Source organism: Xenopus tropicalis, chromosome 3 (assembly GCF_000004195.4).
Source record: "Xenopus tropicalis strain Nigerian chromosome 3, UCB_Xtro_10.0, whole genome shotgun sequence".
Taxonomy (NCBI): Eukaryota; Metazoa; Chordata; class Amphibia; order Anura; family Pipidae; genus Xenopus; species Xenopus tropicalis.
The window spans coordinates 26,745,103-26,817,191 of NC_030679.2; the positions used below are offsets into that span (position 1 = coordinate 26,745,103).

The 72,089-nt window shown below is 42.4% G+C and overlaps 1 protein-coding gene and 1 long non-coding RNA gene across 2 annotated transcripts; both read right to left on the reverse strand.

The window, feature by feature from the left end:
- Positions 1-13,350: 13,350 nt before the first annotated feature.
- LOC116409472 lies at positions 13,351-15,263 on the reverse strand. The gene is made up of 4 exons (XR_004221866.1): positions 15,040-15,263; positions 14,390-14,424; positions 13,875-13,944; positions 13,351-13,502 (listed from the first exon to the last, which is right to left on the reverse strand). It is a non-coding gene; the product is annotated as an uncharacterized LOC116409472 (long non-coding RNA).
- A 14,142-nt stretch (positions 15,264-29,405) lies between these two features.
- c5orf15 (chromosome 5 open reading frame 15) lies at positions 29,406-37,428 on the reverse strand. Its single transcript, XM_002935903.5, has 3 exons — positions 37,179-37,428; positions 31,328-32,022; positions 29,406-30,431 (listed from the first exon to the last, which is right to left on the reverse strand). Exons 1-3 carry the CDS (start codon positions 37,276-37,278, stop codon positions 30,300-30,302), a joined length of 927 nt encoding a protein of 308 aa, XP_002935949.3. The 5' UTR covers positions 37,279-37,428; the 3' UTR covers positions 29,406-30,299.
- Positions 37,429-72,089: the final 34,661 nt, after the last annotated feature.

Here is a 72,089-nt window from a genome sequence, read left to right on the forward strand (position 1 = left end):
CAGTGATCCCCAACCAGTGGCACGGTGGCAACATGTTGCTCACCAACCCCTTGGATGTTGCTCTCAGTGCCCCCAAACCAGGGAGTTATTTTTGAATTCCTGACTTGGGGGCAAGTTTTGGTTGAATAAAAACAAGATTTCCTACCAAATAAAGCCTCCTGTAAGCTGATAGTGTGCATAGAGGCTGCCTAATAGCCAATCACAGCCCTTATTTGGCTCCTCCATGAACTTTTATGGTGCTTGTGTTGCTCTCCAAGGGGCCAATTCACTAAAGGTCGTTAACACTTATCGCATAGGTTTTTGCGATATTTGCATCGCATTGTGGTAATTATTGAATAGAAATAATGCTAACGCATGATTCACAAACACATATGAAGCGTTAAACGTGTAAAATATTGCGGTAATCTGTGCATATTTATCAGATAAACAACAACAATAACATCCCTTCTTAATTCTGGCAAGTTTCCTTTTAGTGAATCGTTCGTTAATTCTCAAAAAATAAGAAGTGATAATATTTTTAACGCATGCTATAAATATCACTCGTTTTTTTGGACTTAGTGAATCGGGCCTCAAGTCTTTTTACATTTGACTGTGGCTCACGAGTAAGAAAGATTGGGGATCCCTGCCCTAAGTGGATGGGTGAGTGCGGGTAGTTGAACAACAGCCTGAGGGATATAGGGTGGACTTTTTAGCTGATTTTGGGTTCTTCTCTCTATAATGGGTACCTAGATGGGTCTGTTTGGTACAGTTGGGCTGAGTGCAATTTAATGTGATTAATTCTGATTTCTGTGGATCTGGACCTGTTTTCCCCTGAAATTCACTTTCTTTTGTAAATTGTAGCTCAGCAAGAGCCAGGGGGGATAAATATACAGTGGTGTGAAAAGCTATTTGCCCCCTTCCTGATTTCTTATTCTTTTGCATGTTTGTCACACTTAAATGTTTCTGCTCATCAAAAACCGTTAACTATTAGTCAAAGATAACATAATTGAACACAAAATGCAGTTTTTAAATGAAGGTTCACATTATTAAGGGAGAAAAAAAACTCCAAATCTACATGGCCCTGTGTGAAAAAGTGATTGCCCCCCTTGTTAAAAAATAACTTAACTGTGGTTTATCAATTTCAATTTTCAATTTCAATATCAATTTCTGTAGTCACCCCCAGGCCTGATTACTGCCACACCTGTTTCAATCAAGAAATCACTTAAATAGGAGCTACCTGACACAGAGAAGTAGACCAAAAGCACCTCAAAAGCTAGACATCATGCCAAGATCCAAAGAAATTCAGGAACAAATGAGAACAAAAGTAATTGAGATCTATCAGTCTGGTAAAGGTTATAAAGCCATTTCTAAAGCTTTGGGACTCCAGCGAACCACAGTGAGAGCCATTATCCACAAATGGCAAAAACATGGAACAGTGGTGAACCTTCCCAGGAGTGGCCGGCCGACCAAAATTACCCCAAGAGCGCAGAGACAACTCATCCGAGAGGCCACAAAAGACCCCAGGACAACATCTAAAGAACTGCTGGCCTCACTTGCCTCAATTAAGGTCAGTGTTCACGACTCCACCATAAGAAAGAGACTGGGCAAAAACGGCCTGCATGGCAGATTTCCAAGGCGCAAACCACTTTTAAGCAAAAAGAACATTATGGCTCGTCTCAATTTTGCTAAAAAACATCTCAATGATTGCCAAGACTTTTGGGAAAATACCTTGTGGACCGATGAGACAAAAGTTGAACTTTTTGGAAGGTGCGTGTCCCGTTACATCTGGCGTAAAAGTAACACAGCATTTCAGAAAAAGAACATCATACCAACAGTAAAATATGGTGGTGGTAGTGTGATGGTCTGGGGTTGTTTTGCTGCTTCAGGACCTGGAAGGCTTGCTGTGATAGATGGAACCATGAATTCTACTGTCTGCCAAAAAATCCTGAAGGAGAATGTACGGCCATCTGTTCGTCAACTCAAGCTGAAGCGATCTTGGGTGCTGCAGCAGGACAATGACCCAAAACAAACCAGCAAATCCACCTCTGAATGGCTGAAGAAAAACAAAATGAAGACTTTGGAGTGGCCTAGTCAAAGTCCTGACCTGAATCCTATTGAGATGTTGTGGCATGACCTTAAAAAGGCGGTTCATGCTAGAAAACCCTCAAATAAAGCTGAATTACAACAATTCTGCAAAGATGAGTGGGCCAAAATTCCTCCAGAGCGCTGTAAAGGACTCGTTGCAAGTTATCGCAAACGCTTGATTGCAGTTATTGCTGCTAAGGGTGGCCCAACCAGTTATTAGGTTCAGGGGGCAATTACTTTTTCACACAGGGCCATGTAGGTTTGGATTTTTTTTCTCCTTAAATAATAAAAACCCTCATTTAAAAACGGCATTTTGTGTTTACTTGTGTTATCTTTGACTAATAGTTAAATGTGTTTGATGATCAGAAACATTTTGTGTGACAAACATGCAAAAGAATAAGAAATCAGGAAGGGGGCAAATAGTTTTTCACACCACTGTAAATGGTCCCCACTGGCCCTATGGCATCTTACAGCAGCCCCTCTGGCATTTGTCAGAATCCACAGAATCCACTCTGCTGCACGGCTCTTTTTTATAGCTCAGGTTTTTAAATAGAGGCACCTTTCTACATCATATAGACAAAGGGAGAGGTGAGTGGGCCAAACGAGGGCAGTTGTGGGGGGGGGGGTGGGGTGCTTTTGTACCTGGGGGGTGGGTTTCCTTAATTGTAAGAACAATTTATATATACTTTCCAAGTTAAAGGCTTAAAGTTATATACAGTACCAGCAGCCCCTGGGATTGCACTATGCAGCCAGCAAAGGTTGTTTTGGGCCACTGATTTGCCTTCTGTGATTTTAAGTAATATAGAATACAGAATTTTAAGACTTTTACAGCAGTATCAGTGTGCCTATGAGCCCAAGTAAATCCCAAGGCTAATTCAATGCCAATATGTTTAGCTGCCTGTAAGATTTCCCCCCCCAGGCCTGCCTACTCTTTGGGAAAAAAATGCACCAGGCCTAGAAATGTACTTATATTTAACCGAGATCTATTGGACAGAATTAGGCTTGCACTTATATAGAAATTCAACAATACCTAACCCAATGCAAGGGATCCCTGCATGTAGAAGCGGCAGTGCCAAGGCCTGTTGGACACAAGAACAGCTCACTTTAAATATCAAATCTCAGGAAACAAAACATTATCCCCCTCTTGACCTAACCTTATATTAAAGTATTTTGCAGCATGACAGAGCAGGGCTCTCATATAAAGAACAGAAACAGCCACAGTCATGGCACTATGCTGGGAGCTCCCTGTTTCCCCAGGAGAGACTCCATACTGGCGGCTATGTGTGAGAGGCCTGAGGCCTGCATAAAGCTATATAAACTAGAAAGTCTGCTGTAGGGATCCCCAACCTTTTTTTTTTTATCAGTGAGCAACATTTAAATGTAAAAAATGTTGGGGAGCAACACAAGCATGAAAAAATGTCCTAGGGGATTACCAATAAAGGGCTGTGATTGGGTATTTGATAGCCCAATGATGACTGGCAGACTACAGGAGGCTCTGTTCGACATTACACATGGTCTTTATGCCTCCAAATCTTGTCTTCAAGTCAGAAATTCAAAAATAAAAACCTGCTTTGAGGCCATTGGGAGCAACATCAGAAGGGTTGGTGTTGCTCACAAGCCATTGGTTGGGGATCACTGGTCTACTGAGATCTCTGCTATACTCTATTTTGCACTCTATTTAGAAACTCAACTTTAATTTCAAGGAAAGCCCCACTCTTTGCAAAAAAAAAAGTGTTGCTTTTTTATTTCCAAATTTGCGATTGTTAGCTTCACTTGTTTGATGGTGAAAAAAAAACTCCGATAAAACTAGGACTCTGTGCAAGTCCAGGACAGCTGCTCATACTTGTGGGAAATTGTGGGGAAGGCAATACAGTTTTCTGACCAATTCATTTAGAAACAGTCATATGTAGTACAGGAGTAGGCACAACAACCTAGACAGCTAAAATATCAACACTATGCTATACAGGTATCCCTTATCTGGAAATCTGTTATCCAGAAAGCTCCGAATTACAGAAAGCCCGTCTCCCATAGACTCCATTTTAATCAAATAATTCAGAATTTTAAAACTGATTTTCTTTTTCTCTGTAGTAATAAAACAGTACCTTGTAATCGATCCCATCTAAGATATAATTAATCCTTATTGGATGCAAAACAATCCTATTGGGTTTAATTAATGTTTTATTGATTTTTAAGTAGACTTAACATATGGAGATCCAAATTATGAAAAGACCCCTTATCCGGAATACCCTTGGTCCCGAGCATTCTGGATAACGGGTCCTATACCTGTATTTGGCCGCAACATGCTATAATTGGGATAGAAAGTAGGCAACTCCAAACAGACACCATTTCTCAGTTAAGCAATAACACCCTTCAAACACTCCCTAAAATCTCACCTGTTTAGAGAATCCTATGTGATGCACCCAGAATCACCAGAAGAACATACCATAAAAAATGTCAGTTACTGACTAAGTAGGCAAAATATATATGAATAATATAATATATTATATGAATAATAAATGCACAATTGTGTTAATGTAAAAGAAAGGAAAAGTGTGTAGACAACCTTCACTGATACCGTTTGCTAATAATATGCCCATATGTCCCATTGTATGGACAGGAGTGCCATCTGGAGGTTGCATGTGGAGTTGATTTGAATTGAGAAAGTAGTGAATAAGAGAACACTATTATCTTTTATGTTTTATTACCAGTATGTCTAAAACAATGGTAGTATTATATCTATAATTAAATGCTGTGCAGTTTGTAAATTCCAGAGATTTCTTATCTGTGTCTAAAGAGGAGATTTTAGGGGTCATTTACAAACTGGAAGGCAGGGTGTTGCTTTGGGCCTACAATACGTGCTGTATTCATGATACACAGAGGGAGGGTGGTGCGTAGGCATCCCTCTCCTGCCCCCTGACGTGCAAGTTAGGGAATGGTAGTGGCAGCAGGCTGCAATGTAGCACCGTACTCACTATATACCCCTTGGCGGGCAGTAAGGATAGGGTTGGCCTGTGTCTGCCTGTGTCTGCTGAAATCTGCACCTGGGTGCTCTCTACATGAGAACGAAGGGGTGTGTTCATAGTCAATTAATTCTTTTAAATGTTCTTGTTACAATCAGTTCAGCAGGAATGTACCTGGAAATACTCTTTTTTAGACTAAGCTGAACTGAATCAATGCTTGTTTTAATAAATGCTTTAGATCAATGGTTCTTAACCTTCCTAACGCTGCGACCCTTTAATACAGTTCCTCATGTTGTGGTGACCCCCAACCATAGAGGAGCGGAGTCTCGGTTCCTAAGACCATCGGAAATATTTATTTTCCAATGGTCTTAGGCGACCCCTATGAAAGGGCCGTTGGACCCCCAAAGGGGTCACGACCCACAGGTTGAGAACCGCTGCTTTAGATAGTGAGTGAAAATGAACCGTCTTGACCAAGGGCACAACATTATCCTACATGCAGTTCTAAGGCATTTGTGGATAGAGTATTCCTTTAAATAAGAACAACATTTTGCAGTTTGCAATGTTATATTAGATTGCACATTTTTACTCCACATATTATATTTTTAAGGCCTGCTTAATGGTGGCATGTTTTTATGTTGCCAATAATGAAATTCAGTTATATGTTTTATAACCTACACTGCAAACTGGTGCAAACTATAAAATTCACAATCTTTCATCCACTACTCGTGGGGTGACTAAATGGACAGCATTTAATTGGAACATCCAATAGTCCAAATCACCCTTCTGTTAGTAACCTAGTTACTGTTACTAACCTAGTTATTGTTATTAACCTAGAGATTCCCCATTCACTGCCAGTCTGTTGAAGCAGTAAGGTCCAATGCCTATACAATCACATGCATTATTATTATTAATAATAATCACAGACTCATAAACTGCCTATCTCAGAAATCCTTTAGGCAACTGCCAAACTGAATCTTGTGCAAATCATCCATTTTTATATATTTGGATATTACAGAGAGCAAGTAGGATCACATTTAACCCACAAATGTAGCAAAAATAATGAATCATTTTGGTCATTTTATTGATAATTAGGGGGGCATTTACTAGTGATCTTATTTTTTTTCCAATCTGTGTGTTTTAGCATTAAAACATGAATTTTTTTGTTGAAAAAAAAACACAACTTTTGTGTGATTTATTTAGCGTAGAAACCACAAAAACCATTAATAATAAACTTCGCCATCTAAAAGCTGTTGAGGTGATGTAGAAGTCAATGGGAGCAGATCTAGGCCAATTGTAACAATCTGTATTAAATTCCCACAAAGATGGAATAACATAAAAACCACTAAAATTGGTTGGTTTTAATTCTGAATAACCAACACGTGCTGCTTAATCCTTGACTTTATGGTACCTGCGCTACAGCTTACGTATGGCACACCACAGGTTTTACACATTAGTAAATATAGTACATGTGTAGTACAGGTATGGAACCCACTACCCAGAATGCTTGGAACCTGGGGTTTTCCTTATAATGGATCTTTCCGTAATTTGGATCTCCATACCTTAAGGATTAATTGTATCTTAGTTGGGATCAAGTAGAAGTAATGTTTTTATTATTACAGAGAAAAAGGAAATCATTTTTAAAAGTTATAATTATTTGCTTATAATGGAGTCAATGGGAGATGGCCTTTTCGTAATTCGGAACTTTCTGGATAACAGGTTTCCGGATAACAGATCCCATACATATTGCAATTCATAAAATGTCTTAGGTTTTGCAGTAACTGTATTTCTGAATTCTTTTGATTCTGCCTCAAATCTACATGTAATATAACGTGATTCTACATATTTCTAAAAACTTCATGTTTCTCGAAATTTGCTAAATCGCAAAAATTCGCAAAACACATTGAAGTTAACGGGCAACTTTTTTTACTTCACAACTTTGCAGTCTATGGGCGTTTTTTGTGGTAAAACCTGGCAGAAATTTTTATCACTTCTAACCAACTTTCTTTTTTAGCTTTTGTAAGAGGAAATTCCCTAATGTTGGGGATCTCTTTGCAACAAATGTAATTGGATTTGATTCTGTAACTGAAGAAAACAATGGATCACCCAGCAAAATTGCTATATACTTCACAATTAGATTTTGAATCTGATAAAGTTGATTAATAAATGTGGTAATAAACTTAATTTCACCTGTATTTTCCTTTTTCTTTTGGTCAGCTCCTATCATATTTTTCTGCCCCTTGGAAAGGCAGCATCAGCTGTTCAATTGTGTAACCTCTTTGCAAAAACCTATAGCGCAGTGCAAATTCTTGTAAAATGAACTCCTCTGTATCGCTGCATACCCACACCCACTGCCCAATAGGCCCAACACAATGCCATGTACTTTCCAAAGCTGGTAAGTCTGTATATACCCCAGCAGGCAGGGAGGCTTAGGCAAAAGGTTTTAGCTTTAGTGCAGGAAATCAAAGGGAAATGAGGGACTTTTCAGTAAGAATCCAGGACTGCGGGTTGAGCTGACAAAAGAGGGACTGTCCTGTAAAAATCAGGACAGTTGGGAGGTATGGTCTGGTATAGTATTAATGGGCTGGTGGGAAGTGGCCTTAGAGATGCTGTTGCATTGTGGCCTATGGAGTAAAGCAATATTGTAGCTCCTTCCAATCATTAGAGTTCAGTATGTACAATATAGTAGGTAGGATGCCCTCATATCTGTGTCTATGGCTCCCTTTGAATTTTAGCCCCATCATATACATAATAACCAAGTAATTCCCACAGCAGAACCCACTCTGACAACCCCCTGCAAGGATATTAACCCATCCAGTTCTTCAATTAAACCTTTATACAGGTATAGGACCCGTTATCCAGAATGCTTGGGACCAAGGGTATTCCGGATAAGGGGTCTTTCTGTAATTTGGATCTCCATACCTTAAGTCTACTAAAAAATCAATAAAACATTAATTAAACCCAACAGGATTTGTTTGCATCCAATAAGGATTATGTATATCTTAGTTGGGATCAGTTACAAGGAGTCTATGGGAGACAGGCTTTCCGTAATTCAGAGCTTTCTGGATAATGGGTTTCCGGATAAGGGATTTCATACCTGTATCAGCAACGGCACTCAGTTTTACCCCACCCTTGCCCATTTTGAGCAGACCCAAGCAGTATTAATTACCCCATCACACTATTGGTCAGGCATTCAAAAAAAAACACAGAGACATGTTTATGGGAAAGCCTGTTGATGGGCACAGGATTTATTCCAATTTATAGCCAATTAGGTTTGGGCATTCCTAACAGCTAATGATTCAGAGGAAGGCAAAAAACCCTCATCTGAGGGTAAAAAATTCCTTCCTGACTCCTAGAAACGGCAGTCGGTTTTACACCCTGAATCATGGCTTGTATATAGACACAACTAAACCATCTCCTACACATGCCCCTCTACACACACCCCACCCTTCTACACTTTCCCCACCCCTCTACGCACCCATCCGCCCACCCCTCTACGCACCCACCCACCCATCCGCCCACCCCTCTACGCACCCATCCGCCCACCCCTCTACGCACCCACCCACCCATCCGCCCACCCACCCGCCAACCCACACACCCACCCATCCGACCACCCACCCACCCATCCGCCCACCCAAGCCCATCCGCCCACCCACCCACCAGCCCACCCACCCACCAGCCCAACCACCCACCCGCCCAACCGCCCAACCGCCCAACCGCCCACCCGCCCAACCGCCCACCCACCCACCCACCCGCCCAACCGCCCACCCGCCCACCCGCCCAACCACCCACCCGCCCACCCGCCCAACCACCCACCCGCCCACCCGCCCAACCACCCACCCGCCCACTCGCCCAACCACCCACCCATCCGCCCACCCTCCCACCCACCCAACCGCCCACCCACCCACCCATCCGCCCACCCCTCTACGCACCCACCCATCTGCCCACCCACTACAATAATAAAGGATATCAGGGAACAGTGTGAGGTTGATGACAGCATCCGCCCCTGAGAAGACTTCTGGTGGAACGCTGAAAAAAAAATAAGAAAAGGGTTAGAAATTGTTAAAAAAATAATATATATAATTTCTATCTGGAATGGCGCCTTTAATTTGTGAATTGTTAACCTGGCACAAGTTTAGTTTCCATTGGAAAACCCTTTTCCAAAGGTGGATATCTAAGCCAGAGCTACAGCTGCCCTTATGAGAGTTACCATACTGCTCTTCTAATTGACCTAGAATTGGAATTGATGTATGTAACACTGGCTAGATCTAAACCCCGAGTCCACAACCTAGTACAACCTAAAGGCAGCCATACTTTGTCCTATCAAGTATGCTCTCTGATTGATCAGCCCACAAGCAGAAGGAGCAGAGAGTGTACTAGGGGCCATTCTAGCTATAGTTACTTTTCTGTTGTTCCAAGGACTTGGTAGACAGCCTAATTGATTGGAACGGCAGGAATTAAAACAGAGGTGTACTGGCAGACATGTGGCATCTGCAGATTGATAATAGATTGTAAATAAGTAAATAAATTACCCAAATTCTCTGAAACTGCCTTGTAATGGCTCTCCTGACCCTTTTTCTTAGGGTCAGTTGTTCCACCACAACAGCAGCAGGAATCTCCAGCTCTCTCTCCTCCGCTGTTTCAACCTCATCAGCAGGGGTCTCCTGTGCTCCCCCCTCTGCTGCTTCCAGCTCTGCAGCAGGGGTCTCCTGAGCTTCCTCTTCTGCAGCAGGACTCTTCAGATCTTCCTCTGGTTGTTCTTCCTCTTCTGCTGCAGGGAGTTGTTGGTGTTGTTGTTGGCTGGTTCTAAAGGAAAAAAAAAAATCACTATTGTGATCTGTTTCCAAAGTATTAAGACTGCAGTTATGATCCCTGGAGGAATAATATAGCCTGATAGGGCAGTTACTGAACTGACTAGGCTCCATCTGCTACTATAGGGAAAGGCTTCACTTTGTGAAGGGAGCTGCAATATTTGGAAAATACCTACTGCCTAATTTCAGTTGGGAGATTTTGGTACATTGTATGAATACATCAAACTAAACTGATAGACCGGCACATATTTTAGTGGGAAAAAGTGATGTTATTATAAGTTCAAGATGCTTTAATCTTGCTCCATGTCTTTTACATTTTGCTCTTATGTGTGAGTAACTGGAAGGTTAATTTGCAAAATACATACCCAAGAAGTTCCTGCAGCTCCTCTTCATTCTCTGCAAGCCGAGTTCTTATTTCTTTCAGCTTTGATGTTACAGCCTGAAGGGAATGGAACAAGGATAGGAGCAAAGGGGAAAGAAAGAAGAACGTTATGATTGTGCCTGTATAAATGGGGCCAGCAGTACGTTTATTAGATGAAGGCAATGAAGTTGTGGAATAACCTGCCGACTGATGCCTGTAAGAGTTGTGTGTGTGTGTGAACGTGTCATTTGGAGGGGTGAACTATATAACTCTAATATACAATCTGCGTGAACTATACCAAATGTCCGTCCATAAACCAATACCTTAATATTCAATCTGGCACCTTATGATCAGTGTATTATAATGTCAGATAAATAGAGAATATTTAAAGGGCATGTGGTATTGCAAGTAGCCCTGAGCATCAGTCTGCCTTTTGTCATGCCAGGGAAAATACCCAGTAGGCAACATGCCCAGCAGCACCTCCTGTGCAAGTGTCCTCTTTGGAATGAGCTGATTAAAGCAAATGATCAAGTGGATACTATAGATTAGTACATTATCCCTGTACTTTCCCTTAAGTATTTATTGCTAAACTGATGGACAGAATACTTCAACAAATATTGGCACAAACCCACAATGCAGGTTAATATTCCCTTAAAAGCATTAAATATTTTCTGCAGAATTTGGCAGTAAATCCCCAAGAAAAGCATAAGGGACAGTGATCCAGGGAACTTACCTGATGGAGAATAACAAAAGGCTCATACTGGCTACACAAGAGTTGCTCTTGTTGCGTCGTCTGTGGGAAAAGATGCTCAATGTTAAGCACTGCTTTGTACCAGTGTCACCATTGTGCCCATGTGGCACCATACAGTGAATTATAATGTTACTGATTATAATAGAGACACACAGTGAATAAAAACCTCTCCTATAATAATAGTAATAATAATGATACTTACAGGTGACTGAAATACAAGATCATAGAAGGCATAATATGCCTCCGCCAGTATTTCCAGATGTTTCTGTAACAAAAAGAGAGTAGCAGTGTGAGAAAGGAATCTGTGAGTCAGTGCTATTACTCTTATAATCAGTCCTATAAACCCAGAGTAAGTTCTTTAAGAGCCAAACAGTTTTTATGCCTCTTCATTATAACTGTGACTCCCTGACTGACTCCTAGGGGCTCATTTACAATGAAAGCGCAGCAGCAATATCATCTCAGGGGCAGCTGTGAAGCAGAAATACGAGGCAGCGCCGCTGTGCAATTACCATCCTATCACTACAGGCCTCCTCATTATTCCAAATGTACATAAGACACATGTATTGTACCACGTTTTTTCCGGTATTTCCAGTTACCTCTGTAGTTAAAAACAAAATGATTGAAGAGCACCAACACTCAAAGCCTTTAAGTCTATACAGGTGTGCATGATCAATAACGTATATACAATGAAAGCAGAGAAAAAGTAACAAGAAAATATCTATTGCACCACCCTCAAATATGTTAAACCTTAGATAAGGGGTCCTCAAACTTTTTAAACATGGGGCTAGTTCATGGTCCCTCAGACTACACCCCCCCTACACCCCCCGCGTCCTTCCACTCCCTGTTCCCCCACTCCCTGTTGCGTCCTCCACCTGCTTGCTCCACTGCTGCATCTGCAGATAGGTAGTAGCCAGGGGTGAGGATTCAGTGGGGGCCGGGTAAATTACCTTGGGGGGCTGGACCCGGCCCGTGGGCCGTAGTTTGAGGATCCCTGCCTTAGATCTTAAGGACAATAATAAAACTTAACCTTTAATAACTAAATTAAAAGGTATGTCTGGTAATCTAAAATAAGGGGCACGGCTAGGTGACATCCTTGGGTGCCTATATCGGCCCTTTGTGCCGAATGGATTGGGAGAGATTAGGGGAAGAAAAACTGTTTGTGGAGTTACGCTTCCAGTGCTGGTCTACATATCCAGCAACCCAGCCCACCATGAGCGACCACAATCAACCCGCACCCATCAACACCCCATTCATTTCCACCTTCCCCAGACCATCAACACCCTCAGCACATCAAACACCTGCCTACCCAACTAAAACTGTGCGCCTGACGTGCGTTTCGCTCATTATACCCGAGCTTTGTCTGCAATAGGTATTTTTTGATCACTTTTTCTTTGCTTTCATTGTATATACCTCTGTAGTTACATGGGATTTTTGTTTTAAAAGGACTTAGGGAAGAGTGAGTGCCTCACATATTAGTTTTATGCACACTGAGACATGGATTTAGTGCTGCTAAATCCAATATCATTGCCTGATTCTTGTGTCATTTCATCATCTGAAGCAAAGTATCAGACATTAATTATACTGGGCCAAGAGATAACAATCTAATATCATGTATTTATTTATCTAAACATCTATTTTTAATTTCTTACCAGATGTTTGCACATCACCAAGTAATTTGGTATGTTCTCCTCATTCATGTGGTTGAGGCCATACCAGGCAAGAAAATGTTCCCTAAAAAAGAATTCACATTAAGCATTAATGAAAGGTTATATCTACTATTGCATTGTATTTTTACTATAGATGCACTTATTCATTATAGCAGATACAGTATAATGCCAAAGATAAAAGGTCCCATAATGCATTGCAGTGAGTAGATATTTGGGTGCTGCTTACTCTATATAATCAGATTGGAATGATTAACAAAAACAGTTAAAAAGCCACTTAAAAAGAACATTTTTGCAAGAATAACACTTTTTAGAAATAGCCAATGAAGGAGAAGTCATATAAAATTAAGTAATCAGCGTGTATTAAACAATTATTAATAGGACCCTAGGTTGGAGCCATTGCACAAAATCCATCCAATGAAACAAAAGAGGACTAATTTACCATGTATGGGGCAAGGAGATTTGCGCATGTGTTTTGCACAAGTCTCTGCTTCTCTGAATGTGATGCTGACTGCATTTGGCAGCCCTGCATTCAGAGAAGATAGGGGGTTGGGGGTATGTGACTGTCCCCTGGAACACCCCCAGCTTGCACTTCATTCGTATACACAAGATACAGAGCGCCAGGGGCCACAAGATGCAGGAGAGTCATTTACTCACCATTTAATACCCCTTGTTCTGGATCCTACACCATATGCTGTATCTGGCACAAGGCACAGAGCACGGCCTGCGCAGATCAGTCGCTTAGTGCATGGGCCCTAAGGGGTGTGAATTTTCACCCTTATTGCTCTTGCACTTTCCCCGGGGCAATAGTAAACAATTTCCAACATATAATAAGATCATTTATGTTTACTTACAGGTCTTCCATCTTCCCAAAAAAATATCTGTAGTGATGTTCTGCAGGGAAAAATACATTTCCATTAAACACTGAGCTGAAAGAGGGAAAGGAATTCAACAATAATAAACTAACGCTACAGCCTTTGCCAATTTCAGGCGCCATGTTTGCACTTTTGTGCTAGTGTTATTTAATAGAGTTGTACTGGAGCTTATGGATGACAGAAAGTCTAAAACACTGCATAGCATCACTGCTTTAGCTCCTTATCACCCCCTCCCTACCCATTAAACATGATTCCACCCCCAAGCACATCACTGTGGTGGAGGAATGGGTGATCGAGGGTGGGGGGATACTGGGGGTTACACTTTCTATTTTCTATGAAAAGGTATAAAGAAGAACAACTTAAGGAACTGGTAATTAATATAGGATTTTACCATAATAAAAAATCATGGCCTCAAAATTGGTCTTCTCAGGCCTGAAAGTGTCCAGGGCGAGGAACAGCTCCTGTAAGTTAAAAAAAAGAGCATTAGAGACACAACAGTAAGTTCATCAACATACTGAGGAGAATAGTGACAGGAAAGGGTTGGGGGTTTCTATGGCACATAATGGCAGGAATAAGGGATATGGCACAGGTGGAACTCTCCCTACTGTATTGCTCCTGCGCAAGCTCAAGCCGGAAAACACAGTAGGATGTGAGTGTGGCGCTCTGTTAGTTTTTTCCCTGGGCTGGTGCATTATCTCTCTGAAAAAGAGCACTGACCCCAGGGAAAAAAATAGCAGTTTAATTCACTGAGGGGTCTTTCCAATATATGCACAGGGGCAAAGAGTATGGCAGCTCCCACCTATGTGTGTAAAAGCAAAACACTGAGAGACACAGGATGTTGTGCAGAGAGCTACTTAAGAAGAGGTGATAGAAATAGTGTAATTACAGAAGAAACAGACGCATTACCTGCAGCCCTGGCTTGCTCCTGATGTTCTCGCAACCTAAAATCAGACACAAGACACACATGGGCATTATATTAGGAACAGCAATAGCAGAAGATTTAAGGCTGTGACATGAATGCTACAGAGCTTATAGTCAAGTATTTCCTAATCTGTATTGTCCCATTTGTATGAAACATTGTTCAACCCAATGATAAATGCCCAATATAACGCTGTCTATAAAGACAATATACAGCATATGTATGAGGTTTATATGCGCAAAGCCCTGTGGGGCTCTATTAGGGCCAGACTGCGGTAAACCCTTTTGGCACTTTTTAAATACAGACTAAAGATACAAATAAGCCATTAAAGGGACAGTTCGTCTTACAAAAATTGTCTGGAATGTGGATGTGGGCCATGGTATGGGGGGACTTATTTAATCTACGTGGTGGCAGGGCTCTCTGCTCACAGGCTCCGGTGACCAAATGGGATGATAAAAATAATAAGGGAGAGCCCTTCAAACATAGTACTGTGCTTCCCTGTGATTCTTGATGGTGATCCTGGTTACAAGTGATACATTAGTTGATGTCATTCAAAATATCAACAATCACCAGTGTATTAATGGCAGATTAGCGGTAAAATATATCATGAATATATCAAAGTTATTTGCAAGATTACCTTGTGCGGTTGCCATGTTGATATTTCAATAAGAGGGGCCGGCACAAGGCCGGGGTACCCCACGGGGTCTCCCTCTCTAGTCTCTGGCTATCCCCACTAGCTCCGATAAGAATAGTAAATATCAAGCTAGGGAGATGCCAGAAAAAAATCGCAGTATCGCAAAGGAATCGCTTTTCAGCACACACCGATGAACGCTGGAGGGCACAATAGCAATCTATATAGAGAAGAGAATAAAAAGTCAGCTTCAGGGATAGTGCATTAAGTTTTTAATATTTTCTTTAAAATACATAAAAACAACTAGAAAGGAAAGGTTGAGAACAAACTTCATGTTGGGTTGAAAAGTCACAATCTGATCTGTTATTGGCTCCGCCCACTTTTTCTAACCTTGGACCACAGTTATATAGTAAAACCCACTGTGCAAAGTTTGGGGACCCTGGTTTTAATAGTGTCTGAATGGCAGCAATTTAAATTTCCCCACTGAAAATCAATGAGTGACATCTGATTGGCGGTTGGTGACTCCGCCCACTTTTTCTAACCTGGAACTGCAGTTACCCAATGATTGACTCAGCAAAGTTTAGGGATCCTAGGTTTAATAGTTAAAGAACGGCAGCAGTTTAAATTTAAACTAATAAAAGTCAATAGGTAAGTTGTGATTGGTGGTTGGTGGCCCCACCTACTTTTTCTAACCTTGAGTCGAAGTCACCAAGTGACAAACAGTGGGCACCCTGACATAAATAGTGTGAGACTGACAGCATTTTACACTTCACCATTGAAAGTAAATAGGTGAAATGTGATTGGCTGTTGGTGGCTCCGCCCACTTTTTTTCTAACTTTGACTGGCAAATACCCAGTGACTAACTCTGGAAAGTTTAACAACCCTGGAATTAATACTTAAATAATGGCATCAGTTTAAATGTAAACCAATGAAATTTAATGGGTGGAAATGGATTGGCTGTTGGTAGCTCCACCCACTTGTTCTAACCCTGAATATGTAGTCAGCCAGTGACTGGAAAGTATGGGAACCCTGGCATAAATAGTGTGAGAAAGGCAGCATTTTAAATTTAAAAGAAAAAAAATCAATAGGTGAAGTCTGATTGGCTGTTGGTGGCTCCACCCACTTTTTAAAACCTGAAAATGCAGTCCCCTAGTGACCCTGGTGTTAATACTGTGAGAATGGCAGCAGGTTGATTTTTTCCAACGAAAATCAATAGTTAATATCTGATTGGCTGTTGGTGACTTCACCCACTTTTTTAAAACTCTGAACCACAGTTACTTGGTGACTAGCTATGCAAGGCAGCTGCCTCTTCTGCCTACCCCTAGTTCCAGCCCTGTTTGTTGGCCCCGCCCACTTTTCTAAACTTGAGTACATAGTCACCCAATGACTGACTGTGCAAAGTTTTGGAACACTGGCATCAAACCAATAAAAATCAATAAGTGAAATCTGATTGGCTGTTGGTGGCTCCACCCACTTTTCCAAATCTAAAACTGCAGTCCCCAGTGACTAATTGTGAAAAGTTTGGTGACCCTGGGGTTAATACTGTAAGAATGGCAGCAGGTTAAATTTCCCCATTGAAAGTCAATAGGTAAAATCTGTTCACAGCTATACCCACTTTTGGGCATCCAACAATCATCATATTTTCATTCAGGCTGAGCCCATGACTATGTGATTCAATTTTGGGGGGTGTAGCCTCAGAGCTGTAAGATTGGCAGCAGTTTCAATTTCCCCATAAAAGTTAATGGGTGAAATTTGATTGGCTGTTGTTGGGCCCTCCCACTTTGGGGTCATCCAACAAATGCTGCTGTTTGATTCAGGGTGACCCCATGATTATGTTATTCAAGTTTGGGGCTGTAGCTTGAAAGCTGTAAGATTGGCAGCAGTTTGAAAATCTTCCCTGTCAAAGTCAGTGGAAAAATTGGGGTGTTTGGAGCGGCGCCACAAAAAGACAGGGGGCGGGATCACTTAGAAAAGCACAAGCAACCTGCTCCGCTATAGGGCGAAGAAGTGTGGGGAGTTTGGGTGTTGTACCCCTAAAACTGTAGGAGGAGTAGCGTTTAGAAAATGGGAGGCGCTAAGAAAAAGAAGAACAAAAAGCGGAAGAATAAGCCAAAGTCGAAGAACAGTATGATGGGTTTTTCAACCCAACATAATAATAAAAGAATTATTATTATTAATATTATTAACCCTTTTATTGCCAGCCGTTTTGGACAAAGCGGAACTTGTACGGCCAGACAGTTTTTGAACAATTTGTACTGTTTCAGTTTAGGGGCCTTTCCTCGGGGGGACTTTTAGTTTACCCAGGAAAACAATATATTGGTTTTTTTAGGACAAACTAAGCTTTCAAAATATGGTAGAATTTTTGTGTAATTCCAATTCTGTAACAAGATACAGGTATGGGATCCCTTATCCGGAAACCCGTTATCCAGAAAGCTCCGAATTACGGAAAGCCTGTCTCACATAGACTCCATTTTAATCAAATAATTCAGAATTTTAAAATGGATTTCCTTTTTCTCTGTAATAATAAAACAGTACCTTTTAATTGATCCCAACTAAGATATAATTAATCCTTATTGGAAGCAAAATAATCCTATTGGGTTTAAATAATGTTTTATTGATTTTTATAGTAGACTTAAGGTATGGAGATCCAAATTACGGGAAGACCCCTTAACTGGAATAACCTTGGTCCCAAGCATTCTGGATAATGGGTCCTATACCTCTATAGGCTTCTAAATGTCTAAAAATGAAAAAAAAAATGTTTTTCCATAATATAAACACATATACCAGAAACAAAAATTATTTTATGCACAAATATACAACTGATTTGGAAAGTCCTATGTACCAATACCAAATATATATAGTTTTATGGAGATTTGTCACTTGTATAGGTCAAAAACTCCCAGCAGTACATTACTAAATTCCCAAAGCACTGCTCCAGAAAGCTGCATACTCAAGGCCAAAAATTCCACTAACAGAAGGTTTATCCCAGAAAATTGTACATTTTTGGAAAGAACAGATTCTGGGGAATCCAGAGTAGGCACAACTGTCTTCAAAGCTTTCAGTCTATAGTATCTTATCTCCTACAGGGCATAAAGTAACCAAATAAAATACCCTAAATATGAATGCCAGTTAACAGTTTGATGCCCAATATGTATAGGTTTAGCTACAGTGGTGTGAAAAACTATTTGCCCCCTTCCTGATTTCTTATTCTTTTGCATGTTTGTCACACTTAAATGTTTCTGCTCATCAAAAACCATTAACTATTAGTCAAAGATAACATAATTGAACACAAAATGCAGTTTTTAAATGAAGGTTTACGTTATTAAGGGAGAAAAAAAACATCAAATCTACATGGCCCTGTGTGAAAAAGTGATTGCCCCCCTTGTTAAAAAATAACTTAACTGTGGTTTATCAATTTCAATTTTCAATTTCAATATCAATTTCTGTAGTCACCCCCAGGCCTGATTACTGCCACACCTGTTTCAATCAAGAAATCACTTAAATAGGAGCTACCTGACACAGAGAAGTAGACCAAAAGCACCTCAAAAGCTAGACATCATGCCAAGATCCAAAGAAATTCAGGAACAAATGAGAACAAAAGTAATTGAGATCTATCAGTCTGGTAAAGGTTATAAAGCCATTTCTAAAGCTTTGGGACTCCAGCGAACCACAGTGAGAGCCATTATCCACAAATGGCAAGAACATGGAACAGTGGTGAACCTTCCCAGGAGTGGCCGGCCGACCAAAATTACCCCAAGAGCGCAGAGACAACTCATCCGAGAGGCCACAAAAGACCCCAGGACAACATCTAAAGAACTGCAGGCCTCACTTGCCTCAATTAAGGTCAGTGTTCACGACTCCACCATAAGAAAGAGACTGGGCAAAAACGGCCTGCATGGCAGATTTCCAAGGCGCAAACCACTTTTAAGCAAAAAGAACATTATGGCTCGTCTCAATTTTGCTAAAAAACATCTCAATGATTGCCAAGATCAATATCTTGTGGACCGATGAGACAAAAGTTGAACTTTTTGGAAGGTGCGTGTCCCGTTACATCTGGCGTAAAAGTAACACAGCATTTCAGAAAAAGAACATCATACCAACAGTAAAATATGGTGGTGGTAGTGTGATGGTCTGGGGTTGTTTTGCTGCTTCAGGACCTGGAAGGCTTGCTGTGATAGATGGAACCATGAATTCTACTGTCTACCAAAAAATCCTGTAGGAGAATATCCGGCCATCTGTTCGTCAACTCAAGCTGAAGCGATCTTGGGTGCTGCAGCAGGACAATGACCCAAAACACACCAGCAAATCCACCTCTGAATGGCTGAAGAAAAACAAAATGAAGACTTTGGAGTGGCCTAGTCAAAGTCCTGACCTGAATCCTATTGAGATGTTGTGGCATGACCTTAAAAAGGCGGTTCATGCTAGAAAACCCTCAAATAAAGCTGAATTACAACAACTCTGCAAAGATGAGTGGGCCAAAATTCCTCCAGAGCGCTGTAAAAGACTCGTTGCAAGTTATCGCAAACACTTGATTGCAGTTATTGCTGCTAAGGGTGGCCCAACCAGTTATTAGGTTCAGGGGGCAATTACTTTTTCACACAGGGCCATGTAGGTTTGGATTTTTTTTCTCCCTAAATAATAAAAACCCTCATTTAAAAACTGCATTTTGTGTTTACTTGTGTTATCTTTGACTAATAGTTAAATGTGTTTGATGATCAGAAACATTTTGTGTGACAAACATGCAAAAGAATAAGAAATCAGGAAGGGGGCAAATAGTTTTTCACACCACTGTAAGTATGTGGCATGTAGGGGCCCCAATGTGAACATACCCCCATATGATCAATCATTTCTGTTATTTCGGCTCCAGCAAAATGTGGGATAAAGCTAGTAAAAAGTACGCTCACCCCAGAAAGTCATATATTTTTGGAAAGTACACATTCCCCCGAATCTATAATGGGTACCCATGTCTTTCTACTCCAAAGCACCAAGCCGCACAGCTTTTCTAAAGTTAGCAATTTTGATGACATTTCCAAAAATCCCCTCAAAGCTTCCAGTTTGCAGCATCTTATCTCCCACATAGTGTTAGGTACCAAGATAAAACACCCTAAATTTGAACGCCAGGGGTCCCCTGAACAGTTTGATGCCCAATATGTATAGGTTTACCTAAGTAAGTGGCATGTAGGGGCCCCAATGTGAACATACCCCCATATGTACTGTCATTTCTGTTATTTCAGCTCCTGCAAAATCAACACATTTACATCCTTTATGTGGGATAATGCTACAAAAAAGTACACTCATATATTTTTGGAAAGTACACATCCCCCCGAATCTATGATGGGTAAACATTTCTTTTTGCTCCAAAGTACCAAGCCGTAAAGCTTTCCTAAGTTTGCAGATTTTTATGACATTTAAGAAAATCACATAAAAATGTTGCAATTTGCTGCATTTATCGATCGCGGCGACGGTCGTGTCGCAGGACCCACATGACAGCCCCCTGGCTCGTTGCCCAGGGGGCTGTCATCGCTAGAAACTCTCTGCAGGTTAATAACACATTTATAAAGCCCCAACATATTCTAAAGCACTGGTAAATTAATGGGAATATACAGATTACATACAAATAAAAACTAATAATTAATACAAGAGGTAAAGGGGGCCCTTCCCAAAAGAGCTTACGGTCTAAAAGGAGTAGGGGTATTAGGCATAAAAGTAGGGAGAGATCTCACTATTTAACCCTTAACTGGAGCTTTCAGCAGGTACTGGGCCTCACTTTATAAAATGCAGTAAATTTGCTTATAGTAGCCAATGAGAAATTAGCTGTGGTACAGTAAGAGTGAGGACAGTACAATAGGGATATTACATTTCGGTTGGTATGAGTAACAGCACTCTTGTTCTTATGCCAGTAAATCATGCTTCTTGCCCCCAAGGAGGCATCACCACACTTTCAGGGCCACTGGTTTAGATTAATCCCTTCAATAGTGAGAATTAGTAAACCAGGCCATGTGTCCATAGTAAGTGAAAAGCAACCATTTAAGGGAGAGGCAGAAAGTGGAAAATACTGTTGGGCTCATTTATCAACCCTGGGCCGTAACCCATAGCAACCAAGCAGTGATGAGCTTTGCCCTGCCAGCTGCATGTAGAACTATGAAAGCACAAATCTGATTGGTGCCAAGCATTACTCCCCAGTGCTGATTAAAGCCCCCCACCATAGGATACATTTAATGCAGGGCAGGGAGGTAAACAATCAGCCCAAATCTGAAATTAGTTAGGGGGCTGATAGCACAGGGATCATATGGGCAGTAAGTGCTTAAGGGGCAACTAGGCCACAGGGCTGTATTACTGTTAACTGTAAAGAGTAGCAATTAAACATTGTAGTATTCAATACTTAGCATGTACCCTATTGCCCCCCACAGCCGGAGCATTTGAAGGAAAGTACATGAGACTTACTAACAAATGTAATTCTGTAAAAGGCAGAATTTAGTTAAATTCAGTTACATATTAAGGTTGGTACATAAGAGCAGGACAGATACCTGGGGCAGAGGGGCGAAACTCTAGAAATACTAGAAACAATAATTGTGGTTTTTTTTGTATGGCCCCAAAATGTTCAATTTTTTTGTGGGCCCCAGTAAAAAAAAGTGTATATTTGCTGGCAACACTGCATAACTGCTAAATCCTGGGTCTGTGTCTCCCAACCAGCACTAAGATTAATGGCATCTCTAAAGCCTTTTTTAGGGGAAAATTCTCCAAATTCGCTAAAATCCGTGAGAGGAGCAATGTCCACTGCTTTGGGGGGTGTCACACAACTATTTTTTTTACCTAAAATAAGGGTTATTTAGCAAAAAATCTCACCAGAAGGGATGCACACTTACCTCTCACCACAATGCCAACCAACGGACTGAACCAACTGTCACATTCCTGGGTGCTCATCACATGACAGGTGCTGTACCATGTTATGAGTAAGGTTTATATGGCATTATACGTATGGGGACATGTATGTATGGGGCCAGGTCTTTAATTCAGTTACATGTTAAGGTTGGTACATGAGAGTAGGGCATATACCTGGGGCAGAGGGGCAAAACCCAAAGGAGCCTGTCATAACAAAAATTACACTATTTTGTATGGCCCCCAAATGTTATAATTGTATGGGGGTCCCAGTGAAAGAAAGTGCATAGTTGCTGGCAACACTACATAACTGCCAAACCCTGGGTCTGTGTCTCCCAACCAGCACTAAAATTAATGGCATCTCTAAAGCCTTTTGTAGGGTAAAATTCTCCAAATTCACTAAAATCAGTGAGAGGAGCAACATCAACTGTTTTTGGGGTATCACACAACTATTTTTTTACCTAAAATAAAGGTTATTTAGCAAAAAATCTGTCCAGAGGGGATGTAGACTTACCTCTCACTACAATACCAACCAACCGACTAAACCAACTGTCACATTCCTAGGGTCAAGTCTCCTCTCATATTATGACACGTGCCACTGTTAAAGGGGAAGTGTACCCCGTTTATGAGTAAGGTTTATATGGCATTTATTTGCCCTTAGATGTGCAGTACATAGCTTATTATGTACCCAGAGCATTGCTTTGTATGTGTGGCCTATTGAGTCCGGGCAGTTACTGTGCTGCCATATCTCTTGCAAAGATTCATTCATTCATTCATCAGCCATGGTTCCAGTCACTGCTGCTGCTGTTACAAGTCTGTGTAACCAGGGGGGTGTCCCTTCCTTAGCCTGAATAGTGGGTAGGGATGGGGGTTACACTCAACAAGAGCAAGGGCTTTGTCATAAGTTGGGGAAATGGTATATACAAGGTATGTTTGGGGCAGATTTCTCATAGTCAGGGGGCAGATCAGCAGCACAAATCATTCATTACACTGGCAGTGACCAGGCTGCTTGGCTGTTGGGCCTTTTGGTATTTTGTAAGCAGAAACTATTGCATCTTGGGAAACAGGAAGTGACCTGTATCCAGACTGATGCCAGTAACACAATATGCCATACATGTTACACAAACCCTCATAACACAGGGAACCATTAATTGGTTAATCCCCCCTACCCCACTAAATATGTCCCTTATTCTGACCTTATTCTTTACCCCTGGAGCTCTCTCACTCTCTCTCTCTGTGTCTATATCATGTCACTAATATACATTCTGTTTCTCAGGTCAAAACTGCCTGCCTAATTTTCCAAATTAGGAAAACTGTGCAGCATTTGCCAAATGCCCTGTGATAACTCTCACCCCTCACCTCTCCCACCCCCACCCCAGACGTCACTACCCGTGTAATGAGCATACCCCCCAACTGTCCCGCTTTTCGCGGGACAATCCCGGTTTTTACAGCGCGTCCCGCTGTCCCGGATTGTTCAATGAATGTCCCGCATTACGGAAATGCAGAACATTTATTAAACTATCTAGGCCAGCGGGACACGCTGGCTGCAGCGGAGTGCTCCGGCTCCGTCTCTTCTTGGGCTCCTGCGTCTTATTCGGCTCCTTGTACTGCGGCGACAGGTCCTTTTATAAGGTTGCGCCCGTGCGTACGTGTGACGTCACACGTACGCACGGGCGCAACCTTATAAAAGGTCCTGTCGCCGCCGTACGAGGAGCCGAATAAGGAGCAGGAGCCGCAAGAAGTCTATGGGGGCCGCTATGTATGGGGGCATTTTCTATTGGAGGTACTCACTATGGGGGCAATTGGGGGGCTCTGTGTATGGGGGGCATTGTATGGGGGGACACTGTGTAAGGAGGGCTACTGTGTATGGGGGGGCACTGTGTAAGGAGGGCTACTGTGTATGGGGGGGCACTGTGTATGGGGGGGCACTGTGTATGGGGGGGCACTGTGTATGGGGGGGCTCTGTGTATGGGGGGGCTCTGTGTAAGGAGGGCTACTGTGTATGGGGGGCACTGTGTATGGGGGGCACTGTGTATGGGGGGCACTGTGTATGGGGGGGCTCTGTGTATGGGGGGGCTCTGTGTAAGGAGGGCTACTGTGTATGGGGGGACACTGTGTAAGGAGGGCTACTGTGTATGGGGGGGCACTGTGTATGGAGGGCTACTGTGTATGGGGGGGGCTACTGTGTATGGAGGGCTACTTTGTATGGGGGGGCACTGAGTAAGGAAGGCTACTGTGTATGGGGGCACTGTATGGGGGTACTGTCTATGGGGGTGCTGTCTATTGGGCCATCGTGGGCACTATTTTAACTATTTTAAAAATGGGGTGTGGCAATTGGGGCGTGGCCACACAGTGGGCGTGGCCATCAAATTTTGTTGAGCTCCGCGCGCCAAGTCTTTTTGTCCCTCTTTTCATTTTTCAAATGTTGGGAGGTATGTAATGAGGTTGGCAGTGAGTGATGATGTTGGTGACTAACTGCAAAGGTGGCAACCCTATCCTAGCTTTTACAGGAAGATACTACACATTATTTCCAGCATACTGTCGGTATTCCCCTGTATTAAGCACAATTTAGCTTGATCAGCCCCCTATGTTTTTTAGCTCAACTGAACATTATTAGTGCCTCTTCTAACTAGGCCATACATTGCCATGTAAACAAATGCACAACATGCCTATACAGACAATATGACCCTGCCTAACTTGGCTCTATGCTGGCCACAGAGAAATCTGGAAATAGGAACACCACATAGGTTTTAAGGCTGGCTATTTTACAAGCTGTGTGCCCTCTATAGCGATACCCCCTTAAGGGCTCTAGCACACGGGGGTATGCCATCCCCACGGCGAAAATGTAATTCGCCGGTGAGATGGCATACGTGGCGGCACGATTCCACTGAAATCGTGGAAGTTTCCTTTCCAGGCAACTTCCGCGATTTCACTGAAATCGCGCCGCCGCGTGGCATGCCTGCATTGGTTGTACATGTACATTTTTCATGATTTATATTGTGAACTAAAATGTCCCCCTGCAAATACATCAGTTATAATGGGTGAAATCCATATACTTAGAGAGAAACCTCAACACTATGATGTCACCTCTCTCCTAACAATAGATGGCGCTATATTGCTGTATTAAATGAGCTCAGCTAAAAGAAGGCCAAATAAAGTGAACTAGTAATAGATAGTCCATTATTTATGATCAACCCAAACACATGCTTTATATAAAGATATTATAAGTCACTGAGGAGTTACATCAAGGTTATGTTACTCTCTAATAACCTTATAATTTACAGTAGGGGGTACAGTATTCAATATAATCTACAAATTTTTTATGTGCAATTTCTTACTTGTCTTTTTGCCATATTAGGTGCAGATAGGTTAGAAAGGTTAGGGGAAAAGGTGAGGGAGCAAGAAGGTCCAGAGAGCAAAGTAATCGGGACCAGAACCAGTGGGGGAGTAAGCAGAACCCAAGTGGGAGGGGCAGACTGAAGCAGGAGTGACTGGAGGGGGAGCAAACAGAACCAAAGGTGAGGGGCAGGACTGTAGGGAGAGGAAGCAAACCGGAAGGGGAGGGGGCAGTAAAGGAGGGGAAAATGAGAACATGAAAGAGTGAGCGGGTCCAGAGAGGGGGGGACCAAGCGGGACCAGAGAGGGAGAGGAAGCAATTGAGCACTTGTCATGTCAAAGTGGAGAGTGGGACAGGAACTGGAAGGGTAGCCATCTTTGACAGAATCAAATAGGAAGGGGGTAGGACTTTAGAAAGAGCCATCAGATGGGGAGGAAGCAGAATTGGAGGGGGGATGAACAGCTCAAAATTAGGGTGGAGTGAGCAGGACCTGTGAGAGCAATTGGGCACAGAGTGGGAGAAAGCGGATAGAAATGGGGAGCGAGCGGGTCCAGGGAGAGAGAGAATAGAAAAGTAGGGGGGGAGCAAGTGAGTACAGAGCTTTGCACAGGCAGAGAGGGAAGAGGTGCTGAGAGAGAGAGTAGCTGCAATGAGGGCTGTTATAAACGTTGTATTGTGACGTAGGAATGCGCCATTCATAAGGATATAATTTACACCATTCAGCCTCATGTTTTTATATGGTCGTGGAACTCCTCGGTGACTTATAATATCCCTACATTTGACAATAGGGGGTACTTTATTCACTATATATCACTCGATAATACATACTTATAATAATATGAAATACATTTCTGCACCTAGTGTTTGATTTTAGTGCATTTTAATGCAAATTAATGTAATGAATAACTGCTCATTCTATTGAAGCAGAAATGTACACACTGATTTCAGATGGTCTAGTTCCCAATAACATTGCATGAAGCTGTGGGAAGCAGTAACACCATAACAGTTGTACCTATTGCTCTGAGAGGTATAATCATTTGGTCTCTCTCTAACACACAATGAAAAGTGCTTGTTTGGTTTTCCTTGCACTAAGCTATTAAAATATACAGGGCTCTGTTTGGCCCAAAAAAGAGGCTTGTAGGAGCATAAAATCCATCTCCCAAACCAACACCTATTAAAGGTGGTTAGGGGTGCTACAGCGACATAAAAGTTTGGCCATTCTTTCTGCAGACTAACACTGCTAAATTTCAGAAATACACAATAAGTGTACGCATAGGGTTGCCACCTTTGCTGTGTAGGAACTCTGGGCAGGGAGGCGGAGCGTGATGTCATGGGGATGGGGCAGTGATGTTATTGGGCATGACACTGACATCATGGGGGCGGGACTATGACTCACCGATTGGCCAATCCCGTATCGTACTTGGGAAATCCAGCCTGGTTTTGACCCTGACAGCCCTATAGAAAACTAGGCTGCCTGGGTAGGTACTAAGCCACAGATTTTACCCATGCATAAAAACCTGTATAATAAAAGTCCTTTGCAAATTAAACATGAAACCTAAATTCTTTTTTTTTTTATTTATTATTATTAATAAACATCCACACCGGTTATGAATGTTTAAAAAAAAAAAATCTAAGCTGTTATCCTATATTGGTTGCTCCGCCTCTTTGCTTAAGACAGAGGTGGGACAGGCAATTACTGAATTAAATTAATGATACTAAGACAAATCCCCCTAGTAACAGTTCTAAGCACCCAGTACATAATTAATATTACTTCCTTTCCTTTAGTCTGAGGGGCCCTGCCTCAATTGCTCCATCCTTCTGTTATTCCTATTTCCCTATTATACCCTATTTCTTAAAATTACTGAAAACCTCAGATCACATGTCTTTATCTGGATAATTATTTTGAAAATATTTCTAGCACATTCCAGCCAGTTCATGGATACACAGGGTATTGTCTTCAGGTTTATATTTTAATGGCAAGTTTAAAGGCCTCAGATCAATCCTTTCATTATGTAAGATACAAAGGGAGGGTTTCATTGTTTGACAAAGCATTGGGCCCTTCCTACCAGAACCAGAATGAATGCTTTTACTTCAGACAGATAAAATATAACATATAGATTTTTTTTTTTTTTTTTTAAACATGCTGCTGAAATCATATAAAAGTTAGAAATCTTATAGAAATTGAAATCTTATAAAATTTAGAAATTGTATAATTTATTTTTCTTTCAAAAAGTGTAAAAGTACAGATTCGTGATGCATTTATGCCATATTGCTATTGAATAATATAATACATGTTTTACAGTACATTGCTGATCAATATGAAAAAAACGAATTTAACATAAGATTGCCTTTAACAAAGCTGCCAATTGTATGTCTTTATTGTTCTGCTATTTAAATCCAGAATACATCTCTCCGTTCTAAAAGTAATTCACATCATTGGATACACAAGATATTCTTTAAGGGCTCTGGTACACGGGGAGATTAGTCGCCCGCGGCAAAACTCCCTGCTCGCGGGCGACTAATCTCCCCGAGTTGCCTTCCCTCTGCCATCCCACCGGCGAACATGTAAGTCGCCGGCGGGATGGCAGACGCGGCGGCGCGATTTCGCGCAAATCGCCGAAAAAGACTCGCGAGTCTTTTTCGGTGATTTCCCGAAATCGCGCCGCCGCGTCTGCCATCCCGCCGGCGACTTACATGTTCGCCGGTGGGATGGCAGAGGGAAGGCAACTCGGGGAGATTAGTCGCCCGCGAGCAGGGAGTTTTGCCGCGGGCGACTAATCTCCCCGTGTACCAGAGCCCTAAACGGTAAACAGTAGCTTCTACTATAAAAGTATTTGTTAAATGATTGTCTTTATTGGGTGAGAGTGAATGCCATTCATTCTACTAATTGTATAAATGAATACACAGGTCACATGTATGACTTTTTATGCTTCATAATCACACTTTATAGAAACAAAAATCTTGTTTACCCATTTACATTGAAAGTGGGCAATAGTGCATAAGTTTACAATGCAGATAAGAGATAAGCTGTGTAGAATAGCATGATTTTAGCCTAATGGCACACAGAGTTCATGTGCCAGCTGAGAAATGCCTTATACCCCCATTTGCCTCCTATCACTGATATGAATGGAAACTTCCTGGCACTGCTCAGTTGAGGCCAAAAAAACAATTGTCATGAATGACAACACCAGTGGGCCTATCCAACTGATATCTGGCCTAAAATCGGGCAGGTTTGATTTTCCCATTGGATCTGGGACCGCATCTGCTTGTTGATGAGGTCCTCTGTCCGACAGCCCATATACCCACCATTTTGATTGTTTGGCCATAGGGCCAAACGGATAAAAGGGGAACAACTGTAGGGGACTTTAAAGGCAGTATTTATTAAGGAACAGGGAGCCTCGAGTTTTTACTTGTACTGAGCCCCAGTCCCAAGTACTTTATTACTATGCATAGAAATTGATGCCATGTAAAGAGTACACACAGTCTATTGTAATCAGCATGTTAGACATGTTCACCATTTAATTTAGTCTAAGAGAACATAAAATAATGAACTAAATTACAATGCATTTAATTTGAAATTCATTTGAAAAAAAATGTAACCTGCTGTACAGACGAATATATACATTTTTACAACTCTATAATCTATTTTGTTTAGATATGGGATTGCTTATCTGGAAACCAGATATCTAGAAAGCTCCAAATTATGGACAACTATCTCTCAGAGAGTCTATTTAAAGCAAAATGTTCTTATATTTTAAAACGATTTCATTTTACTCTGTAATAAATAAACTGTACCCGGTTTTGCCACCATATTGGTGGCAAAACAATCCTATTGGGTTTATTTGGTGTTTAATAGTTTTCAATTAGACTGGATATGGTGAGCCAAACTACAAAAAATCTCAAGGTTCCAAGCATTCTGCATAATAGATCCTATATCTGTACTTGGTTCTAATAGAGGTCTTCTGACTTTTCAGGGGATAGTTCATGTTTTATGGTATCATAAAAAAAAAAGATCCAATTTTGTTTGGTCCTAGAGTAATCTGTGCTTTACCAAAACTATTTTTTGTTGACCTACATTCCTCATAACTGGCATAACACATTAAACCTAATAAACGCTGAAAATGGCAAAATGAAACAACGATAAAATGCACCAATGTAAATTTTAACTTTTCTTTAATCTTTCAACCTTAGTATTTTTCAAGTAGAGGGATCTACAAAATCAGCATATATGTGTGGATTGCCACTTAAAGTGGTTCACAATTGGCTGATATTTACCATGTGTTTAAGTAGGGAATAACACAAAAAGAGACACCTTTGTTGATGAGATACTATTGCCTGTACTTATTTCTAGTTATAATTATCCCAAGTTAAAATTAAATACATTTTTATTTTTGTCCTTAAATACATAATTTTGCCAGAGTATAACCTTTGATAGCCCAAACAACACCTCCAAGCTTTCAGTTCCATTATAGAATGTACTTATATCTCTGGGCTGAGTACCGTAGTCTCATAAAATAAAAACTGCTTCCCAGCAACATCACCCGGTACCTTTGCTCATCCTGCACTTTTGACAGTCCTTGCAAGTGGGTGTTTGGAAGCCCAGGACATGCTCTGTCTCTGCTGGGACACTACGGTTTTTGGGCACAAGCGCCAATAAAAGCACTCTGCACATGTGACACTGACATCGGTGGCTAATGAATGAGCAGAACACTGTATCTGCCAGGTACCAGAAGGTACGTGCCACTAGGGTTCTGTAGCTGCAGAAGATCTATGACATGTGCTTACTATAGAGAAAAGGTTAGCTCAAATTTCTGATTATGCTTTAAAGTCCAGTTGTTGTCAATAACTATTAAATATAATTATGAATTTACATTCAAATTATCAGTTCAGAAAAGTTAAAGATAAAACAATCTGATGTACTACACAGTATAGCTTGTAAACAATATCATCATTCGAAAAAAGTGCAGTTACACCTAATCATTGGTTCAATGGCTGTGTAGCCTATAGGCAAAAACAAATATCAATCCAGCGGAGTAAATATTTGAGCGCCTCAAAATACGTAACGGTCAGTAACTTTAATTGAAGGCATTGCTTCATTCACATTCTGATCCAAGCGGCGGTAGCCCGCATTTTTAGAACAAAGAGATTCTCGCCACCGTCTGCTCTGCAATAGGATGAAGATCTGTAAGAAAGGAGAAAAATAGTAAGTAACCTTGGATTACACATCATTCATTATTCAATGTGCCCTTTGTTTCTAAGCCCTTTTTTTCTCTTAGACTATGATGACCTCAAAGAGGTGCCTACTGGCCATGTTCACTGCCTCTGCTCCAATTAAAATCAATCAGGCATGCCCAGTAGGCACCTGATGCACTGGGTGTAAAAGAAAAATTTACTTATACTACCTTAGCTTTATAAAGGGTTACACATATAAAAACAATCACCCTGTTGCAGGATAGCAAATCACACACCTTATGAGCTTTAGACTTAAACCCCATTCAGTGCTTTGGAGAGATCATCCTCAAAGTTCAAGAACACTTTAGTTTCAAGTGGGATGTGTTAGGGCCTAACACCTACTAGGCCTCAAGAGCCCCTTTTGGATGGCCATTTATTCACATGACAGCATCTCAACAGTGATAAATCAATAAACAGTATCTGCATACATTAATTAGCAAACCTGATTAGCAGCTTGATTATATGTGATTTAACATCTTGAGACTTTTCAAAATAAAAATCTCTGCCCACAACCTTAGTATGCCCCATTTCTGCCTCCGCAACCTCTATTTATAGGTGCACACTTGCTCTGACCTGCCCCCTTCATGCATCAGAGACAGGGAGGGTCGGATGTGGGTCTATAAATAGAGGTGGATTGTTTGGTCAGGTTATGCATGGGTAGACTAGGGTGTGGTATGGGTAGACTTTTTGTCGACCGGCACATCACTACTACTAACAGTAAAGTGTGTGACTGATTTTCTGTGCAAATAATGACCACCATGGCAAGACTGCTCCACATCTGTATGACAGTACAGCAAAACAGTTATTGTAAAAGATTTGTATATGAACCCAAAAAACAAAACATACCTTTCTTTTGTTGTGGTAGACAATGTATGCAAAAGCAATCAGAAAGACAATTATAACCAAGTGTAAGAAAAAATGGCTGTCTTCATTAGATTCTGAAATACTTGTTATATCTTCCCTATAGTTTGTTTCATAGTTGTCAGCATCATCATCTTCATTTTGATTAAACTGTTCATCACCAGTATCTTCATCATCTTTATCAAAAGTTGTTGCTTCATAGTCTATGCTATCCAAACCCTCATTGGGACTGGGATCTCCATCTGTAGACTCCTTTGTAGGTGACATGGAGCTAACCATTGTGCTCTTCTCATCAATCAAAAAGTTTTCATCTTCAATTTCTGACTCTTCCGATGGCTTGGCAACTGTTGGAGAAGTCATTTTGATCAGAGTGGAAAGAAGAGAAGATGTAGTAACTGAACTTGCAGTCTTCTTGGTCACTTGTTGCGTTGCAACTGAAGAAGTGCTACTAGCTGATGTTGGGCTTTTCTCTGAAGTATTATTATTATTATTATTAAGCGTGGCATTGATTTCAAGTTCTACTGTGTTAAGTGAACTGCCACTTGCATTTAAGGAGACATTTGTCATTTGAGGGGCTGCAGCTAAAGAGCTCAAGTTGTCACTTTTGCTAGAAGTCTTCAAGAATGGAGTAGAACGGTCTGTGGAAGGGGAGTCTGTAGTTTCCAAAACAGAAGCATTAGCTAAGGGGCAGAAAAAGAAAAGATTATTTTAAAAAGCACCAATAAATGTAAGAAACCATATACACAATTCAGTACTGCAAAAGAACACTTGAGCTCCACAGAGGCATTTCCTTCATAATAATAGTGAGCAGTCACAGTACAGCTAGAGGATATATACGTGCCATACAACATGTTTCCACCCAACTTCTTTCGATCTATGTGCTCCTACTTAAATAGGACGTTGATAATACAAATACATTTTATTATGATGTAACTTATAATCAAAGGCAATATCCAACTGCTCCAACTGCAACTGGTCTTCATTTTTTATTATTTGTAGTTTTTTTTTATTATTTCAATTCAGGAGTTTCAACAGCTATCTGGTTGCCAGGGTCCAAATTACCGTAGCAACCAGGGAGTGGTTTGAATGAGAGACTAATGTATGATGTGTATAGGAGAGGACCTGAATAGAAAAATGTGTTATATTAAGTAACAATAACAATAAAACTGTAGCCTCAAACAGCAATAGTTTTTGACTGCCAGGGTCATTAAATAAGTCATCAGAATAAATTTAAAAAGTCTGTGATATTCTGGACTAACCAATAAATGCACCATGTGCCAGATCATTAATCAACAGCAACACAACAGAGGTGATGATGGGAACTATGATACGGCTGGGCACACAAGCAAAATCAGAAGCTGACCACACAGTATACAAATATTTGCAAATGTGGCTGAAATAAGCTGAAATGCTTAGTATCACCTTAGTAAACATAATTTCAAGCAACTTTGCAATATACATCAGCCTTTTCATGATTTTTTGCTGCCTGTAAGCTCTGGAGAAGTTTTTGTATTTGTAACATCGGTGTTTTTGTCCCTCCACCCCTGCCAGGATTTCAAATGATGCAGAAAGAGAAGAACGGTTTTGCAGCTGAATTTCAGCATATAAAATGGTATTTATTCATATTTTCTGAAGGAACAGATTACAGTGATGGACCAAATCCAGGTAACTCCAGGAGAACCAGCCCGGGGTTGAAGGTAAGCGATTAAAGTAACTGAGGGGTATCTAGTATAAATAAATCTAAAGCAACTAGACTTGTTAGGTAATCGTTGAAGACGTTTCACTACTCATCCGAGCAGCTTCCTTAGTTCAACTGAACTGAAGAAGCTGCTCGGATGAGTAGTGAAACGACTTCAATGATTACCTAACAAGAGAGAGAGAAAGTCAGACCTGTGAGTTAGATGAGCCCGACCCCAACTTCATAGCTGGCTAGGGGCAGGGTTGAGAAAAGCAGCTGCCAGAGGCAACCCTATGATAACTGGAATATTTTAAAAACTGTATAAAATCTTAAATACATTATATTAAGAGACTTTCATAACTTGATGTGATGATTCATTTTAGTGATTATTAATTTCACAATAGTTTCCTTACCTGGCTGTCATGCCAGCAGTATTGCCCTGGCATTGTAAATTGTTAAACCTGGCAACATTTTGCTTTGTGTCCACAAGACACCCTTAATTAATTCCATATACAACAAGGTAGTGGAATGTGACAAATTCATTAAACTTATCAGACTATTCAGAGCCAGCCATTTGGGGGCAGGAAGCTGGGGGCCTTTGGTTTCTTTGATCTGTTGATCAAAGCAAGGCAATGGTGGACCTAAGAACTGCAGGTGGTGCAGCTAGGAGAGAATATGGATTATAGAAAGGGATCCAGATCTCCTTTGCTTTAAGATTCACATCCTCATAAATCATATATTGGTTATGAGGAGGTCCCTTGCTTCCCAATGATACTACCTATACCCACGAGTTAGGAGGGATAGTCTCTGGGGGACTGGTACATGAGACACCCCTCATGTTTGGTATCATTTTGATCACCCACATATGGGTTAAAACAAGCCCCTATTTTCATAATAATATTGGGTACTGGCAAGTGAGTACTGGCATGAGTGCAGCTCTCTATAGGGGGGGTCATGTGACAAGTTTCTGGACACTCCCTCCTCATGCATACAGTAATGGGGGAGGGTCCCAGCAGGAAGATAAAAAGGGCACAGACCCAGGTACTAGTTTACTCATTTTTAAGGTACCAATCTCTGTTGGGGGGTGGGCTCAGGATTTCCATACTCTTGCCTCAGAAGGATAATTTGGTAACATGGGGTTTCTCTGTGTTTATTCCCTTTTATTTCATTTACTGTTTTGTATGTGTATGTCTCTTTTTGTAAAACCTTTTTTAATGCACTGTTTACCCTTGTAATATTAAATATAACATTTAATAAGTTCTGTCCTTTGGCTCTAAAGACTCACATACCTTGTTTAATATATTCTATTAACTGCTTGGCTGTGTGTGTATTGAGTAGGGGGGGGCAAGTTCTGTGTAAATACTAATTAACTGCTAGCAGGAGAGTGTGTTTGTAAATTAACCCTTTGGATGCTAGTGTGTTTGTGGAATTAGTGGAACTAACCCTAACTACAGTAAGAAAGCTTGGGTGATATATTTGTGCATTAGGTTTCTATCGCCTGTTAATGATAGATGGTGGCAGTGAATAGTTATTTGGGGCAGTGGTGTGTTTGGGGGTGCCTGATGTTAGTCTAACCTGTGTGAAAGGTGACTGAGTGTAACCCCTTGTTGCCCCGTCCCCGTGTTATACGAGTGTGAGAGTGGCGTGTTCCCTCCGGATTCACGGCAAAGCATTTTATATGTGGCCATCCCAGGTAACTGTGTGAAAATTACTTCTTTGGCATCTTTTGGCAATGTCTGATTGGCTACTATATGCTTTGCTATTATGTATATGTAACTGTATCACTTCAATGGAATGTTTCATTTAACATTAAATAGGAACTAGAGGCATAACCCACTTAAAAATAATTATTTTTATGCACCTCTTCAAGAGGGAGTGCAAATATTGGAAAAAGTCTTTGTGATGATGGTTTAGTAACTATATATAGAGCCTGACATGATCTGTTTGTATACATGCATCAGTTGGTGTTCACTCATTGCTACTCTACTTTGGGTATCAGTACATCCGTGTTTGTTTTTCCAATGCAACCAATGGCCTGGAAATTGCATGTGACCCACCTCCATGGCAGTGCATGTCTCAGTCACGTGAATCTAGAATCAATCTTTTGAAAGGAAATTATTTCCTCAAAAAGAGCAAATCTCTGGTTCAGGATTCGGGAGAATCAAGGTCTTTTTTTTTTCTTGCAGGATTCAGACATGCCTGGTCTTGGCCGTACCAAACCTGAACCCTAAATATTATTTTAGACCACAGTTGCAAGCTGCAATTTTGGGGGGGATTTTGCTCAGTGGCATATGCAAATAATGGGTTAGGTTGTGGATCCGGACAAACCTTGTATGGTTCTGATCACACACAGGAAGATGCCATAATTATATCGATTGTGAAGGCCATCAAATCTGACCCCCATGCCAAGAGACTGCAGACTTAGTCAAAAGTGGCCACAAAAGAAGCCAAAACCTGCCCTTGCATGTCTACCTTAATACTGGCCATAGAAGGCTAGATCAGCTTGTTTGGCAACTTTGTTAGGCCTCCAGGCAAACAAAACCATCATACAGAAGGTCCGTGCAGACCGACCCATCTGTAGAGGCCAAATGTGGCTCTAGCTCATACACCTTCTCCCACCCATTCAGCTAAGCTGTTGTTTTGGTCACACAGCAAACTCCATTTTATGCAAGTATGGTAAACTTTGTGATCCTACTTAGAAATTCAGAAGTCACAGTACATCACAGCTCCATCCAGCTATCTAATTAAGACCAGATTGTGACAGATGGGATTTTGGGTGCAAGGTACTACCATTCAGCAGAACTGAACCATGTTCACACATAAAAACTTTCAGGATTGATTAATATGCAAACTGGACAGTGCATTACAGAGATTATATGTAATTCACACCCTGTCCCAAAAGTCCATTATCTAAGGTCCCCACCAGACATTAATGGCCCCCACAATCCAACAGCAGTTACCAAACTACAAGGGCGGCTGTGGGGCTAAGACATAGGGAGAATGTCTCCTACTGATATCAGGGCTGACCAACTGGATGCCTAAGAGCTAGATGTGGCCAGGTCTGGACTGGGGTTCAAAATAGACCCTGGCATTTCAAGCATACAGAGCCCCAAACCGCATAATCCGGATAGTGTACCACCTAATCCTCTGCACCATCAGTGTCTCTTTAGCCAGCCAATCACCCACCACTCACCCTACTCAGAAAGGTAAACTTGTGCGTAGAGTGGGATTTCATGCGTATGTGGGCTGGGGGTGGGACACCAGGACAGGTTCTTAGTGGTCCCCAGGTGCCCTAACATACTGCTCAACATAATTTATCAATGATAAAAAATAAAAAAAACAATTAATTAGAGAAATGGCATTTAATGCTTTGAAAGTGTATATGCCAGGGGTGCTCAAACTTTTTAAACAGGGGGCCAATTTATGGTCCCTCAGACTAATGGGGGGCCGGACTATAGTTAGTATTCGCACTATGCCCCCGCCTTCCCCCCTGCATCCTCACCCCTGGCTACTACCTGTCTGCCTCAGCAGGTCCTCAGCCCCAGTGAGTCGGCCGACGCTACGTCATTAGCGCCAACCGGTGGGATTTGGTGGCGTGACACGCTGGGGCCGAGGACCACACTGAGTCAGACAGGTAGTAGCCAGGGGTGAGGACGCAGTGGGGGTCGGGTAAATGACCTTGGGGGGGCCGTATCTGGCCCGCGGGCTGTAGTTTGAGGACTCCTGGTATATGCTTTGAATGGTATGAAAGTAATTATCAGTTAGTGCAAAGATGGCACCTCTGAATGGCACCCCTCTGTTTAAACAATAAACCCCCCATGCATTACATGTTCCTGCCTACAAATGGGCTGAAGCTAAATAATAAATACCCAACACAGAAAGTTGCAGAGTTAAAAAGACTCAAGTCCATCAAGTCCAACCAGTTTGTCTAAGTGACCTGCCCAACATCTAGATAATGCTTCTCCTTTCATTCATTACTATACCAATGGCAGTTCCTGTGCCGCTGTGTCAGAGCTCCCAGCTCCATACGGTTCAGCTGAGGGATAAGCCTGACATTTATACTGGGGAGGAGGGCTCCCGGTACTCACTCGCCCGTCACTCTGTCCCTTTCCCAAAGTTTGCGGCTTATGACGTGAGAGTATGTCGGCATTCACTTACTGTTAGTAGTTTGTGCTGCCCCCGGGCAGGGCACAAGCAGTAAAGGGAGGATGATAAGACTGAAGGTCCCAGACCTCCACAGCAAGCTGCGAGCAGCCATTCTGGCACAAGCGAAGGGACGTGGCCACTGGGATGTGACAGGAAGGAAAGACTCGGGTCCCGGGAGTGACTAGCCCTCAGTTGCTCACCAGCTTTTTGGTGCCAGTCCCCGCCCACATGAGTGTTGCCGGCCAATTACAGCTCAGTATAAGCAGCCCTCCTTATCCATGGGGACGCTCACTATACATATTACAGGGCAGGGCTCCGTGTCTCGGCTGTAGGAAAGTGTTTGTCAGCGGGAAGGGGAGGGAGGGGCAGCTCACAGCAAAGAAGGAAGTGATTATATAGGGTCACAAAGCTCCTTCTGTGTGGAACGTCTCTGTATTGAGTTTGAAACTGTGCTTTATGTATAATAAAGAACAAATACGTTCTCCCATTCTGGTTTTTTGAAAACTTTTATAACTGAGCTTACTGTACTGTGAAAATATTTCTGCAATTAGTAAAATCGAACCACTAAACCTTAGCCGATACGTGTATGGGCTCTGGGGGTATTATACATGGAATTGCCACTGTGTTCATCCTGCTGTGAGTTATGGGGTTATTATACATGGAATTGCCACTGTGTTCATCCTGCTGTGAGTTATGGGGTTATTATACATGGAATTGCCACTGTGTTCATCCTACTGTGAGTTCTGGGGTTATTATACATGGAATTGCCACTGTGTTCATCCTACTGTGAGTTCTGGGGTATTATACATGAAATTGCTACTGTGTTCATCCTACTGTGAGTTCTGGGGTATTAAACATGAAATTGCTACTGTGTTCATCCTACTGTGAGTTCTGGGGTATTATACATGAAATTGCTACTGTGTTCATCCTACTGTGAGTTCTGGGGTATTATACATGAAATTGCTACTGTGTTCATCCTACTGTGAACAGACGGTTAAGGGTGTGTCACAAACTTCTGTTAACATAATTATTTCGGGGGGGGGGGGGGGGTCAGCAATGCTGCAGGCATTTTCTTTCACAACTTTGCCGCAACATTTTTAGCAACAGCATCTGCTTTCCCTGCTCCTCTAATGATTATCCCCTTGCGATCTTGGAAGGTAGTCTAACTGCTTCCAAGACAACACTTCTTTCCAATTCTTAATTGGAAATCCTTGTGCTGTTTTTAGCCCTCTATTTTTCAAAATCAAAAATGATGCCTTGGCAATAACGACTGTCTGAAAAGAGATTATTAGTTTTTCCTTTGGCCAGTTCACATGCCTTTGTCAAAGCTATCAGTTCAATCAGACTTCGAATTGCATATGATTTTCGGGGTGTTCCATCTTTGTACAGTCTTGAACCATCCTCATATAATACCATATCTGGATTAGGTATCAGGTATTCTTGTACAAGGGTCAATTGACCCATTTCCTCTTTTATAAGTTATAGGCAATCGTGGCCCTCTGTCTCCCCCAGCTGGCCCCCTCCTCTTCCGGAGGAAGAAAGGTAGCTGGGTTAAGATTTGCCATGTCTGAACTGGCTGGATCATTTCAGCATACCTATATTTCTGAATTTACGAAGGTCTCTGAGCTCTGTTTCGGAGCAGGCGGGCAGGGAGGCACGCATCTTAGGGAGCACCACAGGCTGCAACTGGGCTGGCCAGCAGGGTCGGACTGGCCCGGCGGGGCAACAGGAAAAAAACAGGCCCAGACCCGATCCCCGCCAGTGCTCCCCCAAGCTGCCGGTCTCCCTCCCCTGATGTTCTGAAAATAAGTTTAACTTACACACACTCATCCGCAGAGGGAATCAGCTTCTTCTGTTGTTACATCACTGGATCTATGCATGATTTATTCACGTACATGGTGAGGCAAATTGGGCCAGTGATTAAATCAGAGACCTGTGTATTAGAAGAGTACCACCTCAATGCAGCAAACAGGTCCTCACCTGGCCAGAGTTTTTGGCCAGATATGACTTGGGGAAGTAGTCAGGAAGGGCCCACACACAGGCAGATAAGCTGCCAACTGGGTCTGAATTAGCCACTTAAGTCTGCCTGCTTTACCCAGAATAATCAGATCAACCAATCAAGTGCTGATAGAATTGTGATCAATTAGATTATAGTGTTTATCACATAGTTACATAGTTACATAGGGTTGAAAAAAGACCAGTGTCCATCAAGTTCAACCCATCCAAGTAAACCCAGCACACCTAACCCACACCTACCAATCTATACACTCACATACATAAACTATAAATACAACCACTAGTACTAACTGTAGATATTAGTATCACAATAGCCTTGGATATTCTGATTGTTCAAGAACTCATCCAAGCCCCTCTTAAAGGCATTAACAGAGTCTGCCATTACCACATCTCTAGGAAGGGCATTCCATAACCTCACTGCCCTCACCGTGAAAAACCACCTACGCTGCTTCAAATGGAAGCTCCGTTCCTCTAATCTAAAGGGGTGACCTCTGGTGCGTTGATTGTTTTTATGGGAAAAAAGAACATCCCCTATCTGCCTATAATCCCCTCTAATGTACTTGTACAGAGTAATCATGTCCCCTCGCAAGCACCTCACTTGCAGTTTAAAATATATATAATCAGCTAGGTTACTTATGCAGCAAGTTGGTTGTCAGGGCAGAGTGTTATGGCGAGTTTCCCTTTGCCCATGTTACGAGTTCTAATGATTGTACCACTCTGCGTGTGGCAGAGCTGAGAATGAGTCAAGTTGTATAGGCTGTCTGCATGGTCTAGTGAGAACCATCCAAAGCTGGGAGGCAGAAACATATCTGTGAAACTCTATCATAGGCAATATCATGATGTGTTCTCTGCCAAAAACACAAGTATAGTGTTAGGCAACCTGCAGCTAACCAGCTGTTGTTTCCTAACATTGGCCATCAAGTTTAGCCAGCAGCTGCTCACACAACTGCACCATCATGTTGATGCCCCCCTTACAACTACACTTATTTCCTCTTGTTGGGCAAAGTGTTGTCCTGGGCCCAGAGGTGGCTCTTAGATTTAGGTTTATGCTATTCTTTACACTTATCGACTGACAAAACTAAGTCATTTTCATATCTAACAAATATTAATATAATACAAATACTATCATATAGCACTGCAGATCTTCTTTATTTTACACAGACAGCTCTTTTCCAGAATTTATGGCGTTTTCATTAGTGGCACACAGAGTTGATTGCTTTTCCTCCTATTCATGTTCTCATGGTACTGGCACTGGTTTGAATACTTGGTAGAGTGGTCCCAATGGTAGTGACAACTTCTAGTCATACTGACAAGTCTCCTAATCTTCCAGAATGCTTAGCAATCTCCTGGTTCTGGGATGTTTAGTAATCTCCCGGTGTTCTGAAATACAATTCCATCTTCTAGTGTTCTGGAATGCTTGGTGTTCTGAAATACTTATCCATCTTCTAGTGTTCTGGAATGCTTGGTGTTCTGGAATACTTGGCAACCTTCTTGTATTCTGACATACTTCGCAATCTTATGGTGCTCCTTGCTTCACTGGGTTCTGTTTGATGCTCTCTATACCAGTACAGTCCAACCTATTATATATAGTGGGACAGTTATTTCTCATACAGTGTGTTTGAGGGCCAGATTAAATTAAAATGGTGATGTTATACAGTAAAGTCTATGGAGCCTTTGAACAGATGGGGGGGGGGGGGGCATAAAATCCCATTGGAGGACCATCTCCCCCATTTAAACAGCCCTGGTCTGTATCTTTATTTGTGTTATATGTTCTATATCTATACTGTTTTAGGACACTTTTGTGCCAGTGTAGCACAATAAACCAGACTCTTATGAATTTACATATACTATGCTAATAACTAAAAAAGCTACTCACTGTGCTCCGCCAATGTTTTTGGCATCTAATATGCTGGAAGATGCAGTTTAGAAGATTTGGGCTGACATGAATTGAGAGCTGTTTTTACACTTTGCACTGTTAGGGTAGAGAAATATGGCCAGTGCATGAAAGAGCCCCTAAAGTTCCTTTCTTATCATGTTGACTTTTACTGAATAGCCATTTTTCCAATCACAGTCCAACTCATCAGGCTACTTCTTTTCTTATAAAGTATATTTTTAATGGATATAAAGGGACTTGTTTGTCCTACGCAGCATTTAAATAAATGTACAAATATAAACAAGGCTTCCACAAACATTTGCTTTATGAACTGTTCTTCAGGGAAACATAACATTGTTTTGATTGTGGAGTAAAGGCTGCCATACACAGGCTGATTCTAGCTGTTTTTATCTGTCCCCAGGGCCAAAGACCGAATTAGCCCGATATCGCCCACCCGGGAGAAGATCCGCTTGTTTGGAGAGCAGATCTTAGCATGTATGGCCACCTTAAGGGGTGTTTCACTGTCAGTATAGGAAGGATTTCTCTATTATAAGTTTGGGTTATGGGATTCCCTACAAAAGACAGGTTGTTAGTGTGGGTCATTGACAATGTATTCTTGCTTGAGTTATATCTATCTAAATACTATTTTCCACAATCCTCCATGTGAATGAATTGGCATCTTGGAAGCAATTAAGCATATTTTATTTCTTTGCAGAATTTTCCACAATAACACTTTATGTCCAAAATAAAATTTGAAATTTAAGAAAGTAAAATAAAAAAGGATCAGTGAAATCAGTAAGGCTCCTTTTAAACCAGTCTGCAATCTGTTAATACCTGTTCAGGTCAGTCAGTTTCTCCCAGCCCACACATGCATCCACACACGTTTTAGTTTAGGAGCATTGTCATGCTAACAACAGAAAGGCCCCTTGCCAAACTGATTTGTTAGATGGCATCCTATGCCAGCGCCACACTGACACTACTCACTAAGGAGATTGCATGGCTGTATACTTGATGTTCTGCTCCTGTAATCAATGGGTATGGCTGTGAAAGTCAAAATGTGTAGTTAGAAGAGGTGTCCACCTACTTGGAATCTTTAGAGCCAAAGATTGCCAAAATGTGCTTTAACCATCAAAAGGTCATAAGGGTCATAGTAATAATAATTACAGGATGTATTTATTCCAAATATACCATAGAATTAAAAAAGGAGCATAGGAAATAACCCCTGGAGCTAATGGTATCCAGTCAATGTATCCATCTTGGCTCAAGTTGCAGTAAGTTGCTCCCGAGCAGCACCTCGCAGCAGACGTGGAACATGGCCAAAAATCATGCTTTTCAGGCTGGCCAGTGTATGTTTAGACTTAACAGAGTGAGCTGAAACAGGAGTGCTCCCTTTTTGAACAAACTGAGATTGACCTTTCCCCCATCACACATAAATAAAATCGCCACTATGGATGTCTCCTCTCTGTACACAATCATTCTTACTGTTTTGTTTGAATATATGTTGTGGCCTGCATTAAGAGAGATGAGAGTATAAACTACAACTTTCTTGTTAGTCATCAATATTTATTGTGATATATGAATTATTAACAGCCTTGGTATACCCATTACATGCCTGCAACTAAAAATGCTATGTGGTTGGTGTTTAAACCCTATCAGCTAGTATATACGACTATGCTACTAAGCTATTCCATAGGGCCTGATTCTCGACACAAATGTTATTTAAGGCACAGAGGTGAGGGACAGAAACACACATGGTTCAGTGACAAGAGCGTATAGTGAAGGATGGATCCTCCGGACTCTTCAGATCTTGACGCTGCTGTTTCTATACACTGATTTCCATGGTGAGGATTTGGCAGAACCACACTGAGCCGACGCGTTTCATGGATCCTCCTAACCACTTCCTCAATGGGGGTGTGGGCATCTCACCAGTTCCGCTTATAAAGGTTTTGTTTGCTCACTGGTTCATATTACTGTTTTAATTTTTGTGAGCCAGTAGTTTTTCAGACAATTATTCTACATGGGACTCGTAAGCTGGATGAACTATTTACCGGAGACCAGAGCAGGGTGGAAGACAATGGCCACAGCTTGTTTATTATATAATAAATGCAAATGGACCAAGCATGCCAAAATAATAACTCTTCCATCTGCCTTATTTTAAATCTTTTGACTCCACCTTGTTGCCAGGCCAGGAGCATCTTAAATTTGTTTCAACTCTCCCATTAGTTTTAAACCAACAAAAGACCTCCAAGCTGTGACAAGAACACTTTTTTTATATTTATTTATCAATTAATGAATTTTTTGAATGTTTGTTTCAGCCAGTTAGTTAACATGATATCTCTTCCTTATGCTAACCTTGGCACTTAGCTCACTATGATGGATTGTGGGTAGTTCTTAATACGCAGTGGGCTTATTAGTAGTGGATGGAGTCTGACAGCTATATAAGGGCCAGTATAATGGTTCTGTGTATTACTGACCCTGACTGGACCATTAGAAATAATGCTAAAAGTGTTGGTACATTTTGTCTGGGGCAGATTCACCAGTACCTGTGTGCTTCCCTGCAGCTGTCTGTGCTTTCAGCCATTCTCTTGTCTGTCTATTGACTGCATGGTCAGATGAGATTATTGGGGTGCTACTGCATATTTGTGTGCTGGAGTAGAAAAAAACTAGGATAGCACAAACAGAATGACAATAATAAGGCCTTACCAAATGCTTTTTTTTCTTTTATACAATTGCGCTGGGTTTTGTCTTCTTTTTTAAACCTTTGTTCAGTGGGTTTTTAACCCTAAACTGACAGATTATTCAAATATGCTGGGAACTGGGGGTCACTAAAGTAATACTAATTCTATATATATATTTTTTTACAGATACATTTTTTATTTTGGAGCTTGTGGTAGGAAGAAGGAATTAAAAGTGCCCCTAACCATCTGGGGACCATTTATTAAAGTATAATGAGGTAGGTACAAAAAATTGTCCTTCTACTTAAAGGCTGTGGTTTGCCCTGGTGACCACTAGAGGGAGTTCTTATTAAATCACACCCATTTTTTCTGTACTGAAACAACTGAGATGAGCCTCAGGAAAGTGACCATAGAGTTTGCATTCTGATTTCTGAGGAACCAGGAGATTGAGGGACTTGCAACAAGGAGGATACACAGAGTTACAGGTTCTTAGTTACTTCTACTTGAAAGTTACTGTAGCTTTTCAGGAAGATCGCCTGACTTCTCCTTTATTGGAAGAAACACACAGCAGTGCAGTCACAGGTAACAGTTACAGCTAACATTTTTTTTAATAAAGTTCTGTTTCCTTTCCCAATGAGTCCCGCTATATACAGTTTTGCTGTTATGCAGAGAAATAGAATTTTGATAATTCAGTTTGGGTTAGAGAAGGCTCAGAAGTCAGTTGTAATGCCCAGCATGCCGCCAGGAAATCAGAAAGAGGAGGTAGCTGGCTCGCATCATTGGAATGGGAAAGTATAATAATCAGGGGCAAACTGGTGGCTGCCAACAGGGCAGGAAAAGGTAGGTCAATGTTGTAGTGACATAAGAAGAGGTAGTACACATTTAAACCTTACATACTCTGACAGTGTCACAGGGAGCTGGGTTAATCAGGTTGTACTGAATGTAATGTTAATAGCATGGAGTATAATATCCATTATTATTAGTAATGAGAAAAGAATTTAAAACATGGTACTAAAACGTAGATAGCAAACGCATCATAAATTTGTATGAGAGATGTAATGCAGTTTGCATTGATAAACTGTAAAATGGGTCCAGGTCAGTTGTGTTGCCCTTTAGCTGTACAGCTTTGATTGAATTTTGGAAAGCACATAAAACATTGGTTTTGAGAACCTGGGTCTCTTGCTGCTGACTCTCCCTAATATCTGCCAGTAATCTGGCCAGGTCCATCTCCTGTGTGAGAACGGAGATCAGGCTTACAAGGCCAGGGTTGTTGGGAGAGACAGTAGGGCTGGGGGTGTTGGCTTTGTGCCTGCTGCGTCCGCATCTGCCATCTTGGGGCTTTCCTCCGTGCGTTTAGAGTTTCTGTTAAACAATTGCCCTATTTCTTTGTCTACTGGGAAGATGCAGGTACCAATGACTTCTGAGATTTTTGAAAAAAACAGGCTTAGAAGACACCCCGGAGCAGGAGCAGGCCTTTCTCAGCTATTAAACCATGCCTGTTTAAGGGCAGGGGTACACGGGTGGGATGGCATACGTGTCGCTGCTATGTCCTGCAGAGGAAACTTTGGGCGACTGCGGGACGTCGCAGCTACGTGTATGCCATCCCACCGGTGATTTACATTCTAGCCAATGGGATGGCATTGCGGGGAGATTAGTCACCCGCAACAACGGAGATTTGTCGTGGCGTGACTAATCTCCCTGTGTACCCCTGCCCTAAGATGTCCCCATCTTAAAGGAGAAGGAAAGGCTAGTAACGAGTTAATCTCAAGCTGCAGGCATACCTTCAGTTCCCTCAATAGTGCCCTGAAGTCTCCCCATATTTCACCTGTTCAGATGATCAGCAGCCAAACAGGAAGAAAAAACGCTGAGCTGTGTAAAGAAAGTTCCCATAATGCCTTGCTCCTGCACCGACCCAGACCGATGTACATGCTCAGTTAGTTAGACTCTGAGGAAGCTTCCTGCTGGTTAGCTCAGATCCACCTTCCTAAGAGGGGGGGAGTGAGTTCTTAGTATTCTTGAAGGAGGGGAAGCAGGAGAGGGGAGAGAGGTGAGAGCTGTGTGTCTCTGACACAGGAAAACAAAGAGACAACAAATCCTGTTTCTTTTGACAGAGGACTCAGTGCAGCATTACTGTAAAGGTGGCCATACACGGGCCGACTATAGCTGCTGATATCGGTCCCTTGGACCGATTCGGCAGCTAATCGGCCCGTGTATGGGGAGAGCAGAGCGGCCTGGCCGACCGACATCTGGCCTGAAATTGGCCAGATCTCGATCGGCCAGGTTAGAAAATCTGGTCGGATCGGGGACCGCATCGGCTTGTTGATGCGGTCCCCGATCCGACTGCCCCATTGCCGCCCACATAATCCGATCGTTTGGCCCCAGGGCCAAACGATCGGATTATTTTTTTTTTTACCTAAATGGTCCCCGATATCGCCCACCCGTAGGTGGGGATATCGGGGGAAGATCCGCTCGCTTGGCGACATCGCCAAGCGAGCGGATCTGCTCGTGTATGGCCACCTTAAGTGCTTATGGCTGTATTTACATAGACCTTTCTGATAAAGCTTACTTAGTATTTACCTTTCTTTCTCCTTTAAGAGTCTGACTGGCCCACCGGGATACCAGAAAATAAGTCTTGTTGGACCCTAGCCCTTCGGCTGCTACTGTAGCCCAATTTGACACTGACCGCTCACAGTGCAGTTACCGCAAATTTATTTTTCCTTGAGAGGAGATCTGTTGTCTGTATAATTCACACAGGAGAATCAGAGAGCGAGAGAGAGAGAGTTGTGTGAGGGAGAGAGTGGTTGTCAGATCGCTGTGCTGTCTGGTTTATCTGAAAGGACTCATAGGACTGCTGCTGGCTATAATAAACCCACTACCTTCTCAACTAAAGATTCAATTCTGATCTGTCCATCTGCTGCTCTGATGAGCCAATGAGGAAAAGAAGAGGGTTATTGCGTGGAAAGTAGCAAATGAACTTTTGTGTGTGGGGTGGGGGGGTGGGTGTAAGAACAGGGAACACACTAGCCTGGGGTGGGTGGATACATGGTTGGAAGTAGCAGCTAGTGAAGCAGCAGGCAGTAAAATGGTGTTGGGGGGGGGGGGGTTGTTGGATACCATGTAACTTGCCTGTGCAGGTGTGCCTTGCCTTCTAGGTTTCATAACCCATTCAGATGGTAAGTTTCTAACTGCCCCCCTTCCTCTTCCTCCCCACCCTACACAGGCGAGGTACTTGTTCTCCACCCCACCACCTCACTGCCTGCTGCTGCAACCTCTGAACAGGCCCTATTAGTCCAAGGTAAGTTTGTTCCTTGTTCCCCCACGTCCCCAGGCAAGTTAGCTCATTATCCACCAGGATACATACAGTCAGTGTGGCTAATTCCCACTACCAATTTAACTCTAAAACCAAAATGGCTTCTTACTGTCTGTATGCCTGATTTAGTTTGCTGCCCCACTTCTATTTATCTTACTGCCCTAATGTCTCCTTCCTCTCTATGCTCTACTCACGGTCAGTCATCCCTCCTCTAGACAATCATTTTACTGGGGCTGGGAACTATTGAATAGATATTCAATGTGGGGGCATATTGCAAATTTGGGCTCCTTTCTATGTAACAGACTCTGGTGAGAGGGGGAGGTGAGGGGCATCCTTTTGAAACTAGGAGCACGACCCCCCCCTAGTTAAAAAAGCACCCCCTCACCTCTGCCTCCCCACACAGTCTGTTACATAGAAAAATGCCCAAATTTGAAAGCCTGAGCAGTACAGTGGAGTTCACAGGCGCCATCTTCTGTCCTTTCTGATTCTCTTTATGTCTCATCACCTACACGGAGCCTGTAGGAGTATACGCAGTTGGGGCTAGTCCTCTGAAGGAGGGCAGTTGAGGGAAACTTTTGTATGTGGGGGGGTTTAGTTCTCTGGGCTGCCTTGTATTGTTTTGTTTCCCTTGTAACATATGTGCCAAAAAGTTGCAACCCCAGCAAGATGGAGAATGCATTTTCCATTGTACTAAGCAGCCCTAAGCGTGCCACTATGTGCTCCACAAGCCGTAGACCTCCCTATGGTCCTGTCATTCCCCATGATCGATTTTGCATACTGTGCCCAGGAGTGGAGGGTCTCCTGCCTGTTAACTCCCTGGTGGGTTAGCTGCTTAATGGCAGGAAGGTTTCTCCTTCATTGTCTCAAGCATCTGTGGGTTGTTCCAATAACACCCTCTTTTAACTGTAGAGATGTGTTGGCATCCTTCATTGTGTGAGTTTGCCCTGCACTGTCTGTTTCCACCATGGTTAGGTGCCTAAAGCTACCTGGCCCTGTCAAGGAGCCCTTGTCATCTCCTGGCTTGTGCTCTTCTCCTGTGGCCTGGTTGAGCACAATGCTTCGCCTGGGACATCGAGTCTTGGCTTCCTCCTCCTGGCAAGACTCTGGGACCTTCTCTGCCCTCTTTCTAGGGGAGCTGTTGTAAGTGCCCCATCTTGAACAAGAGGTGTTCGAAGATGGTCAGATACCGTTGTAGTTCTGACAATAAATGATGCCCACTGCCAAACTGGCAGCATTGCCGAGTTGCTTCGTGAAACCCATGCCTTTGGGTTCCGGAGAGAGTATGGTTGCAAAGCTGTGATGGATGGAAGGGCACAATCAGGAGTGGAGTCTTTAATTTGACAGAACACGGGAAACCTCACCCTAATGTTGAAGATCTCCTTGCCCTTTGTATACACCGCCTGTTGTTTCCACCAATTGTAGGGTTTGTGAAGTCCTTTGGAAGGCCCAGCTGAGGTTGGTTATGGCCCTGGCTGAGTGCTTACGAGACCCACAAATGTGGCTACCTAGGGGAAGTAAATGTTAAGCCTCTATATGAGCGTACCCCTGAGTCTGGGTGGGCCTCCCATCCTCTCTTGGGATGCTGCCTAAGCTCCATGAGGAAAACCTAAGATGGTGTGGGGTGAGAAAGGTGAGGAGGGAGTGAGCATGCTCCATGACTCACTTTCTGGCCCCTGCCACAGGCCAACCTGGGTGCCTAGCTGGGGAAGGGGAAAGGGAAGGAGGTGCACCTGTGCCTGCCCCCCTTAACCACCATCCTGGGTGGCTTCAAGACTCTGCCTGCTGTATTGGAAGCCAAAGTTTGTGGTAGGAGGATGTGCCAGGTCATGCCGGCCACTGGCTGTCATCCTTTCTTGCAGAACTGGCTGCCCAATGTGGTGCTGAGCACCCAGGTGTAGGGCCCATAACCCTTATATGAAGCTCCTTAGTAAAGTAGTCTGCTGACAATGTGAGAGCTGCCAGAAACACCACAAGCTTATGGATCGCTTGGCTCACGTGTCGAAGAACACGGCTAGTTGTTGAATTGGTGTTAGTTGCAGGACACATCGATCGTCGACACTTGAATACACCTTGCGGCTCCTACGGCTATCCGTCTCAGGGTTTCCATATATCAATCATCGCTGCTGATTCCTCACTGGTTTGTGGTGCAGCTGGGGCTGTCACAGGGAGCCTGTTTCCCTTTGTCCCCCGAAGGCCAGACTGCTGACCATCCCTTCCCTTGTCCCCCTCCCCTCTTTTAAGGAGGGTTGGAGGATATATGTGTAGTAAAGTCCTGTTGTGGTATGGGTGTTTGTGGACCTTTCACAGTTGCCGTTCATGGCAGGTGCTAGCCACACTATGGGGAAGGGCATGTGATGTTTTAAAATGTGTACCGAGGAGTCTGCCGTGCGCAAGTTAGAGGGAATGTTAAACCGTACGGCATGATGGCTGGGATGTCCTGGCTTGTGGTGGGAACCTGCTGCACCCTTCCAATAGGGTTTCTCAGTGCGTGCACCACCAGCCTGTCTCCCCTGCTCCTTGGGGGAGGTGGAGCATGAGCGCACATAGTAGTCCCTAAAGGATGGTGAAGCATTGTAGGGCCGGGGCATGCTTGTGGAAGCTCTGTAGTTCTGGAAGGTCATAGTATGGCCTTGGATAAGATGTGCCCATTCCTGTTGTGGGTGCTGGTGTCCAGAGAAGATATGTGTAAGAACTGGAATGTGATCGAAAGAGGGCGGCTTAACTTGTTTGTGCACCAAATGTTTGTGGGGAACCTGGTGCAAAATCATGCGTATAAGACCTGATTCCGTGGCAACGTTTTGTGAGCAACTATCTTGCAGTGATCAATAAACGTCATGCCTTGAGACACGCTAACGTGCAAAGGGTGGGTTCCCTCTGGCTGTGTTTCCTGTCCTCCCTTGACCTCTCTTTCCGCGGGGGGAGGGAAGGGGAGATAGGTTCCTGTTGGAGGGTTGACCCACCCCCAGTGTGGTGTATGATGATGTCTGATCCTTCCCTGATGCCCACTGGAAAACTCCTGAAGGGGGGGCTAAAGGCGCCTTCACTCCGGTTCCCTTTGTAGGTAGGTACAACTTGCAGGGACTTGAATAAGCTTGGAAAGGAGGGCCTTGCCAGGCTACGGGTGCAAAAGGGTGCTTCTTTTCTGGTTCCTGGGCATAGGCGGGGTCTCCCCGGGGCTTAATGGTCAGGCTGGATGTCATCATCTCCCACGCGGGTTAATGGTCCGGCTGGATGTCGGAGGCCTCCTTGCAGCTTGGTCCATTGCAAACACTGCAACGGACAAGTAGTTCCCTGACTTGTAGAGTTCCTACTTGCGCGTCACCTTGGTGAGAAGTCGGGGGCGGCCATACCCGGCTTTCCACCCAGACTTACCTTGCTCCCCATGGCCAAATTGAGGAACCGCAATCTTCTTTTGACCATGAGACCTGGGCAGCCATACTCTGCTTTTGTTCGGCCATACCCGGCAAACCTTAACATCCCTTAACCTTAATAGCCCCTATTTCAAACACTCCCTAACCCTCAAATGCCCTAATTCTAACTCAACTCCCAAGAACACTGCCAAAATGTAAAGGCAGCAGCCAGATACTATGGCATCGGGGGTCTGGGCATGCAGGTGCCCATCCCCCCAGGTATGAAATAGAGTATAGCTGCATAGGCTGCGAGAGGGCTGTTTCACAGTTTGGCCACAGAGGGGCCAGGCGAGTCCAGTGGGAAAGCCGGGTATGGGTGCCCAGATCTCATGGGCAGAAGGAGGTTGTGATTCCTCAATTTGGCAATGGGGGACCAGGCAAGTCCGGGTGGAATGCTGGGTATGGCCACCCACGACTTCTCACCAAGGTGATGGGCAAGTAGGAACTCCACAGTCCAACTCAACCATTAAGCCCCGTGGGAGATAACATCCAGCCCGACCATTAAGCCCCGGGGAGACCACCTTAAGCCCCCGCCTATGCCCAGGAACCAGCTAGGAAGCCCCCTTTCATACCTGTAGCCTGGCGAGACCTTCCTTTCCAAGCCTATTCAAGTCCCTGCAAGTTGTACCTACTTACAAAGGGGAACCGGAGTGAAGGCGCCTTTAGCCCCACCTTCATGGGTTTTCCAGTGGGCGTCAGGGAAGGATCAGACATCATCATACACCACACTAGCGGTGGGACAACCCTCCAACAGGAATCTATCTCCCCTTCCCTCCCCCCGCGGAAAGAGAGGTCAAGGGAGGACAGGAAACACAGCCAGAGGGAACCCACAATTTGCACGTTAGATAAGCGCGTGTCTCAAGGCATGACGTTTATTGATCACTGCAAGATAGCTGCTCACAAAACGTTGCCACGGAATCAGGTCATATACGCATGATTTTGCACCAGGTTCCCCACAAACATTTGGTGCACACACAAGTTAAGCCGCCCTCTTTCAATCACATTCCAGTTCTTACACATTTTGTCTCTGGACACCAGCACCCTCAACAGGAAGGGGCACATCTTATCCAAGGCCATACTATGACCTTCCAGAACTACAGAGTTTCCACAAGCATGCCCCGGCCTTACAATGCTTCACCATCCTTTAGGCTGGTGGTGCACGCACTGAGAAACCCTATTGGAAGGGTGCAGCAGGTTCCCACCACAAGCCAGGACATCCCAGCCATCATGCCGTAGGGTTTAAGATTCCCTCTAACTTGCGCACGGCAGACTCCTCGGTACACATTTTAAAACATCACATGCCCTTCCCCAGTGTGGCTAGCACCTGCCAGAAACGGCAACTGTGAAAGGTCCACAAACACCCATACCACAACAGGCCTTTACCACACATATATCCTCCAACAATCCTTAAAGGAGGAAGGGGACAAGGGAAGGAATGGTCAGCAGTCTGGCCTTCGGGGGACAAAGGGAAACAGGCTTCCTGTGACAGCCCCAGCTGCACCACAAACCAGTGAGGAATCAGCAGGGATGATTGATATATGGAAACCCTGAGACGGATAGCCGTAGGAGGAGCTAGGAGCCGCAAGGTGTATTCAAGTGTCGACGATCGATGTGTCCTGCAACTAACACCAATTCAACAACTAGCCGTGTTCTTCGACACGTGAGCAAAGCGATCCATAAGCTTGTGGTGTTTCTGGCAGCTCTCACATTGTCAGCAGACTACTTTACTAAGGAGCTTCATATAAGGGTTATGGGCCCTACACCTGGGTGCTCAGCCCCACATTGGGCAGCCAGTTCTGCAAGAAAGGATGACAGCCAGTGGCCGGCATGACCTGGCACAAATCCTCCTACCACAAACTTTGGCTTCCAATACAGCAGGCAGAGTCTTGAAGCCACCCAGGATGGTGGTTAAGGGGGGCAGGCACAGGTGCACCTCCTTCCCTTTCCCCCTCCCCAGCTAGGCACCCAGGTTGGCCTGTGGCAGGGGCCAGAAAGTGGGTCATGGAGCATGCTCACTCCCTCCTCACCTTTCTCACCCCACACCATCTTAGGTTTTCCTCATGGAGCTTAGGCAGCATCCCAAGAGAGGATGGGAGGCCCACCCAGACTCAGGGGTACGCTCATATAGAGGCATAACATTTACTTCCCCTAGGTAGCCATGTTTGTGGGTCTCGTAAGCACTCAGCCAGGGCCATAACCAACCTCAGCTGGGCCTTCCAAAGGACCTCACAAACCCTACAATTGGTGGAAACAACAGGCGGTGTATACAAAGGGCAGGGAGATCTTCAACATTAGGGTGAGGTTTCCCGTGTTCTGTCAAATTAAAGACTCCACTCCTGATTGTGCCCTTCCATCCATCACAGCTTTGCAACCATACTCTCTCCGGAACCCAAAGGCATGGGTTTCACGAAGCTGCTCGGCCCTTCATGGCAGCAATGCTGCCAGTTTGGCAGTGGGCATCATTTATTGTCAGAACTACAACGGTATCCGACCATCTTCAAACACCTCTTGTTCAAGATGGGGCACTTACAACAGCTCCCCTAGAAAGAGGGCAGAGAAGGTCCCAGAGTCTTGCCAGGAGGAGGAAGCCAAGACTCGATGTCCCAGGCGAAGCATTGTGCTCAACCAGGCCACAGGAGAAGAGCACAAGCCAGGAGATGACAAGGGCTCCTTGACAGGGCCAGGTAGCTTTAGGCACCTAACCATGGTGGAAACAGACAGTGCAGGGCAAACTCACACAATGAAGGAAAAAAATCCTTTCCGAATATTTAAACGGAACCTCCCTTCTTCTAAACGGAGTGGGTGCCCTCGTGTCAGTTGGAAGGACCTACTGGTAAATAAAACATTAGAGAGGTTATTATATGATCCCTTTATATATTTATACATAGTTATCAGGTCACCTCTTAAGCGCCTCTTCTCCAGTGTAAACAGACCCAACTTGACCAGTCTTTCCCCATAATTGAGACTTTCCATACACTTTACCAACTTATTTGCCCTTCTCTGGACCCTCTCTAACTCAATAATGTCCCGTTTGAGCACTGGAGACCAGAACTGAACAGCATATTCTAGATGGGGCCTTACCAGCCCTCTGTAAAGGGGAAGAATAACCCCCTCCTCCCGTGAATCTATACCCCTTTTAATACAGCTCAAAACCTTGTTTGCCCTTGCAGCTGCTGCCTGGACAATGAAGGAAAAACCTTCCTGCCATTATGCAGCCAATCCACCAGGGAGTTAACAGGCAGGGGACCCTCCACTCCTGGGCACAGTATGCAAAATCAATCATGGGGAATGTGACACGACCATAGGGAGGTCTACGTCTTGTGAAACCTATACGCATAGGTCGCATTCATTGACCAAAGTGTTAGTTTTCGTAATTATGTGAATTTTGCAGTGTCAACCCTTCCGTGTTACCGTGCCGGGACATGCCTAAAATATGTAGCATTTGAGTGCCGTGCAGGGGGCCCAAGAGGCTGGTATACCTCACCTCTTTCCCAAGGTTGTGGAACTGCCATCGGTATAAGACAGACAAATCCGTTCTCATCGGGACTTCCATAGTGGCTGTCACCATGGATGTCTCAGCCTCAATGAACAATGGTTCGTGCAAGTTGTTATGCAATAGTCATGTAACAACTTGTACGTCAGCATGGATAGAAGCTCCATTTCAGAGAGCCTCTATGGACCATGGTGATTCTACCTCTGTAGAATTGCCTACTAAAAGGTGGTAATAAAGGTAGGTCATTATTGGCCAGATCCTGTTCCTGCTATTAGATACTGTACCATTGCTCAATATTTCAGACCTATCCATCCTCAAAGTTTTAAGAAAAGCAGCAAAAAGGTGTTTCACACGTGATAAAGGGCACGAAAGGGGCCCGAAACATGTCGTGTATGGCATAAAAATAAAAGCACTTTTTTTGCAGAAATTTAGCATTTTGTCTCGTGCTCCCCCCTATATATATTTTTCGATTGGACATTGGTTGAGAGTGCGGCTCTATTGCTTGGGGTTTGATGCATGAGGTCTTGAAGGCTGGGCGCAGAGAACCTACCTAGTCTTTCATTGGATAACCCCCAATCTAAGAAATTATCTCACAGGATACAGGACTGTTCAATGATCTGTTTGTGACTGACTCCGGTGGATGATCCTGGTGTATGAATATAGCTGTTTTTTTCCATGTATGGTTGCTTTCCCTTTCAAGTTACGGGTTCGGGTCTTCTGCACCTGGATCACTAGTTGACAGAAGTGAGTTCCTTGCTTTGCAAGATGTTCTTTTGGCTTCACCCGAATTTATATTTGAATCTTGTGATGGACCCAGGTCATTACTTTCTCTCGGCATGCTTACTTTAGGTTGATTTATTAAATTTAGGTTGCAAGTGTTTAATAGATATAATTTATTGTCTTAATTTATCACTTTGGATTATCTGTGTGCTATTGCCATTTGAGTTATATTTGGAATAAGACAAGACCCAGAATTTCATTATCAGTCCTAATGGCCAGCAGAGATCAAGGTGGTCTGGCAGTCCCCAATATAGGAAAATATTATGAGGCAGCCCAACATTGCCAAACTCTAGCCTGGCTACAACCCAAGGCACCTATGAAGTGGGCACTACTGAGAACTTAATGGACACATCCATATCACATAAGTAACCTTCTATTAACTAATAAAACTAATGTGCACCTACCCTACCCTGCCTACTGTATACACCTTACACTATCAGTATGTCTACGAAAATATCAGATTAACACTTACCCTTCACCTCACATATCATTGGTGAACAATCCCAATTTCATCCCAGGGCAACAGAAAGCCTTCCTCAGAGATTGTGCTGCTCATAATTTAACCAGAATAATCAATCTTATTGATCCCTGGACATGTAAGTTCTATACATACGACAAATTACGAGAAACGTGCAAATGGGGGACCAATGAACCACAGGAATACCTTCAGATTAAACATTTTGTAACAACAATAGGCATTCCCTACCAAAAAGTACTGGGGGCACCTAACCCTAGAGGCTTGATATCTCATCTCCAGGTATACCAACTGTTGAACTCCCTTCTGGAAAACCCATTCCCGAAACATCTACATATGCAACACTGGGAAACAGAAATGGAAAGGGACCTGACATTGCATCAATGGTCTAAGATCTGGGAAAATGCCCACAAGAATATTTTCCTCAACCACAACCCTTTTGCTGGAGAGGTTGCCCCGCCAGAGGCACACTAAGCCACATTTTGTGCACATGCCCCAAAATTACAGTATACTGGAAAGCAGTTGTTGAATTAATACAGGCAGTTTTGTGGATGCCAATAGATATTGAAATGCCCCACTTATTATTGGAACGCCGACTTCCCCGCTTTAACAACCCAGCACTAAGATTGGTCAACCACATTGTCAACCACATTGTTACAGTAGCTAGATTAGCTATTACCTTTAAGTAGAAAACCACAAACATCCCTACTGTTCAGGAGGTCATTGAAACCAATAAAAATTGTAAGTTACTTACAAAATTGAACAACATGATAATATCTGGGGTAATTCATAATATATATATATATATATTATATATATATATATATATATATATATATATATATATATATATATATATATATATATATATAGCAATAAATATTCCGACATCCTTGAGAAAGGTCCTATTGAGGACCGAAATGTTGGATTCTTTTAACAATATGTTTACAATAAACTTATGATGATTTTAAAGGGTCATGGCATATTGATTGCTAAATAATTAAATTTGGCTGTGCACCCCGCAATATTACAAGCTTTGTAGTGCAGACACCTTGCTTAGATTACCTGTAAAAGGAAGAAGAACTAAAGCGGTAGATATTAGTTGCTTTTAGTTCTGAGGATTCCTCTACTGGAGGACTGGTCCAAGGTCGGGGGGCCCAAGGGTCCTATCTATATAGCAGCTATCCCAAGTCTAACTCAGATCATGGAAATCGATCATACTAAAGGGAAGCGTAAATCTGCACAGAAATAGCACAGGAAAATCGCAGTAGCACAAGCCCCAGTATTCCAGCAGAACAGTACAGCGATAATCTGTATATAGACAAAGAGAGAAAGGGTAAGTGAGCTTCAGAATAAGTGTATTTAGCACATAATATCAGACTAATAAACTTGGTTCAAGGAAGAGCCAATTGGAGCACTACTACCCTGTTATTGCACAAGAAATAACAAAGAAAGAAAGGGTAAATGAGCTTCAGAATAAATGTGCACCAGGCATGGATTTGCAGCAAATTTCCGCATTTTGCCATTGGCAAATTTCACAAAATTTCTGTGAAAATTCACTGCGCGTAAAAAAAAAGTAAAAAATGGGAGCGGTCATGTGAAAAATTGTGCGACAAATGTGTTTCACAAATTTTTCGCCATTTCGCGAAACGGGACAGATTTGCTTTTTAGCACATAATATCAGACTAATACACTTGGTTAAAGGAAGAACCAATTGGAGCACTAGTACCCTGTTATTGCACAATAACAGTAACTCAAAGTAAGTCCCAAGGAAATAATTTTGACTGGTCTAGTGCAAGTTACAGTAATGACAGCCAATGTCTGCTTGGTTGCTATGGGCAACAGCAGCTGGACACTTTTGCACTTGTAAGTAAATAGGACACTTGCCAGGTAGGGAGTTACTGGGTAACTGTTAGGCTAAGCAATTTATAGTCACACTCAACAGTTTTATTCAGTATGGCCCCCACTATGTGCCCTATTGCCCTACAATGTGCCTATTGCCCCCATTGCCAGGGTATGTATCAACAGCAGCATGACAAGGGCAGGAGAGGAGGATGTAAAGTTAGGGCAGTGATACACGGGGAGATTAGTTGACGCGATTTGACACAATTTGCCTAAGTCGCCTGAAGTTTCCTATGAAGGCGACTTCGTCAAATCATGGCGATTTACATTCTAGCTGGTGGGATGGCATTGTGTGGAGATTAGTTGCCGGCGACAATGGAGATTTGTAGCGGCGCAACTAATATCCCCGTGTACCCCTGCCCTTAGGGTTAACTCCACTGACCACCAGTAAATTAAATAAACCTAACGTAAACTCCACTGACTCCCATTGAATCTAAAAAAACCTAATGTAAACACCACTGGATGAAAAAAATTAACAAAAAAAACCTAGTGTAAACTCCACTGGCCAACATTTAACTAACTTGATAAGCACATTAATGAATGAAACTATTTATATGAACTGCTTGTTACTGAGTAACATCAGCTGTTTATATTGGGATCTTTTTACTGCATTATATGAGTATCTCCTACACCAACTTGTCAACAGTGAAATGACTGGTTATTGGGCCCCTCAATTTATACAATGTGCTTAACTTATTCAAAAACGTATGTTACTTTTATAAAAATATATGTGTATGTTCTGTATCAAACAATGACAAGCAGAGCAGTGTGACGGGGAAAAAGTGTAAGCTTTAAACTGCACTAACCCCCAATGAGCTCTGACTGACTTGTTCTTTATTAAAGGAACTATTTATATGAGCTACTTATTATAGAGCAATATCAGCTTTTTAATGATATGACCTGTTTACCACAGTAACTTTTCAGCAGTGGCATATCTAGTTGTTGGGCCCCACAGCAAGATTATTAGCCCCCCATAATAAGACATTTTTTTACAGTTATTTATATATACAGTTGTTTATATATACAGTTATCTGTTAAAGTCCCATGTTGCCCCCTAACAGTTGCTTGCTTTTCAGTAAAATGATTTAGGGGTTTGTACCATAGTAGCTATGGCCAAAAATAATCCACATCCATCAAGTACAGCCTTTTATCCTAGCAAAACCTACCAACCTGGCCAAAAAAGATAAATAACTTGTACAGTGCAAGGTTTTGATGGCAGCCCTGCAGTCATACAATAAGATAGAAAGCCATCTAAAAGGAGGTCAGCCTAGGATGGGATTGAGATGTAGAAAACTGAATAAAAGAGGGGGCTTGCATGACAGTTGCACTTTAAGTTTTGAACCAATGTGGCCTAGCTAAAGGCACTTAGTTAAGAACAAACTAACAAAACAGCGGGCCAGAAATGTGGGCAATGATAATCTGAAAAGCAATGCATAAAATGTATTTGGTAAAGGCATTGTATTTTGTATCATGTAAATAAAGACTAATAATTGGAATAATATACCTGACCTGTATGAGTACAGGTATAGGACCCGTTATCCAGAATGCTCAGGACAAAAGGTTTTCTGGATAAGGGGTCTTTCCGTAATTTGGATCTCCATACCTTAAGTCTAATAGAAAAATCAATAAAACATTAATTAAACCCAATAGGATGGTTTTGCATCCAATAAGGATTATTTACATTGGGATCAATTACAAGGTACTGTTTTATTACTACAGAGAAAAGGGAAATCAGTTTTAAAATTTTGAAATACTTGATTAAAATGGAGTCTATGGGAGACGGCTTTCCGTAATTTGGAGCTTTCTGGATAATGGGTTTCCGGATAAGGGATCCCATACCTGTATCAAAAGCATGAATGATACATATAAGGACTGGTATTTAACTAAATGCTTCTGCATGTTTGTTCTTCATCCCCAGAGTTATGGGTTTCACCTCAGATGTGCCCTTGTAGTGTAAATGGTAGCCATGCCTTAGTGATCACAAAGAGGCCTACCCTAGTTTTATGGCACAGCTTGTCATAAAATAGCCTCCAGCTCCAGCCCTTATCTCTTTTATTGTCTATTGAGAACATCAAGGCATTCTAATGATTTCATTAATCTTGTACTACATGTGCTGTCTGTCAGTTTTCGGATACATTCTGGTCATGCTTTGTATACAAAAGGCAAAAAAAAATGAATAAAAATGTTTGCAATATAAAGTAGGCTTATGATATAAACCTAGTTTGTTAAACTGAGCTGTATATTTCCATTTGACGGGGGCAGTTACCTTTGAATTGAGTTTTAGTATTATGTAGACAGTGGTTTTCAGAGACAACTTGTAATTGGTCTTATTTTTTCATTTTTTTTGTGGTTTATTAACTTTTATGTTCATCAGCTCTCCAGTTTGCAATTTCAGACGTTTTCTGGCTGCTAAGATCCAATTTACCTTTGCAACTAAGCAGTGGTCTGGATGAGAGACTGGGATATGAATAGAAAATGGCCTAAACAGAGAGATGAGTAATCTGAACAGAGAGATAAGTAATAAAAAGTAGCAATGACAATACAACTGTAACTTCACAGAGCAATAGTGTTTTGGCTGCCAGTGACTCCTATTTAAAATCTGGAAAGAGGCAGATGAAGAAGGGAAATAATTAATGAACTATAAGAAGTAAAATATAAAGACCAATTGAAAAGTTGCTAAGAAAAGGCCATTCTATAAAAAACTAAAAGTTAACTTATAGGTGACCTACCCCTAATTTCAAAAAGCACAATCTGTCTATTGTACCAAGATCATGAGGAGAATGTAGAATATTTAATATGTAGAATATTAATATTTAACTATTCCATATAAAAAAAAAAATGGGTAAAAAATGTATAGCTTGGCTAAGAAGTTATGGATGCAACAAAGAATGTTGCCAGTGAAGTGTTACTGACTTGATTTTTATTTCCCATAAAACAGTTATTTTGTTACATTGATACTATACACCTATATTTATAATAAACTAGGCTATCTGAAAATAGGTTTTGCATCTACTATGGAAATATAGAAATAATAATTGAATGCATACTTCCTTCCTCATGTGCTTTATAGTTTTTATTTAAAGCAACAGAAGGCCAGTCCCTGTTTATTTACCGAATTGCTTTCTCTAGATGAAGTATTTAAAGGTAAAATGCTTTTAGGCATGAATAGAGACTTGTAGGATCAATGCTAAAGCATCAGACAGAATTGTCTGGCACAGAGGACGTATTTTTACTGGGATATGCATGAAAACGTTGAACCCTTTAATCATCAGTGTTGGACTTGCCCACAAGGATACCAGGAAAACTCCCGGTGGGCCCAAGGGTCAGTGGGCCCTCCTGCTCCTAACCATTTGGCCTGCTTCATGGTCATTCCCTATTTCTGAATGGGAAAAAAGACGAGAGATAGATGGAAGGATAGATGCTAGCATGTAAATAAAAGAGTCTTGGAGAACAAAGTGGTTGAGTGAGGAAAGGAGGAAAAAAGTATGGAGAGTGGGCCCATGGTCTAAGTTTTTCTGGTGGGCCCCTGGGGTCCCAGCCCGACTCTCAGCGCTGGATTTGTCTTGCCGGCGCCCCTAGGGCGCCCCTAGGCCGCCCCCATTGGCGCCCCCCCCCCCCGTGTGCATGCGCGAACACGCGGCCACCCTGTGCCCCCCCCCGGCTGCGAGCGCAAGTGTGCATGCACAAACATTTAAAGTCCCATACGGAGCAATGAGGAGAGGTCCCCATTGCTCTGTATGAGAGCCAAATTTATAAATTATTTTGCGGTGGGGCGGCATGCCACCCCTTAATTTGTGCCACCCTAGGCCCCGGCCTTTGTGGCCTCACCACAAATCTGGGCCTGCCGACACTGTTAATCATAATCTGTCTTTCTTTCCACATGGGAGAATGTAAAAAATGAAATGGTGGGTGAGAAGGGGCTTGCCCCTGAGGCTGCTGACCAGATTGGAGACTATCTTCAGGGTAATGGGAAGTGGCAGCTGTGCCCTAAAAAGGGTGGTGAGTTACTCAGACTATGTTCCTATAGGGCCACCCATTTTTGCATAGGGCTCTACCACATATAAAATGCTCTGGTTGTTGGGTTTACTTTCCTAAAAATCTTTAACGAGACGTGCACACAGGGCTAGTGTAGATGGTCCGATTACATATGGCCCGTACCTGTAGCTTGAGGTTTCTCCAAATCAGCAATCAGATTTTCAGACAATTGCACTTTGAACAGAGTGATTCATTAAAACTTGATTTTATCCTTGTCCATGAAAAGAATACAGTTTATTGCCTAATTCAGGTCAGGCATCTCACAGGCATACTTAGTCCCATTTAACATTTAAATGAATTGAAAATGACATTCACAAACAAACCACATTAACCCCTTCAAATCCTTCTATGCACATTTAATATCTTCACCTCCATAAATGTGGGTATCCTTCCCCCAACTCATATAAAGGTTGGTGTATGTGGTCTTACATTTTCAGCCATTGAGGTCCCACACTTCTGGAGGTAAAACTCACCACAAAATGTAAAATTTGTTAATAAATTTTGTGTGTCCTACCCAAGGGCCAACACTGTTTCATATGCACCTTGGGTAGATGGTTAAAAACCACTGCATAAAATGGAATTCATTCACCAACTTAGTCAGAAGGCCCTTAAAATTTACAGTTGGATTCAACTGATCTGATATGTCCCAATCTCACTTCATTGGTGCAAAGCTTTATTTAGGTATAAATATCCAGAACTACCACCATCTCTCCCTTTATAATTAGGGAAATATCCTTCTTTCAGCTTCCTTTTAATGCTATTTGCTTGTTATTCAATAGGTTTCAACAAAAAAGGCTGAATTTTTACTGCATGTTCATTGCACGGAATTTATTTTACTACTTTATGAAAATTCTCTGTTGAACTACCCCTGAAATGAACAGGATAAAAAGGCCTTAAATGGCAAAGAAGTATGCCCAGTCAAACATGACTGGCAGTGCAGCAACAGAAATCCTAAGTTTTCTCATGTACAGAGACTTTCCATAAAATATTTTATCTGTACTCTCATAAGAGAGAACATTAGCCCAGGTACATGGACTTAAAGCTCTAGAGTCTAGACAGCCTTGCCCATAATATTATTAGTACAGGTTGTTTACACATTAACACTTTGTTCAACATTAAATGGTCTATCTATATTAACTGCAATGGGGTTATTCAAATTGGGCTGATCTACAGTCAGTTAGAGCACTGTTGGGATAGGTCTTTATGTAGTATACTGGTGGTTTATATAGACATATTTTTGTGACATTGTTATTGTAATATAATATTGCCCCTGAATATGTATTGTGTTAGATAACTTGCCCCTTACAGGAAAATGTTGCACTGAGTGTGCTGCCCTAGTTGGATCCCCAGACAGTTTATAGCATCATCAGGGTAAGGAACCCATAGCATTCCTTTAGGAGCCAGCAGTGCTACTCTCTCCATTTTGCTTTATACTCTGAGACAATCTCCTATCTGACCCCATGATAAATCAAAAAAAGATGAGGCATTCAGTTTATCTGGAGTCGTCTGACTCCATAAATAATCTTCAAATAGTAATATATATCATTAGAGTTAACAAGCCCTTCTTATGTTCATAGTATTTGTAAAATCCACCAAGTCTCCTTTATTCTTTGTGTCCAGTACTCTTTGTATTAATGCAGTTTTGTACAGCTTTTTCCACATGTTGGACAATTATCTGAAATTAAAATGTTTTGACAGTAAAACATTAAAATGGTGGTCATACAAAGATGTGAGCCTCCAACTGGACAGCCTTAAAGAGATACTGACACCTAAAATTAAACTGTTTTTAAATATATTAAAGCATTGTCTTTGAATACGCTTCATAAAAAATTACTTTCTGATGTTTTTACATTACCTATTTGATCCCTTATGTTCCTCTATGAGAGGGCTGCCATATTTGTGCAGCAGTAGTCTGTTAGCATTAGAAGCTATAATTGAGAGATTGAGAAGGGAAAGTCAGGTTGTAAAAACAGTCAGGTTTAGGGACATCAAGTAACGACTAGAAAGAGGGAAGTTTGAGAACAAATATGTTGGTTTGAAAAACATGTAAAGTCACTAAAGGAAATCTGACCTGTTTGTGAAAAACTAATAATTTAAAGAGCCAATATGTATTACTTCTCAGGGTATTAATAGGCAGTGCCCTTCTTGTCTAATAACTCCAGAAAGGCAACATACTATTACCGACTGAGCATTCTGAGCTGTTGCTGGCTTCGAGATCCCAGGTTTCCCCAGCCTCAATCTCATTTAAGTCTGCGCTTGTGGTAAATCCGAAAATAAATAAAATCTGTATGACTTTGTAAATTGACATTGTCTCATCTGCCTTCAGGCTTTAGAAGAGAAAATCCAGATCTCAGAGACTCAAGTGGGCCACTGCCCAGAAAAAACTCCTGAAAACTCCTTTCTTCATTCTCCTGAAGAAAGAATGAAGTTGAACTGTGGAATGCTGGGATCACGGTAAATAAAGAAAGTGTAGCATTTGTTGCATAGCTCTTTTTTTAAAGTGTGTTTGCTCATTAAAAAAAATGAAAATAAGGATGCATGCTGTATTCTTATTATGTGGTCTTATACATTGCTTATAATGTGCTTATAAGCTTGTTACCCAGGAGCAGGACTGCATAGTAACTCACAGTTACCCTATAGCGTCCAGATTGAGGCAATTGCAAAAATAGTTAAAGGGGCTGTTCACCTTTCAATTAACTTTTAGTATGATGTATTAATATTATTATTATTAAGATTTATTTATAAAGTGTCAACATATTCCGCAGCGCTGTACAATAAGTGGGTTTCATGCATTGGACATACAGAGTAATATATAAAGCAATCAATAACCGATACAAGAGGTTAAGAGAGCCCTGCCCAAAAGAGCTTACAATCTACAAGGAGAAAGGGTTGAGACACAAGGTGTGGGAATGGGCAAGGTCAGAATTAAGCAATGTGAGAGGTGTTACACAGGTTATTGCTTTTAGCAGCCTACTGATGTTATGTTAAACTTAATGTGGGTAAGCTTCTCTAAATAAATGTGTTATTAGATATCTTTTGAAGGCAGAGCAATTGGGAGAAAGTCTGACAGTTTGTGGGAGCAAATTCCAGAGAAGGGGGGCAGTCCTTGCAAAGTCTTGAATGTGACGAGGAGTGTGAGGAGGGAATGAGAGAGGAGTTGAGGAGCAGGTCAGTAGAGGAGCGTAACAAGCGGGTTGGTTGGTATTTAGAGATGAGTTCAGAGATGTAGGGTGGGGCAGAGTTATGAATGTAAGAGTCATCAGTTTGAATTTTATCCTGGATGGTAGCAGAAGCCAATGCTGGGATTGACAGAGCGGCATGGCAGAGGAGGAGAGGATTGGAGAGGTGTATGAGCCTGGCAGCAGTATTCATTATGGACTGGAGAGGGGAAGGGGAAGGTAAATAAGAGTACTCCAGGTGAGATATGATGAAAGAGTAATTAAAAATGTTGGCAGCATCTTGGGTGATAAATGATCCTATAGGTATGGGACCTGTTATCCAGAATGCCTGTATTTTGGAAATATTTCTTAGGTGAAAGTGACATGATAGAGAGTGATATATGCAATTGGTCATTTTTTTTTATTTTTGTGTTTTTTGAGTTATTTATTTTCTTATTTAGCAGCTTTCCATTTTCAGCTGGTTGCCAGGGCCCAAATTACCCTAACAACCATCAGGGCCGGATTTCAAAACCGGCCGCCCCGAGGCCGCCCCCAGTCGCACGCCATCCCCCCCAAGTGCGCATGCCTGCGTGAACAGCGGGAGTGCGCATGCGCAAACGGGAAAGGGGGGTGGTTAGGGGGTGCGCGTGCATTCGCGAACATCGAGGGCGGGGGGGTAGGGATTGGGGATGCAAGTGGGCATGCGTCGTAGGCCAAACTTTCATGCGGAGCAGTGGGAAGAAGTCCCCATTGCTCTGTATGGGAACACAAATTTTAAGATTTTGGTGCGGCGGGGCGGCGTGCCGCCCCTATGTTTCTGCCGCCCTAGGCCCGGGCCTTTGTGGCCTCTCCACAAATCCGGGCCTGACAACCATGCACTGATTTGAATGAGGAAGACAGGAATACAGGCGAGGGCCTGAATAGAAAGATTAGTAATTAAAAGTAACAATAACAACACATTTGTAGCCTTACAGAGCGTGTTTTTTTAGATGGGGTCAGTGACCCCCCAATTGGAAGCTGAAAATATTCAGAAGAAGAAGGCAAATAATTAAAAAAATATAAAAAAATAAAAAATAAAGCCTAATTGAAAAGTTGCTTAGAATTGGCCATTCTATAACAAGTTAATATAAAGGATAACCACCTCTCTAATACTTTCTGGGCAATTTTTAGGTACAATACATTTTCATCTTAATCCATACTATTTAGGCTCATGTTGAGCATTCATGTAAATTTTCCCCTTTAGTGTAACATAAGTAATTTACTTATTTGTATGTTTTATTGACAATTTTTAGTGCATAGTGTTCCTTCTCTACACATTTATGCAGGATATACCTGGCCTGGCTATACCGGGCTGCATTCTGCATATACATTATACAGAGTCAGACTTTCAACAGATTTTCACGGCAATAGTGTTTTAGCCAAGAGAAGGAGCATGGCAGTTCCCACTTATATACAGAAGTAAATGTGCCAAGAAGGAATATTTGAGAGCACCTTATTCCTATAAGATACAGGTAGAAGGGAGCCTTGCTAACTAAACTGTGTATTGACATCCTCACAGGTAGAAATGCTGTATAAGTAGAACCCAAAGTTACTCAGTCAGCTGTAGTACTGTAAAGAAACAGGCATTCTACTGGTGGCAATTATTGGGGAGCAAGAGCTGAAGGATGGGGCGGTGAAGCCGAGAGTGGTTGCTACAAGAGTTAAGCAGACTAAATATGATAATATTTATTTATTTATTTATTTATTTCCTATGAGCAAGGGATGTAAGGAGGGTTCAGCATGAAGTCAGGCTAGGGTTGTTTTAAGAGAAAATCTGCCGAAACACAGCCATTGGCTCCTATGGCATTTAGCTAGAGATAAAAACTGAAGCTTCTCAGATCTTCCCAGCAACAAGCAACTTGTGGCTGGGAGCCACTATCCTATCATTGCTTGTTGCTGGGAAGATCTTAGAAGCTTCAGCTTTTATTGCCAGCCAAAGATGCTAGTTGCTGGATTTACTGAGCTATCTGGATTTTGTGTCAGGCCCGTATGGGGGCAATTTGTTTTGGTTGGGTGACTTGTGAAGCAGCAGTTAAGCAAGAAAGTCAACATTTGACCCTAAAATCAAATTGTACTGGCCTTTGATCATCAGAGTAACCCTAGATACAATTATCTTTAGATTAACTTAAAGAAGTGTCTGGAGTATTAACTATTTGAGTTTTTTCCCCCCAATTTCTTTATAGGTTGATGTTGTCAGACAGAACTTGGTGGAAGAAATTCACAAGAACCAAGATATTATAAAAATGGATTACCAGGCAAAAAGTAGCCCCTTCAGTACCAGGCACACTATTGTCTGTGTTATTTGTGCTACCAGTGTCGGACTGGGGTGCCAAGGGCCCACCAGAAAACCTTAGACCTTAGGCTCACCCTCCCCTTCTCTGCTCACTCACTTTCTTAAGTTTCTTAATTACTACTTTTTATATACTCTCATCTATCCTTTCCTCTATTTCTTCTGTTTCTTCTCATATAGAATTAAGTAATGGCCATGGTATAGGCATACAAGGCAAATGGTTAGGTGAGCAGGAGGGCCCACTGGGAGTTTTCCTGGTATCCTGGTGGGCCAGTCTGACACTGGGTGCCACTGGTATTGTACACATTACACACATGTATGTGCTGCAAGACACTGAGTAATACTGAAAGTGACCACAACTGCCTTAATGCAAGTTGCTCTTCAGTGATATATGTTGGATCATATCGTGACAATGCCATGTGCTGGGTACCTAGGGCCCCCAGGGAGGCGTACAGAGATTTTTTGTCTCTTTTTGACTTCAGACTTTCCACAATAGCAAACTGGAACATTGCAACATATTCCTAATTATAAGAGCAAGTTTTTGCATGAGTGGTCCCTCAAAATTCTCCTTTCCTTAATATGGTTTGTTTTACCTGCAAGATCACACATTAAAGGGCAAGTAAAACCCAAAAATAAATGTTACGGTGTATTATTAGTACTAGTCGAAAAGGTGAAGCAATGTTTGGTGCACATGTGAATAAAATTCAGTTGGAAGTCTGCTGTCACCAAGCAGCATTTTCATCAAACTACTTTCCAATATCTATATCAACTTCCCAAATCTATAAAAACAGTGTCGGACTGAGCCCCTGGGGTAACGGTAAAAATCCCGGTGGGCCCCGGCCCTAGTCGGTCACAGTGGCCAAGATCCGATCCCCCTAAGGGCGCTCCCGCGATCCGCCATCTTTCTCCCCTGACGTGCTGCAGGTAAGCTCGAGGGAGGGGGTCGGAGGGTGTTGGGGGCCTCTGCGGGGGGGGGGGGGGTGATGGCGGCTGGGGACCCCCCAGTCCGACCCTGTATAAAAATGTTGTTTTCAAACCTCTGCAACAAAAAGAAATGGACCTCAGTCTCTTTTTAATAAATTGCAGTACTGGAGATTTAAATGGAATGAATCCCCTCTGATCAGAGACAACCCTTTACTTACAGTAAATACATAGAAAATACATATGGTCACTGCTTTAGATGCCTCATATGTATAATTTTTAACAGTGCACACAATTCAATAAAATCATCCCCCACAATAACTAGAGAGAGAAGGTACTATTAAGGCATATTGTCATTTAAACCAAAATCTTTCCAAGTCCAGTATTCCAGTTCAGCTACCTCATTCAAGCAGGCTATCACTCCTGTGCTCCTGTTGTAGCACTAATTGCATGTAGACATCATATAAGGTAATGGAGGACACCTGACACTGCAGGGCTTTGCTGCAATTAGTGTTTAATAGCGTGTTCCACTACATGTTTCGGGCAAAGCCCAAAAAAGGGCTTTTCCTTGCACAGGCATAGTGATGATCAAAACACCTGTCCGCCTTTTCCTGACATGGTAAACAGGCTGCCTAGTGCTAATGTGGCCCTAACAGGAAGATCACCACTAAGCAATAATCTCCTCAGCATTTCTAAGGGTTAGTTTGCCTGTCACTGCAATATCTGCCTTTGACAGTGTGTTTCCCAGCACATTTTGTCAATGCCAAGACACACCATGTTTCTAATAAAGGATACATTTATACTGACTACATGCCATACAGCAATGCCTGAATGGGGACACATGTAGCAGACCCTTTGTTGTATCGAGTATGGCCGTAATTGTTTCATTGCCTGTGATGTCTTATTATTTATAAACAGCATTGTACATTTCAGTGTTGTCATTGACTGAAGGGATTTGCATATAATAAAGAACGTATAATGTACAGCTTGTTTTTGTATGGAGTTATTAGTTCTTTTTGTTAACAGGGATTGTAATTTATTTCATGGGGCATTTTGATTGCTGTTAATTGTTATGGTCGGAAACTATGTTTGAACAGGAAGCAAAAATATTACCCTAAGCAGGTCTGGACTGGGACCCTGGCATTTTAAAGTACTCAAAGGCCCAAGCAGCCCCACCAGCCCAATAAATAGTTGCACAAAGGTATGAAACATACCACGGTCCTCAGCGCTTTAGATAAAGTTCCAGTGAAGTACTGTGATTGCTGTGATACTGCTGCTCCTCTTACGAATATAACCCCTTTGACTGGGTCTCAAACGTGTCCAGAAAAGTGTGAAGGGAGCGCACGTATAAAGTGAAACAAAGATGAAACAAAAACAACTGATAGTGTAATAAAGTTTTGAAACTTTGTTCAAATAATTAAACCAATCACCTTGTTGTATGTGAAACAAATTACTATATCCACCACTGTGTGTAGTGACTCAAAAGGCTCACCAGAGGGCGATGAAGTCAAGCTCAACAGTAGGAGACCAGGTTAGATGTAGGCAAATCCCCAGTTCAAACGGAAAGAGGAAAAAACGCCAAATAGTGTAAAAACATTTAATATAAAATTACTGCTAAAAATAAAACTACTTACAGACTGTAGAAAGTAACCAGGCAAATAAAACTCAACACGTTTCGCGTACCGCGGTACGCTTCATCAGGAGTGAGATGTAGCTGAGTCCTTTGGTGACTCTTTATATAGTGTGATAAACGTAGGAAAGATGTCATACACATGTGCACAAAAACCTTGTTGTCTGCTAACTATGACGTCACAGACTGTGCGTCTGTGTTGACCGAGACATACTCAGTAAGGAAGATATACATTCATGAAGCACATCCCAAAACCACAATATTGCTCAGAAGTAAATGTTGAATAAAAATAGACATTGCAACAATAGATAGATGCAATAAACAAATAAGAAAAACGTGTAGTGTTTGCTAATACTTACATAGCGCATAGAGCGCTGTTATACACAATGTGGGTGCAGAGCAGATGTGCCGTATATCTTTACTACTCGCATTAGCGAGTGGGAGTGCTGATCTTTCGGCACATTCTCCTGAAAGAATGTGCTGTAGCCCTATGCTGCTCGCATTTGCGAGTAAAACCGCTGATCTCCGTGTTCATGCGTAGCCGAGGTGTCGGCTCGAGATGGCAGAGGTTATCAGGAAGGCATGGTGAAGAGAGTACGTCGCCTAGGCAACGAATGTAAACATGAACACGTGTATGGGGAAATAGCCTATGTGTCTGTGTATGACAGCACTTAAAGTGAATTCGTGAGAAGGGGGTGAAACACCTAAATGAGTGGTAAAGGTACAATGTGGGGACAATAAAGGAAAATGATGCTGGGGAATAAATATATACATAGAATAAATAACAATAAATAAATACATTATATGCTGAATAACAAAGTACAGCATGATGCAGCCATGGCTGGAAGTGGAAAACATGGCCCCATCTGCAGTAATGTGGCCATATAGTGATAAAAATCAGGAACATCATGAGCAGGAAGTACCAAATAGGATAAAATATAAACCAACTCAACCATTAAGAAAGTGAAGAACTGATACTGACTAGGGATGTGTTAACACAGTTAAAAGGCACAGATGCCGAACCTCCACCTTTAAACCAGTGGGTATGGGACAACTGAACCGAAAGTTAGACTAAAATGCTGCTAGATCTAAATCAACATTAAGACCATCAGGTTGTAGAGTGTTGAGTTTAAAGATCCAGAAGGTCTCACGTTGTCTGAGTCTCGTATAACGGTCCCCCCCTCTTAATTTAGGGGTGACCTGTTCCAATCCCATAAAGACCAAACCTTTTGGGTCACTATTATGGTGTGTTTTAAAGTGGCGCGAGACACTGTGATTCATCTTGCCAGCTTTGATGTTGCGTATATGTTCAGCAACTCTAGTTCCGACGGATCTTATGGTTCTCCCTACATATAGCTTATTGCAGGGACATATCAGTAAATAAACTATATAGATGGATCTGCAATTGATGAATTCTTTGGGAGCCGGAATGTTTCGAGTAATTTGTTTTTTGGATATGACATGCGTACATGCTGTACATCTTTTTTTGCCGCATTTGTATGTCCCATTCAGGCCAAAAACATTGTGGCAGGTGCGTGGATCACTCCGGCCCCAGACTTTTGATGGAGCTATGATGTTATTAAGGGTTTTAGATTTTGTAAAAGTAACCTTGGGTGTTTTACCACAAATTCCTCCCATTATGGTATCCACCAATAAGACATTCCAATGCTTATTGATGATTTTGCGAATGTGTGGAGCAGCAGTGTTGTATTTAGTGTAAAAATTAAAATTAGGAGTGGAAAGGTCCCTAAGTTCGGGATTTGTAACGGATCTCTTATTCAGCAGCTGTGCTCTGTCTCTCTTGGAGGCCAATGTCTCTGCCTCTTTTATCCAAGAGGGTTTGTAACCCCTCTCCAAGAATCTTGCTTCCAGCCTCGAACATTCACTGATGAAGTCAACTGGCCTAGAGCAATTCCTTCTGGCTCTTAGGTATTGCCCTTTGGGAATATTTCTAATACAATTGACATGATGATTACTGGAGGCATGTAATAAACTATTTCGATCTGTAGGTTTACGAAAGAGTTTTGTCTCGATCTTATTATCCATGATAAATAATGTCAGATCCAAATAATCAATGGTGGTGGCACTGGTGTTCACTGTGAACTTTAGATTATAACTGTTAATGTTGATGTATGTAACAAAAGACTTTATTAACTCATCTGGACCGTCCCAAATCAAGAGTAAATCGTCTATATAGCGCACATACATAACTGTGTGCTTCTTGAAGGCGGATGGCCCCCATATAAACTTATCCTCCCATATCGACATGTAAAGGTTCGCGTAAGAGGGTGCAAATTTGCTACCCATCGCTGTACCTTGTTTTTGTAGGACCTGTAGGGCCTGGCCCCAAGAAGACACCAAAGTGTGTTTTTTTAGTTGATTCAGATGTAAAAGAAAACCATCAGGGAAAAAATAATTCCTGACTCCCAAGATAGCAAAAGAACCAGTCCCTGGATCAACTTTGTACCAAGAGCTATTTTCACAACCTCATAGCTCTCACTGTAAAAAAAAAACCCTCCTCGAAGATTCAGATGAAACCTCCATTCCACTTATCAGAATAGATGCCCTTGTACGTACTGGGAAGGGCCAACTGGTTAATGATGCATTAGAGTAGTGGTACCCAACTAGTGGATCAAGAGCAACATGTTGCTCCCCAACCCCTTGGCTGTTGCTCCCAGTGGCCTCAAAGCAGGGGCTTATTTTTGAATTCCTGGCTTGGAGGCAAGTTTTGGTTGCATCAAACCCATGTGTACTTCCCAACAGAACTTAGGCTGTAGGCTGCTAGTCCACATAGAGGCTACCAAATAGTCAATCTCAGACTGTAAATGGCACCTCCATTAATTGTTTCATGCTTGTGTGGCTCTCCAAATTCTTTTACATTTGATTGTTGCTCACAGGTAAAGAAAAGTTTGGGTA

What these genes read in the sequence shown, in the direction of transcription:
- c5orf15 (XM_002935903.5), bottom strand. Translation starts at nt 37,278, where the DNA reads ATGGCTGCTCGCAGCTTGCTGTGGAGGTCTGGGACCTTCAGTCTTATC. An exon ending in GGCAGCACAAACTACTAACA is followed by an intron (nt 32,023 to 37,178) that starts GTAAGTGAATGC and finishes TCTGCCCCTTAG; the next exon opens with CTAATGCTTCTGTTTTGGAA. An exon ending in TCTACCACAACAAAAGAAAG is followed by an intron (nt 30,432 to 31,327) that starts GTATGTTTTGTT and finishes CCTTTCTTACAG; the next exon opens with ATCTTCATCCTATTGCAGAG.